The sequence below is a fragment of the Arachis hypogaea genome, chromosome 14 (assembly GCF_003086295.3).
Source record: "Arachis hypogaea cultivar Tifrunner chromosome 14, arahy.Tifrunner.gnm2.J5K5, whole genome shotgun sequence".
Classification (NCBI taxonomy): Eukaryota; Viridiplantae; Streptophyta; class Magnoliopsida; order Fabales; family Fabaceae; genus Arachis; species Arachis hypogaea.
In genome coordinates this window covers 90,563,534-90,632,635 of record NC_092049.1, presented here as the reverse complement: position 1 = coordinate 90,632,635, position 69,102 = coordinate 90,563,534, and the positions used below count along the sequence as shown (strand labels likewise).

The 69,102-nt window shown below is 35.7% G+C and overlaps 2 protein-coding genes across 14 annotated transcripts; both read left to right on the top strand.

Moving 5' to 3' along the window:
• The first annotated feature begins 14,373 nt into the window (after positions 1-14,373).
• LOC112743484 (uncharacterized) lies at positions 14,374-16,948 on the top strand. The gene is made up of 3 exons (XM_025792695.2): positions 14,374-14,519; positions 14,974-15,300; positions 16,591-16,948. Exons 1-3 carry the CDS (start codon positions 14,453-14,455, stop codon positions 16,737-16,739), a joined length of 543 nt encoding a protein of 180 aa, XP_025648480.1. The 5' UTR covers positions 14,374-14,452; the 3' UTR covers positions 16,740-16,948.
• A 15,755-nt stretch (positions 16,949-32,703) lies between these two features.
• Positions 32,704-59,826, top strand: LOC114925143 (uncharacterized). Of its 13 annotated transcripts, XM_072214210.1 has the most exons (8): positions 39,003-39,959; positions 40,034-40,123; positions 40,213-41,536; positions 52,721-53,087; positions 53,197-58,873; positions 58,964-59,168; positions 59,251-59,417; positions 59,510-59,826. In XM_072214210.1, the coding sequence occupies exons 5-8, from the start codon at positions 57,844-57,846 to the stop codon at positions 59,659-59,661; spliced, it is 1,554 nt and encodes a 517-aa protein (XP_072070311.1). In that variant the 5' UTR covers positions 39,003-39,959; positions 40,034-40,123; positions 40,213-41,536; positions 52,721-53,087; positions 53,197-57,843; the 3' UTR covers positions 59,662-59,826. The 13 variants fall into 13 exon arrangements, 8 of the variants coding, with proteins under 8 accessions (XP_072070309.1, XP_072070308.1, XP_072070315.1 ...); XM_072214208.1 differs by lacking the exons at positions 39,003-39,959; positions 40,034-40,123; positions 40,213-41,536 and adding exons at positions 32,796-33,319; positions 33,519-33,581; XM_072214209.1 differs by having other exon boundaries at positions 40,034-41,536.
• Positions 59,827-69,102: the final 9,276 nt, after the last annotated feature.

Below are 69,102 nucleotides of genomic sequence, written 5' to 3'. Positions count from 1 at the left end.
CCAACTTAAGGTCCTCAAATTCCGCGAGTAATTTTTCTTCCTGTATCATCATCCAAGAGATACTCAAATTCTTCCTGCTTAAAGCGTTTGCCACCACGTTCGCTTTCCCTGGGTGATAACTTAATTTGAAATCATAGTCCTTCAAAAATTCCATCCACCTTCGCTGTCTAGAATTCGCACTTTGATAGTTTATCATATAACTTCCGAGTCCTCAGTGTCTGCAATACAGTCCTTAGATGCTCTTCATGCACTCTTTCTGTCTTCGAATAGATGATAATATCGTCTATGAAAACTACTACAAACTGATCAAGGTACGGGCGGAAAATACGATTCATGTAATCCATGAAAATCGTAGGAGCATTAGTTAGTCCAAACGACATAACCGTATACTCATAGTGACCATAACGAGTTCTAAATACAGTCTTCGGTATATCTGATTCTTTCACTCGAATCTAGTGATAGCTCGATCGCAAATCAATCTTCGAGAACACAGTTGCACCTTCCAACTGGTCCATCAAATCATCTATCCGTGGAAGTGGATACTTGTTCTTGATAGTGTCTTTATTTAGCTGTCGGTAATCTACGCAAAGTCTGATTCCACCGTCCTTCTTCTTTACTAGCAATACTGGAGCTCCCCAAGATGATGCACTAGGACGAATAAATTCCTTTCCAAGTAGCTCATCCAACTACTTCTTCAACTTTGCAAGTTCCAGTGGTGACATCTGGCACGGTGCTATGGAAATCGGTCCGGTTCCAGGTACTAGTTTAGTGCTGAATTCTATCTCTCACTAAGGAGGAAACTCAGGTATGTCGTCTGGAAAAACATCAGGAAATTCCTTCACCACTCGGATTCGTTCTAAGCTTAGTTCACTGTCATTCGAGCTAGCCACTAACAGAACGTATCCCTCATAATCCCTCCCGTCTAAGGTAACTCTTACAGAATTCAGATATAAGGTGTGGGACAGAAATGGTTTAGTACATAGACTATCAGATGGAATAACAGTAGTTCTTTTAAAATAATCAAGGAAAGCATGATACTTAGATAACCAATCTAATCCTAAAATAACTTCTAAACCACATAGAGGTAAACAGATTAGATCGTGTATAAAAGTCCTGTTCCTAATAGCGAATGGTACTTGCAGGCACACTAAACTGGTTAAAGCATTTTGGGATACAGGTGTATGGACAATCAAGTAAAAATTCAATTTAAAGAAATATAATCCTAACTCGTAAGCAATAGTTAGAGAAATAAAGAATGCGATGTACCCGAATCATACAGTACAGTTAGAAATCGATTCTTGACATAACACTGACCTTGAATGAGGGCGTTCGATTGCACAACATCGTCAATAGTGATAGCAAATACTCGTCCTTGTTGTTGGGTTCTAACTGAATTTTGAGTAAATCCCTTCAGACAATCCTTGGCAATATGTCCAAGTCGCAATGAGTGTACCCTTGAACTTAGGCGGATTAACCTTCAGAAAAGTCGCAAAGGTCATAGGTCTTTCAGGATGCCCTAAGTTATTCTCATCATTCCCATTTCTCACTTTAAGACGTTCAACAGCCCTAGCCGCTGTTACCGCAGCTTCACGCACTACTTCAGCCGCGTTGTTCATGGTAGCCATAAACGTTTCCTGTTCCCTCTCGTAGTTAACATTAGGAATTCCTTCCCGTACGCCTCGTCTCCGTGAACCCATTGTAGTCCTGTTCACACCAAACAATCATTGTTAAGGTGATCAGTCTTAACACTTCAAGTCAAGTGTGAACATTCCCAAAATGAAAACACAGAAACAATCATGCAACATATATCATTGGGATATCCTATACGCATGAGACACACAACAGAGTATGAAATGAAGCATAGTCAGTCCACTCCCCAGGCTCTACTGGGAACGAACTGCGCTGATACCAAATTGTAACGACCCAATTTTCAATATGTCTAGATCATACCGGAAACTGAGCGCTACCAATTTGTCTTCCTAATTATTATCTATTATTTATCATATGAGCCTGATTCGTTGTTAAAAGCGTAGTTAATTTGCGAGGTGTATTTTTTTTTTGAAAACGTTTGGATTAATAGACAGAATCATTTATAATCAATTCACAAATAATAACAGATAAAACAGTTATAAACAACCACACATAAATACATCGCAAATAGTTGACAACATTCGGTGATTCAGCCTTTATTAGAATAAAGACTGTTAGTTAGAACACCCCTAGATATAGCTAAATAATATCTATATAAATGTATATACATACAACATCCCATGTCCTGGCCTGTTCAAGTGGTCCCTAAGCTGGCACCTAGGCTAGGCTAGACTCTATACTCACCTAGTCCCTCTAAACTACTAAAGCGAGGGAAAGTACGTTCTAGGTCTTCAAAACTCAAGTCAGGTGGAACGTCATCAAAAGATAGAACATCATTTGCTACTCCTCTGCACGATCAGACTTTTCCACAGGACGTCTCTCTGGTACCTCATGAAGTAGCCACACAATAGGAATCTCATATACAGGATTTAGGTTAAAGTGCGCATACGAACGGGGTGCAGACGTTGGCTGGTCTCACAGTATATACATATAATCAGAGAACGATATTCACCCTAGACTCAGAAGACTATCTAGAGCAGAATCCTCTTCTTGCGAATGGTCATCAGCAAACTATGGTAAGGTACTCTTACTTCCATCTGAAGGGGGAAGGGAGAGAGAAGGGGTAAGAACTGGGGAGTTCTTAGTAGGGTCGGGGTTATTAGTCACGTTCATTAATTCTATGTTGTTTAGCAGACTATTAGCAGAATACAAAGAAGCAGTAATTAGAAAACACAGATAAGTAGAGAAGATAGAGAAAACAGATAGCAGAAAACAAACATAAGAATACAAGAAAATAACACAAGCGCAGAGAATGGAATACAAACAAGGAAAGCATACATTCATACCACAATCATAACAAAGGAAATGCGCAACCAAGTATGATGCATGTCTAGCTCTAACGCAGGTAATGAGCTCATCTGTCGGTTTCTACCCGCTCCTGACGTAACCCGAAGCAGTTGAAACGGGTATGGTTTTCCAGTCAGCATAGGTACAGTTCTCACTAACCGACGTATGTGTCATATCCTCTGTAAGCAAACTCTGCCTTACAGGTGGCGGCATTCCAGCCGTGTATGAAATCATATTCTCTGTAAGCAATCCTTGCCTGACAGGTGCGGTATTCTAGCCGTGTATGAATTAGTATCCTCTGCAAGTGATCATAAGTTATCAGTTGCAGGTACAGCTCTCAATAGTTGTGTAACACTGGAAAACGTTCTGTGGTCGTACCACTATCTATCTGACTTCCTTCACGCAGCAGATCATTACATAATCATTCTCATTATCATCATTCATCATCATTCTCATTATTCATCATCATTTTCACATTCTTATGCAGTACCTCTTTCTTTCTCTGTTCAATCATACTGTACAAACTTTACATCTTTCACTTTTACAATATCCTGGCTCAAACCATTTCTCTTTATCATATTATTCTTTTCTCTTTGTATCTCTTTACTTTACTCTGGTTACTCTGTGCTCTGTGTTACTTTATTCTGCTCTGATTTCTCTGTTTAACATGTGTATTTAAAGTTTATGTAAATTTCGGTATGAATAGTTAGCCTTTCCCAGGTATAGGTTCATTAAGTCTATACTGAAACAGTTTAACTTTTCATATAACACCTAACCCTAGTCGCAACTCAAGTACTAACTAAGTTGTCCTAGTTCGTTCACTAGTCTCTGTCTGTTTTTCTGTCATTAAAATTTTACAGACTTTTTCTTTGGTTTTTATATTTTCTTTAAATTTTTATCTTTTCTTCATCTTTGACTCACTATCATGTTATTACCACTCCCTAAGTGTTTTATGAAGGTAATTATGAGATTCTGCACTTAAAGTTGTCTTTCTAAAACTTTTACAGAAAACTGCCTTTTCCGCATTATTTTATTATTTTTATTAAAATATTATTTTTAATTAAATATTATTATTTAATATTTTATTATTATTTATTATTTTAATACTAAATTTTCGAAAATTAACTTACCTTTTACTTTTAACCTTTAAAATTCACTTTTTACCACCCGTAACTTTTAATATTTCTATTTTTACCACCCTAACTTCTAGAAATTACCATATAACCCCTTAAACACCAAAAATTTTACTTCCTTGCCCTTTCTAAGATCTAAAAGGTGTTCTTCAATGTTCTTCACCACACTCAAAGTGTTCTTCGTGTTCTTCGTATATTCTTCAAATTCTTTATCTGTTTTTACCCGTTTTCAGTCTTTTCAGCAACCAATTTTTACCAAAATTCAAAATAAATTTTCAGCCACTAAAATCCCATCTTTTCTACATGATTTTAACACAAATTGAACCTCAATTTAAGCTCTAGGTTTTCGTTTTCCAGCAGCCACAAGAACACACATTCATAGCTTGAATTTCATCAAATTTCATCAAATTTTCACCAAAATTTCAACAAGAATTACTCATACAAACAATCAATTTCAAGCACAGCCAAACCATATCATAATCACACAACTCAAACACAATCAATCAAGATTAAATTCGTCAATCCCTACCTGGTTTTGCTGCTCCTAATTCGGTTAAACTTTCAGGTGGTCTTTAAGCAGTTTTTCCTCCTAAATCACATCAAGAACAACTTTAAATCCAAAAATTCTCAACTGACCAAATCTCACTCAGTATGTTAGGAAGAGATATCTCACCTTAGACTTTCTGGAAGTTCACGTTTCTTGGCCCTCAAGTCAAGTTAAGCATGATTCCTAAGGAAGAACATCAAGAAAACACATGTTTTGCATGGTTTTCCTTGAAAACCGAATTGAAATGGGAGGGAGACAGCCATCTCACCTTATTTCCATCCTTGATAAGTTACATGGTTATGTAGAGGAAGAAGAGAGGATCATTTTGGTGAAATCGGAGTTTTGATTTGAGTTTTAGTTCAGAAGAAATCAAGCTTTGAAGATTAAGTGTTCATGAAAGTTTCTCTCTTTTCTCTCTTGTTATTTTCGGCCAAAATGATGAAATGAGACAGCCTTGGAGGTCTTGGGGGTGTAAGATGAGTTGTGATTGGTTGGCTTGGAGGTGGATTAAAATAATATTAAAATATCTCTGGTGTACAACTACTAAAACTAGGTATATCGGAACACTCGTAAAAACATCTCTAAAAATTATTTTCTGAGCTACTAGTATAAATGACACTAGTAACATATTTATTATGAGAATAGAATATGTATAATGAGGCCTTAGCATTGCTAAATTCATCAGAGAATGCTGGTGCTAAGCTGCACCAGTAAACCGTAAACCCGGTTAAACCGATTTTCTGTTTTTAACAAAAACAGACCAGGTAACCTTATAATGTCATTAAAGTATTTTCTAATACTAATATAATGATAATATTATACTATTATCTCTCTCCTCTCATGAATCGAGTCCAGTTCGTCAAATAGAGACTATTTACGAAAATCAGAATCAAAACTGCCAACCGATACGGTTCAAAAACAAGGTTCTTCGCGATTGCATTATCGAGCTTGCCTTAGAGGAGGTTCTAACTTAAGGATGACATAATGATAATGAGGATTGAGATGCTTGATGATATAACAGAGGTGTTCCCTTTACTGATCTTCCGGAGAAATCCGTTCTTTCAAAAAAGATCTCATGTACTCGAAAATCAGGGTTGTTACAAAATCAGCACTAGAAAATTTTTGCACAAATACACAACGATCTGAAGTTGTCTTACGGTAACCATGTTCTCCCATAACAGATTCAAACTACTTGTACCACTGTCTTAGAGCTTGCTTCAACCCATAAAGGCTCTTCTTAACTTTGCACACAAAATCTTCCTTTCCTTTAACAACAAAAGCCCTCCGGTTGCTCCATGTAGATCTCCTTGTCTAAATCACCATGAAGAAAATCTGTCTTCACATTCATTTGCTCAATCTCCAAAAGAGACGCTGCTAATCCGAGCACAGCATGAATGGATGACATCCTCACAACAGGAAAAAATATCTCCTCATAATCAATACCTTTTCTCTGACTAAAGCCTCTAACAACCAATCTAGCTTTATACCGAGACTTAGAATTGTGTTCTTCATTCTTGATTCTGAATACCATTTGTTCTTCAAAACTCGCATACCCTTCGGTAACTTCACCAACTCATAGGTATCATCCTCAAGCAATGACTTCATTTCTTCTTGCATAGCTTCAAGCCATTGAGCTTTGCTTTCATCTTCAACAGCCTCTCCAAAGCATTCAGGTTCTCCCCCATTAGTCAACAAAACAAACTCATGTGAAGAATACCTTGATGAAGGCTTCCTCTCTCTTATAGACCTTCTGAGTGCATCTGTAGGAATTTTCAAAGCTAGTTCTTCATCTTGATCATCATCACCAACTTCATGAAGTATCAGATCAATTGTTCCATCTTCACCTGCACTTGTATCATGCTCATTATTTTGAGCTTCAACTCTACCATCTTCCACCATAGGCATAGAGGGAGTAATATCCAAGTCAGAAAAATCACCACTAGGCTAAACCATTGGCTTCTCCGCATTATCAACATCTCTACTCCAAATCACCTTCTTGCTAACAGGATCATAAAACCTGTAACCAAAATCATCCATACCATAGCCAATAAAAATACACTGCCTAGTCTTTACATCAAGCTTGGATCTCTCATCTTTGGGAATATGAACAAAAACTTTATATCCAAAGACTCTTAAATGATCATAAGAAACATCTTTACCTGACCATACCTTCTCTGGAACTTCAAATTGCAAGGGAACACATGGTGTCCGGTTCAAGACATGAACAACAGTGCTCAAAGTTTTACCCCAAAAGGATTTTGCCAATCCAGACTGTGACAATAAGCACCTAACTCTTTCAACCAATGTTCTGTTCATCCTTTCAGCAAGGCCATTCAACTGAGGAGTCTTCTGAGGTGTCTTCTGATGTCTTATACCATGCTCTTTACAATAAGCATCAAATGGACCTAAGTACTCACCACCATTGTCAGTACATATGCATTTCAACCTCTTCCCAGTTTCTCTTTCAACAGATGCTTGAAATTGCTTAAACACATTCAAAACTTAATCTTTGGTCTTCAAAGTGTAAACCCATAATTTTCTAGAATGGTCATCAATAAAGGTTACAAAATAGATAGACCTTCCAAGTGTTCTTGTCTTTATCGGCCCACATACATCAGAATGCACCAAGTCAAGTATCTCTGGCTTCCTTGAAGGTGGATGGCTCTTGAATGAAACCCTTTTTTGTTTTCCAACAAAGCAATGGTTGCACTTTTGTAAAGCAACCTTACAACCAGATAAAAGATTCTTCTTGGATAACATATTCATGTCTTTCTCACTCATATGACATAATCTTTTATGCCATAAATCAGTTTCATCAACAAACTCAGCAGCATTAATAACATCTTTCACAATCTTTGCTTGAGTTAAATAAAGAGTAGATTGTCGTATACCTCTAGCAACAACCATGGAACCCTTGGTGAGCTTCCAACTATTACGAGAGAATGAGTTATCCAAGTCTTCATCACACAACTTACCAATAGAAAGTAAGTTCAACCGAATATCTGGAACATGCTTCACACGCTTCAAAGTCAACTTGGTACCATTGGAGGTTTCTAAGCAAACCTGTCTAACACCGGCATATTTTACAACACCTTGATAAGCCATTTTCACATCACTAAAATCACCAGGAGTATAAGACGTAAGCAGATCCCTCCTAGATGTAACATGAGTAGAAGCACCACTATCAATCATCCAATTAGTGCTATTATCAACAAAGTTAACAGATTCAAACTCCTCAACAACAAGAAAATCATCATGAGTTATATTAACCTTTTCTTCATTGCTATCATCATCTTTATTTTTGCTCTTATCTTTACTTTCCTTGGCTTTCTCCTTCTTTAGCTGCCAACAAAATTTCTTCACATGTCCCTTTTGACCACAATGATGACACTCAATATTTTTATACTTTTCTCGAGACTTGCTTCTGCTTTGATCTCTACTTTTAGGACCTCGACTTTTGTTTCTCCCCCTAGACTCAGAAACAAGAACATCTGAATGTGTAGTCGATGTACCTTGTGACTTTCTTCTCATTTTTTCATTCAAAATATTACTCTTGGTAAGATCCATAGAGATTACACCATCAGGAGCAAAATTAGACAATGACATTCTGAGAATTTCCTACGAGTCTGGTAAGGAGCCAAGAAGTAACAATCATTGAACCCCTTCATCAAACTTGATACCCATGGAAGATAACTGATTCATTATTCCTTGAAAGTTATTCAAGTGATCTGTCATTAATGTCCCATCTGTATGTTTCAAAGCCAACAACTGCTTGATCAAAAACATCTTGTTATTCCTAGTTTTTCGAGCATACAACTGTTCAACCTTAATCCAAAGGGTCCGAGCATATGTCTCTCCAATAATATGGTTCAACACATTATCGTCAACCCACTGCCTAATATATCCACAAACTTGTCTATGCAACAAAGTCCAATCATCATCAGATTTATCATTAGGTTTTTCTGTACTAAAAACTGGTTGATAAAAATTCTTGACATCAAGAAAATCTTCTATCTTTGACTTTCACAAATCATAATTAGGACCATTAAGAGTAATCATCCTACTAGTATTAGTATTAGCTTCTATTGTTCACAGAATCACAAGTCCAGAAAAATACCAACAAGCTCTGATGCTAGTATGAAAGAGCCTAGCAGCAGAAACAACACAAATATCCAATACAAGAACAATATGGCAGCAACTATGAACAAGCAAATATAGCAAGTAAGGCAATAACAAGAACACACCAAAATTTTAACGTAGAAAACCCCCTCAATGTGAGACGTCAAAACCACGAGTCGTCCAGACCAATGAAATAGCTCCACTATAATCAAATGAGGTACAAGAGAGTCTCAAATAAAGCACAAAAACGTGCATATAACCAGCCAAAACATCAAAGCACCAAAGCTTACAAATGAGAAGCAAGAAGATGAAAAATACCCAAAAATAGAGCTTCTGTCCGAAGCCTATTTCTCCTTCTGCAGACCCCCACTTAAAATCTCCACTGTTCAGAATGAAGAACAAGATGATAAGAACATGCAGTTCAAATTTCAAGTCGATCCAACGGTGAACGAATGAGAAACTATCATTTGAAGTTTACTACTTTGCATAAAAACGAAAATTCTGTTTTTCCTTTTCTCTCTCACTTTGCGGCTACTCTCTCACTCTCAGAAGAACCCAAAATATCTGATTAGGGTTGAGACGCTGACACTAAGGTGCAAGAATATACCCCCAAAAAATTGAATTTGGATTTGGGACTCACAAAAGAAAAAAAAAATCCAATACAATAATGCCAATTCTAACACTTTGGGTTAAATTATAAATATACATTGTTTTAGCATATATTTTTTTGTTATTAATGTGATGATCTTATATTATAATTCAAAGAATATAAATAATATTGTTATAATTTTTTTTATAATATTTGACTAATTTAATTCAAAGTGCAACATTAGCTATGACATTATATAACTAAGAAATATCTTTAAGTATTACTAAATATTAGGATTTAAAAAAAATTATTAAAATATATATATTAAAATAAAAAGTAAGGGATATAAGACTATGTTTATATAAAATAGCTATAGATGTGTAATGTTATGTTTTTAAGGTGATGCAGTAGCAAAAATAAGTGTACCTTATTCTTTTAAATTTTGATAAGTATAGGTGATGAAAAGCATAGTTATTGGTTATGAAGCGCATCACTTGCAAAGTGCATTCTATTCTCAAGTGTTCAAAGTGTAGTTTTTGATATAAAAAAAAGAGTAATTACCCAAATCAGTCCCCGAGGATTTTAGAATCGGACATTTTAGTCCCCAAGGAAAATTAATACACGGATCAGTCCCCAAGGTTTTACTCCGGCAGACAAATTAGTCCCCAGTTCATTTTTCGGCAGAGTAATTATCCAGATCAGTCCCCAAAGATTTTAAAAACAGACATTTTAGTCCCCAAGAAAAACTAATGTACAAATCAATCCCCAACTTTTCTCTCTGTTAGACATAATAGTCCCCCGTCCAATATTAAAATAAAATAATTATTATTATTAATTGCACAATAATATTGTACTATATTTTTTGTATTTTTTAGACAAAAATAATGATAAATTTATTCATTAAATTCTTATATATATATATATATATATATATATATATATATATATATATATATATATATATATATATATATATATAGTCACTCAAAAACAACAACAACAACAACAATAATAATAATAATAATAATAATAAAATTATTAGATATTATTTTACAAAAAATTCTAAATTAAAATTATTTGATATTTTTGTATTTAATATAATCAAAAGATGTCCTATGTAAAAAAAAAATTATATATGTTTATATTAAAAAATATGTATTAAAAAAAATATTTTAATTTGAATTTATATTAAATACATATTTTTTAATACAAACATATTTTAAAATAGTACATCTTTTGATTATATTAAATACAAAAATATCAAATGGTTTTAACCTTAAATTTCTTATAAAATAATCTCTAATAATTGTATTTATTATTATTATTATTATTATTATTATTATTATTATTATTATTGAGTGACTATATATATATATAAATACATATATAAGAATCTAATGAATAAATTTATCATTATTTTTATCTAGAAAATACAAAAAATCATGGTATAATATTATTATGTAATTAATAATAATAATAATAAATAAAATTATTAGAGATTATTTTAAAAAAATCAAGGTTAAAATCATTTGATATTTTTGTATTTAATATAATCAAAAGATGTACTATTTTAAAAAATATGTTTGTATTAAAAAAATATGTATTTAATATAAATTCAAATTAAAATATTTTGTTTTGATACATATTTTTTAATATAAACATATATAATTTTTTTTACATAGGACATCTTTTGATTATATTAAGTACAAAAATATCAAATGATTTTAATTTTGAATTTCTTGTAAAATAATTTCTAATAATTTTATTATTATTATTATTGTTGTTGTTATTGTTGTTGTTGTTGAGTGATTATATATATATATATCTATATAATGAATAAATTTATCATTATTTTTGTCTAAAAAATACAAAAAATATAGTACAATATTATTGTGCAATTAATAATAATAATAATTATTTTATTTTATTTTAATTTTGGACGGGGGACTATTATGTCTAACAGAGAGAAAAGTTGGGGATTGATTTGTACATTAGTTTTTCTTGGGGACTAAAATGTCCGTTTTTAAAATCTTTGGGGACTGATCTGGGTAATTACTCTGCCGAAAAATGAACTGGGGACTGATTTGTCTGCCGGAGTAAAATCTTGGGGACTGATCCGTGTATTAATTTTCCTTGGGGACTAAAATGTCCAATTCTAAAATCTTCGGGGACTGATTTGGGTAATTACTCTAAAAAAACATAGACTTTGAAAATAAGCAACGATCGAATAGATATCTCCCACTAAATAGTTTTTGAAGCCAAAAAAGTATAACTTTTGTATAAAGCATTATTTTATTTTTATTTTTAATTATACTTAAAAAGTGTAGTTTAATGAATAATTTTTTTGCAGTGAAAAACAAGAAAAGAATTGAAGTGTCACTTAATTACGACGTTAACAACTTAACTTTCAACAATTTGGCTTGTGACTCTATGTATATTCTTTAACAGTATATACAATTTTTTTTTGGTGACTAACAGTATATACAATTTAAAATGAATGAAAATCGATCGTGTTATTATTAAGAACTAATTTGAAATATCACTCAAATGATATACAGTATGAGTAATTTAATTTAAGGAAAATGTGTATTGTTTTTATTTTTAAAGCGAGCTCCATTTCTTTTATGTTTCAACTATTTATTAGTTGTAACATTTTAGTTTCAAAGCCTGGCCTTCATTTTCAATGGCCAGCACAATAATCCCACTAGGGGTGGCAACACTACCCGAATCTGCGGGTATCCACTCCACCCCTACCCGCTCGGAGCGGGTAATTATCTGTTTTCATACTGGGGCGGGTTTTAATGGGGCGAGTTCTTGTGCGGGGAGGGACGGGGTCGAGTTTAGGTTGAACCCGTCCCGGTATATATATACGTAACATATATAAAATAATTAGTAAAATAATTAATAATATTATATCATATATAAATTTTTACTTTAATTTATATTATGTATGTAAATGGTGGTTATATAATTTTTAAAATTTAATTTTATTTGTTAGATTTAATAATTATAGGAGCAGGTAGGGGCGGGACGGGTACCCGCAGGAGCGGGTTAGGGTTTAACATTTTATAACCCGCGGGTAAGACGAGGCGGGTTTGATGCAGATTTTCTGTAGGGTGGGGCGGGATCGGGTAGAGCAAAAATTCGCCCCTACCCGCCCCGTTGCCACCCCTAAATCCCACCTAATTAAGTGAAGCTTTTTTGAATTTCTGTTTTTGGTCCATACAAAAAAGAAGAGTGTTAGTAAATCAATAAAATTTGTGATATATAGTTATTAATTAGTCATTATTAATATTTTTAATAGTGTAAAATAATATTTAATAATATAAAATTATTTATTTTTTTAATAATTAAATATTGATCAAATTTTAATAAAAATGCTAGTGCTAGACTTTTTTTAAAAAGAAAATAACTTAGAAGTTGTAACAAAAGAAGTACGCGGATTTAGCTTTTGCGTAGAAATGATTAAATGAATAAATATGTAGGATTAGGTTGACGTTTACTCATCTGCAACAAATTAAATGCACTTCACACATGTCCGTGAATAATAATAACGCATGGAAGGTGAACAAAACAATGGCCATTTGTGCGGTCGGAAGAATTATTTTTTTTAAAAGTAAAAAAAAAAAAGTAGAAAGATATTTTATATTTGAATATATTTATAGAAATGTTTTTTTATATAAAATTACAATTTTAGTTATGAGCAAAAATATTTTATTATATATTTATTTATTAGTATAAAATAAAATAATTACATAAACTTTTGATAGAATATTCTAATTATATATTATCTTTTTAAGGTTATTTTAATTAAAAAGATTTTACTTTAATAATAATAAAAAATTTAATTAAAAATATATTTTAATTAAAAATTTTTATTTTGATAATAATATTTGTATGCACTAGAGGTGACTTTTTATCTTAAAATGAATGAAATTTTTAAATTTAATAAATAATAACCACAATATAATTTACATTATTTTTAAGATAGCGCAAAAAAATATCATAACTAAGAATTTTTACACTGATTAAGATTTTATCTTTTTGCGACTTTTCTTCCTCTTCATATAAAAACAACGCAGGTTCCGATCCTATTTACTTTTCAAAAAATGTAACAAAAATTACTTATTTATTGTTTTTATCTTTTTTTTTTCAGAAGCACGTAAAATAAATATTTATTTTTAAAAAAATATTTGTTTTATCCTAAAAATACAGACAAACGAAGTTAATATATATACTTTAAAAAAAATTTCAAATATTCTTAAGACATTAATGTTCTAGTATTTTTTATTATTAATTTTAATTAATATATATTATATTATAATTAAAATCGATAACTAAAATGATTAAAATACCAATTTTATTAAAATACATAAAATTCTTCAAATACGGTATAGATCTTGATCATCTTTTGTATAAGGAAGAATATATGGTACTAATATATTATTTGTCAATTTATTATTAATAATAATTAATTATTATATTTTAAACACATATATAAAGAGACACATCTATAAAATATATATATATAAAGATATTTTTATTAAATTTAATCATAAAAAAATATTTTTATTAGACACATCAGTCATAAATAAGAACTGGCAGAAGTTGACAGAAACGTTGTTGGTTGTTGATAACATAATAGAATTGTTTGTATATTTTAAGGTAATGTTAGGTAGACAAAAAAAATAGCCAGAACTTATCTTATTTAGCATTAATTAATTATCGTAACAATTAATGAATATTAAATAAGACAAGTTATGACTATTTTTAGCTGATTTTCTTTCGTTACCATTCGATTTAATTTGGACATGCAGTTATTAGTTGGAGAATATTTTGGGCCAGTAATTTCATAACATTTCTCTTAATAATTACGCGTAGTCGCGTATAATAATTATTAGTCTATTATTACATAGCTAAAGAGCATTACACGTATATTACCACAATAGCTTTTTTGTGTTATTGAGCCTTCCAAACGTGTCTATCACATAAACGCATTGTTCATGCCACCACACCTATATATACACATATATAGCATATAACTAATTCTCATTACATACACATACATAACCCCTTTATTTCTCTATCACAAAATCCATATCATATAGCCAGAATTTTAACTTTACCATGTCTTTCTCGATCCAATTGCCTTTGGTTTTGTTCTTTTCTTCCCTCTTCATCCATGTATCTTTCGGTAAGTATGCTTTATTGAATTATGTCAACTGTATTTTTTTTTTATAAGACATTGTGTTAAGTCATTTATTACTTACTAAAATTGCATTTAGTAGTTAGGAAATGATACAATACAAAATAAAAAAAAATGTGTTCGAAACTAAAAATACAAAATTTTTGCATTTTTTATTCTTTTATTAAAAGTATAAGAACACAAATTTTTCATTTTAAATATAATCTCAACGCAGTTAATTTGGATTCATTGAATGTTTAATTCACTCTCTGTTTAAGTAAATGTTGAGAACTCAAATTTCATCCTATATCCTAGCAAAATATGTCCATACAAAATAGTACATACATTGAACATTTCTTATGTTGTATGTATATATTTCATATCATGGCTAGTGCAATTGTTTCTTTGACTTTTACATGATATATGTTTTGAGTTTTGACATACATGATCTATCTTTTGGCAGCGGAGGTTGTATGTGAGGAGTTGGCAAATGAAGCATGTGCGTTCTCAATAGCATCTTCAGGGAAGAGGTGTTTGTTGGAGACGCGGAGGGCGGCCGGCGGCAGCGTGGAGTACCAGTGCCGGACGTCAGAAGTGGTGGTAGAGAGGATGGGGGATTACATAGAGACAGACCAATGTGTGGAGGCGTGTGGGGTTGATAGGAAGTTTGTTGGCATTTCATCAGATGCATTCTTGGAGCCTCAATTCAGTGCCAAACTTTGCTCACCACCTTGTTACCTAAAATGTCCCAACATTGTTGACCTTTACTTCAATTTGGCTGCTGGAGAGGGTAAGAATTGTTTATTAATTTCTACCGTCGCACGTAATGAAACGTAATAAATTGCATACAGAAATAAACTATATACCTATTTCTGTCTTTAGTAAAAGTAAAGCATATGTTTTTGTTGTTAATATTTACTATTTTCTTCTAAAACATTTTTAGTGTTTCATTTTTTATTTTTTTTAATTTTTGCAGTTCATTTAATGTTGTCCCTAAATTTTTAATTATGTTAAAATTATTCTTGAATTTTTTAATTTTGTCTTTAATATTTTAAATAGAAGTCCAAAGATAATTTTAACAAAAATAAAAAAATGTTAGAGAGAAAATTATATAAAATTAAGTGTTAGAGATATTTTAAAAAAAAATATTGTTTTAGTTAAATCCTAATTTTATCTCTAATATTTGGAACAACTTATTTTTATATATCTTAAATATTTTATTTTGTCCTATGTTAGTCTTCTAGTTAAAATTAAAAAGATTTCTTTCAAAAAATATCCTTTTTTCTCTTTATTATTATCTTTTTTTATTATTATTATTTTGTCAGGTTTACTATTTTCAAATCACTAAAATCATCACTATGACCTTTACAATTATGGTTAGAAAAAAATTATAATAAAATAAGGGATAATTTTAAAAGAAAAATTTTTAATTTTGATAAAAAAAACTAAAATAAAAATAAAATATTTTAAATATTTAAAAATAAAATTTAAACTTAACCCAAACTTTAAGGGCTAAAATAACTTCTCTTGTATTGTTTTATTATCTTAATTTCAAAAGTAATACCCTTGTGATCATTAGTTACCCTACATTATTAATATATTCTGAAGAACGCCGAGAAAGTAAAACAATAATGGTCGCAGTTGAAAATTCCATGTTGTGACTTGTGACCAAGAACTTATATATTCAACAACCAATGCAATAAGAATAAACACTTTCTATATATATAGAATAATATGTTTTAACAAGGACATGTTGGCACACGAAAATGAGTTGTGTATGGTACCATGCTCTATGAAAGCACCCAGATACCTTACCTGCAACCTCACTTACTTCAAATCTAATCTGTAGTATACAGTCACTCTTCGATAGTTCTATCCTTACCAAAAATAAAATTAATAAAAAAAAAAGAAGTGAGGGGTCCTTTTTCATGATGTGGCAGAACATTTTACATTTGCTAACTTGAATATTTACCGAGGGCTCTGTTTTATTATTATTATTATTATTATTATTATTATTATTATTATTATTATTATTATTATAGAGAATAATAAAGGTTGCTTTGATGCGCTATATAAGCAGGGGTGCTTTTGCCAGAACTGTGTGAGAAGCAAAGAATGAACCCTGGACGTGCAATGTTTGAGCTTCTAAGTTCTGGAGCTGCAGCACCTGGCCCTCTTTCTGGTTTCTCAGAGGACATAAAAGCAGCATCTGCCCCATCTCCATTATAAACATCATTTCTATTTGGTCCTTAGAAAAAAAAAAATTCACTTTGTATTTGATGAAGGGAGAGTGTAAATTGAGAGAGCTATTATATTACCATATACTACTAGAGGATATGTAGTGAGTATGAGTTCTTTATTATGGGTTCGTTGGGTTCAGTTGATGAAATATTATAATATACAAAAAAACAGTGATGACCTGAGTATATTTTGCCAAATTTTCCATTGGTCTAATACCATTCAATAAATAAAATACAGTAAAGTTTTATATACTTTATAGAGAAAGAATATCTTTTATTCTATCTCCAATACATGAAATATTTCATCTTTAAACATATATTTTAGCTAAAAGACAGGGTCAAAATTATTGTTTGAAAAAATTTTAACGAGACATTTTTATCTACACCTTCACAATGAAGGTTCACTAACACAATTTTTTTTTCTTTTCTCTATGTTAGAAACAAGAGAATAATTTGAAGAGTGAATTATTAAATGTGTTGAAAATGTATAATATATAGGGTATATTTAGGTGCTAGAAAAATCAAAATAATAAAAGCATACAATCCTACAATTAATATACATATATTCTATATAAATATAAATGATAGTAATTGATCCTAATTATTCTTTAGCATTCTCCCTCAAATTCAAGTAGGAGCTAAGGATACCATCTTAAGTTTAGATACTAGAGTCCGAAAACAAGTAGGATGATGAGCCTTCGTGAAGATGTCAGCAGTCTGATCCAGAGTTCCAACAACGACGAGGTGAACAACATCAAGAAGGAGACATTAGCGGACAAAGTGACAATCAATCTCAATGTGTTTAGTGCATTCATGAAACACATCGTTATGCGCAATCTAAATAACACTGCGATTGTCACAAAAAACATTGGTCGGGGATGACTAAGGAGCACCCAAGTCTGCGAGAAGCTAACGAATCGAGACAACCTTAGCAGTGGTGTCAGCGAGAGCACGTTATTCGGCTCATGTGCTTGATCGAGCAGTGAATATTTGCTTCTTAACTTGCCAAGAAATGAGAGCGGCGCCAAGAAACAAACAATAACTAGTAGTAGAACGACGATCAGTGGGATCACCAGCCCAATCAGCATCTAAGTACGCCTGAAGGGATAAAGATGAATGGGCAGAGAAATAAAGGCCATGAAATAGGGTGCCTTTGATGTAACGAAGAATGCGAAGAACTGACGCATAATGAGTAGTATGAGGACAATCAAGTAGATGAGACGCCCAACTAACTGTCGATAAAGAGTAGGATTATCCAAAACAGTGCTATTCATAGGAGTAAATCGAACATTAGGTTCAAGGGGGAGTAGACTCAATGTGACTATCTGTAATCCTAGCTCGACCAAGAAGATCTGAAGCATACTTAGCTTGAGAGAGATAGATACTATCATCTGTAGATATGACCTCGAGACTGGTACGTATGAACCCCCACACATTTGTACAACAGTACCAGCAAGTGCACTGGGTCGTCCAAGTAATACCTGAGCGAGTCAGGGTCGATCCCACGAGGATTGTTGGCTTGAAGCAATCTATGGTTATCTTGTAGGTCTTAGTCAGGCAGATGAAAGAGTAGGAGATGTTGGTATGTTATTTTTTAATTGCATAAAATAAAGGGAATAAATAAACAGTGTAATTAGAACTCAGAAGTCGTGTAAACTATGAAAAGAGGATAGTTGCGGATTGGAGTTGCTTTGTCTTTCTGAATTAAATCTGGTAATACTGTTTCCTTTGCTTGTGAGTGATTTCTTCAATGGCAGGCTGTATGTGATTGACACTGGTTTGAGCAGCTGCCAATACTCCTCCAGATCTGAACCCCAGGTTTAGTGCGGATCCATTCTGATTGAGGGTGAAGCTCATACAATTCATTCTCCTTAATGACCCTACTCAAAACGTCACAGACAAGATCGGATCTTCCGGATCAAAGAATGCTGCACCTTGGGTTCTAGCCTCTACCACAGAGACCCTAATCTCCCTGTAAATCGGTAGAACTGATGTCTCGAGAAGTCTCAAATGAAATCGTGGATTAACTGTTTGAGAGACGTATATTCAAGCTGGTGGTTCATCAGCGAGTAATAATATATCCTCAGCTTAACAATATTTATTACTTAAAAAACTTGATTACTTTGTCAAAGTTAAGTGAAAAAAAGTTACTAACAAAGAAAGGGATATCTCCATACAAATCCATTTATCAAAAGTCTTCTAAGTATGCCGAAATGAGTTTAACAAAGACAAGAACCCACCATGTTCATGTGATTCATTCGCTCTCCTAATAGAACCCCCCCCCACTATATCTGGATTCAATGCTTCATCAATTTTCTAAAAAGAACAAACATGCATAAACATAAAGTGAATAACAGTTTCAACTTTATCCATCTAGTCATGTTAACAAGTGGTTCAAAACTAACAAAATGATAAATACATACCGGCAGTGGATTCTTCTTCTTTCTTTGCATAGATTTCTTGATGGAGGTGTCGAGTTCAGATCCAAGCCTCTTCAATCTCGGCCGACCATTCGTTGAAACCTTTGAAGGACCTCGAATGTCAGATGCACCAAGAGCGGGGTCCCGCTGTGTCACCATGCTATTTTGTGTAGTTGGAACACGTTTGGACCCCAAGTTCGCACGATAATCAAACAGCTTTACCCTTAACTCATCAAGACCCGAATGTAACATGGCCGCTTCTTCTTCGCATGTCACGAAATCTTAGGTAACATTATAGAAGTGTGAACACAGTCCTCTAAATAAGTTGTGGCTTTCGTCTGATCGCTTCTCGTCATGGCTGCTCTTGATGAAAGTATGTTTTTGCTGTACATTCTTACTCCATCGAGGGATAACATAGCGAGATGGTACTTTGTCTACTCCATAATAAAAGAACACAGTAAGACAGTAGCAACAAAGAATACCTCTTGATTCAAACATGTTGCATTCGCACCGAACCTTATGTATCGCTGGGTCAAACTTGACACTGTTCGTCCAGGACTTGGGCTCCCCATATAGTAGGTATTGCTCGTTCACGATCACACGAAACAAATCACCTTCTTGAGTCACACCACGGACTAAACAATCCCCACTTTTCCTGAATTCCTGTTGTACTTCCCTAAACTTAGAGGTTGTGTACTCACGTTGAAATTGTCTTTCAATTGTAGAGCTCGATAAACATGGGACAACTTCTTTAGAGTCTGCATTATCGTCCTCCAGTTCCTTTTGCTCCTTGTTCCCAAGCACGTTATCATACTCATGCACGAACTGAACCAGTCCACTTTTGCAATGCAAGTAACCACCGAAAAAGGCGTGCATGCTCTCACTCCGTTGGGTACTTCTCATACCAGCCTAAAATTCACCTTGAAAATATATTGGAACCCACATTTGACGATCGTCACAAAGGTCTACAAAACCAAAAGAAAACAAAGAAATAATCACCATCATGAACAACTAGCTACATCACAACACACAAATAAAGACTTAGTGCACTAAGTAGTCATCGACCTTTCAGATAGAGATATCCCATAAAAGTATACAAATAGGTTACAAATCATCCAACAACAACGGTGACTAAATTTGAGTACAGTTAAAACAGAACCCGCATAACAAACCTACTATCCAAAAAGAACATAAGAGCACGATACAGAACGAACCTGATAGCCATCTATTTTTCTCTAAGTTAAACCCAGCAATGAATGCGCACCAATCCTTCTCGAAACATTCCACAGAATGGACATTCCAAACAGTGCCATTTATTTTAGCATCTATTTCTCTGTACCGATCATATCCTCCGAGCTTATGCGGTATCTTCTTCATTATGTGCCATATGCACGACTGCAGTGTTATTCTCTTTACCCGAGTTGCTGCCTTCACTCGAGACTCCCGATAACCTTCACGACTGCAGTGTATCGATTGGTTAATAGGTACCATTGATTCCTTCTTGGTCTTGTCAAAGTTGGTATTCCTAATCCTAGTCACAAACCCAACTTTCTTTTCATAATTAGAATAGAACTCTTGTGCCGCTGCAATGAATCAAATCTCAATCCTACGTACGGGATTTCCTCCATTAGAATTTCAGTGTGATCTGGCAACTGCATATCCATTCAGAAAAGGTATCATTCAACACAGAAAACACTAAACTAATTAATTTTCAATATCTCACTAATTTCGTGACAAGAATAAAATATGTTTCACACCTCATTATTGATTGCCGTAGCATCATCCTTTAATTGAATAACGTCTACAGATTCTTTCCCCTGGAATCGATAACCGAGGACATATCACCAAACAAGATAAACATCGACCATTCGACACTGATAAAAACACTTCCAACAACCACTTAAATTTTGATAATACCTACTAATAAACAACCAAAAATAAACTTATAGAAAACATCACTATCCATGATCATAACCATAAAAAAATTGAAAAAAAAATTATTCATAACTGCAAACATCATCTTAACATGGTGAACAAAAGAATAATAAAACACATCACATGTAGAAAATGTAGCATCATTCTAGCATAATTGAAAGAAAGAATATCCACACCAATTCTAATTAAACAAACGAAATTACAATCCTTACAACAAAGTGTATCCCTATTAATAACTCAACAATAAAAACATAAAAAACAAGTTGCAGATAGGCATAACCAAATATACTACTAACACACAAATTACCTTGTCCACAAGTGGTGTGTCATTTTCACTCAGAGATGGAACATTAACATCGGTGGTATTAGAATGATCACTCACGTCATATGCAGTGTCGTACGATGCTTCTTCACAAATTGATAGATCCATGGACGTAATGTGATACACTCTTCTTCAACAGAGACACATACACCTTTCTCCTACGGATTTTAAATACTATTTGTCAATGAGAGTGGCTGTTCACGTTGCCGGTGGTCTGTGTGGGCAGTTCACATTGATCCTATGGAAGTGGAGGGCTATGGCTCAACGGAAGAAGAACGCTATGGCTCGATCTACAACAATGACAATGACAACCCCTTTTTTGGAAGGCTATGGCTCAACGTATGATGACGAAAATTGCGGTGACCGAAAATCAGTTCTCGAGGAAGGGTCTATGTCACAAATGAAATGGCGATTGCAGATTCTTATTGACGTGAACAAATTCAAGACGGAGAGATTACCGGGGATGGTTGAGGAGAAGAGGGTTGCGCGACACTTTCATGCACTCATGTCACAGCTCTCTTCCACGGGGCTGTTGGTGCAACCAAGTGGGATCCGGGGGAAGAGGCGGTCACCGTCGACTGGTCATGGCGGCGTCCCAGTGACTGGAAATATTCTACGAAGAAGACACAGCCGGCAATGAAAACTAAGATTAGGATTGGGTGATGGGTTGCAACGCAGGCTTCTCTTTCAACGTTGTAGTTGCCTCATGTACGGTTACAAGTTCCACAACCTTTCACAATACTAATTTCATGCACCCCACTTTAATTCCTAATTGAGTTATAAAATTATATTAAAGGGTAAAGTATATTTTTTATCCCTGAAGTTTTACAAAAATTTCAAAAATACCCCTAAATTTTATTTGGTTTCAATTTTGTCCTAGAAATTTTTTATTTGCATAAAATATATCCCTAACGGCTAATTTTTCAAAACATTTAAGATCAATTCAACAACAATAACATAAGAACAACACTCAACACAAGCAAATCAAACATAATTTTCATGGATTATTGTTAGATTGGTCTTAAAATTTTTTAAAAATGCAATGGTCGAGGGTATATTTGATGCAAATCGAAAACTTTTGGGACAAAATTGAAACAAAATAAAACTTAGGGGTATTTTTGAAACTTTTGCCAAACTTCGAGGACAAAAAGTATACTTTACCCTATATTAAATTATTTTTAATTATTGTTAGTAATAGTTGGCAGAGACCAGTCTTGGCACGTATATTTTTTCTTACTATACATCGTTCCCTTATACTTTTCCTTTTATTTGGCTTTATATCGTTTGCAAATGAGATATATGTAATTTGACAAAATACACCTATTTCGTTTACAGTATAAACGAGATAAATTCATAATTATCTCGTTTATCGTTTATCTCGTTTATACGGTAAACGAGATATGTGTATTTGTAAATATAAAAATATAATTTTTGAAAATAAAAAAATACTAATAATTTAATTTATACAAATTTAAAAAATAAAAATCGATATATTTTGTTATTATTTAGATTGACTTTAATTAATTTATATTATATTTCATCTACACTTTAAATTTTAAATGAATAACTTTGTTTGTTTGTATTAAAATCTTAAAAATTAAACGTTTCAAATAATATAAAAGATGGATGTTTTAAACAATAAAAAAGATGAGTAGTTTTAAAATAATAGAAGAGATGGATGATTTTAACTCATTAATGAGTCGAACAACTAGATATATCACGAATTACCTATTTAAAATCAGAATATTATTCTTTTAGAAACCAATTAATATATTTAAATTAATATTAAAAAAATAAAAACATAAAAAAATTTAAAAATCAGATATCAAAATTACTAATCAGTATATAATTTGAGGTTGATAACAATAACTATTATTATATTATATTTAAATTTCATTCCGTGTGTTGGTACTATTATATGCATTGAGGTAAATGTCACGTATTGGTGGTGGCGAAAACGCGCACGTTCCTTAGGAAATGAATGGAAACATTGAGCAGTTGAGCACATCTGATCAAGCAGTAGAGATGAATGATTGTTGTAACATTTAATTTTGACTTTTCAAATTCATGGGCAATTAAATATTTTTTTAATTTAATTCGATTTATTTTTTTTAGTATTAATTCAAATGAGTTAATTTTTTTTTAAAAAAATATATTAGTTAAATTACTATTTTTGAATTAAAATTAATATTATTGTATAAAATTAAATTGTATTTTTAATTAAAAAATATATTTATTAAACATACGTGTATAATTAAAAATATATATATAATTATTTTTTTACATTATAAACGAAATAAATTAAACAACACAAAATAAATTATAAATTATCTATATTTATAAATAAAATATTTAATTTATTTACTTAAAAAAAATACGAAAAGTATGCGAGTAAAGAGAAGAAGAAAAATAAAAGATAAACCCTAGACCAAACTTCCGAAATTCAATAAAATAAATAAGAATTAAACAACTTAGCATCACGTGAAATTTTTATTTTTTATGCATTGGATAAGATTTTCTGACACAATGTTCACGATAAGAGATATGTAGTTTATTATTTATTAATTTTTGTATGCAATATTGAAACAACACATTTAAAATTGAGAATTTTATATATGAATACTTGAATTTAATTAATTTTTAAAATATTTTTATTTAATATTTTTATTTATTATTAAATTTTAAATTTTATTTTATTTAAAAATAAAAAAATTAACTGAATATCTAATTAAATAAATCATTTTTCATCTCAAAATGCTCCTAGGTAAGTTTTTCTTTCTTCGGCCCCCTTGGTTATTTTTTTTATTGTAGTCGAAATGTATAGACATTAGAATTAGAATTTCAGTTGAAAAGAGACATAGTTTTTTTGTTTTTATTTTTTTTTAAAGATAATAGGTTATATTTCATTAATTATTAAAAAATAAAATATAAAGATGTCCAAAAGCAGAGCAGCATAATAAAAGGTGGGGATTTCCCAAAGACACTACACTGAAGGTATTCATCCAACGGTGCGTGGTCGAAAAACGAAGAAAAATCTTAAAGAAGAAATAATGATAAATCAAATTGAATGCAACTAAGAGCTTGTCTCATGGAGATGACGACCTAAATTGGGAGTTCTTTGGATTTCACGGAGCAACTTGACAGAGCTTGCTAGAATGGCAGACGACATAGAAGTAGAACCTTCAAAAATCAACTGGTTGCGAGCTTTCCAGCAGTTCCAGCAAATGATGGCAAGCAATTGAGGATTACGATTAGCATTCTTCAACGGGTTAAGTATCTCTGTTGATGCAGTCCACCATGTTCAAAAGTCGTTAGAACTCTGAGGGGGAAGACAATCACGAAGATAACTCTGAGACCACACGTCTTTAATTCTAGAGCAATCGATCAAACAATGAGTGACTGTTTCCGTTGCTTCATGACAGCAAGGGCATATTGGTGATATAGATGGGATGCGGTGATGAATCTGAGCAAGCACCGGAAGTCGGCCATGGAGAGCTTTCCAGATAAATAGCTTAATTTTGTGAGGCAAGTTCAACTTCCATAGATCAATCCACGGCTTTTTCTGCTGCATATAATTAGGGCAAAGCTCCAGAGGCGGATGGTAAAATAAATAGCCAATTCTGTAACCTGAAGCTGTATCATATTGCTTGGATTTGTTCAAATCCCATTGCAATTTGTCCCTACTCTGCTGAATTTTAACTGACAAAATCCTGTTTGCAACGTCTTGGGGAAATAATTCTTGAATGAGATTCTGATTCCAATTTCTATCTTCAGTAATTAGATCTTTAACTCTTGGAACCAACTCAGAAATAGCCTGTCTATTTGGCATGTCAGAAATCATTAAAGGATACGAAGGAGGCAGCCAAGGATCCTCAAAGGTTCGGATATTCTCACCAGTACCCACAGCCCAATTAAGACCTTTTTCAACAATCTTTCGGCCTTCCAGTATGCTCCTCCATCCCCAAGAAGGTAAGACTCCAATTTCTGCCGTTATGGCATTACCATTGCTAAAGTATTTACCTCTTAAGATTTTGGATAATAAGGAAGTAGGCTGTGTTACAAGTCACCAAAACTGTTTGCCTAAAAGCGCCAGATTTTGGATTCTGAGATCTTTAAATCCAAGGCCTCCTTCTTTTCGTGGGCGGGTCATAGTGTCCCAGCTAATCCAAACCATCCTCCTTTCAGAACCTTTTTGTCCCCACCAGAACTGAGAAAGTAGAGAGTGAATTTCTGAAATTAAACTATCAGGCAACTTGAAGCAAGACAATGTATAAATAGGAATAGCTTCTCCCACTGCCTTAAGCAATACGTGTCTACCACCTGACGAAAGAAGATTGCGCTTCCACCCTTGGATTCTTTTCCGAACCTTTTCTTTGATCATACTAAAAGAAGCCTTTTTCGATTTAGAGACTGTAGAAGGCAAACCAAGGTATTTATCCTGAGTCCCAATATGATTAATATTCATAGAGTTAGCCAGTAGTGTACGAGTAGTGGACGGAGTGTTGTGGCTAAAGAATACAGCAGATTTATTAAGATTTACCCTCTGGCCACTGATGCTTTCATAAGAATTCAATAAATGCAGGATATTTGAACATGCTTCAGGATTAGCCTTACAGAATAAAATGGAATCATCAGCAAACAGGAGGTGATTGACCTTAGGACATCGCCTATGTATCTAAAGATCCTGAATTAGTCTATTTTGTTCTGCCTTGTGTAGTAAGAAGGAGAGACCTTCTACACAAAAAAGAAAAAGATAGGGGGATAGAGGATCTCCTTGTCGAATACCTCTATTTGGTTTGAAGAAACCATAAGGTTGTCCTTCCACAATAACAGAATAAGAAACAGTTGTCACTAATTCTCGAATCCACATGATCCATCGGGAGTCAAAACCAAACTTCTCCAATATAAACCAAAGAAAGTGCCATTCCACCCTATCATATGCCTTACTCATATCTAATTTTAGCGCCATTTCATTTTCGAGACCCCTTTTTTTGTTCTTCAAGTAATGCATACACTCGTGAGCAATTAGGATATTATCAGAGATTAATCTGCCTTTAATAAAAGCACTCTGCGTAGGGCTAATTAGTCTATTCATCATACCCTGAAGCCTATGTACAAATACTTTGGAGATAATCTTGTAAAAGACTGAAGATAGGCTTATTGGTCTTACCTGAGTCATATCTATAGCATCAGAAATCTTGGGAATAAGACAGATCTGAGTGTGGTTAAAACCCTTCAAGATTCTGCCCCCAGAAAAGAAGCTCTTAACTGCTCGAAACACATCACCACTAAATATGTTCCAGAAGCTTTGAAAAAATTTTGCTGTCATACCATCATCTCCTGGAGCACTTTGAGGATGAATGCTAAATGTTGCGCGTTTCACTTCCTCCATAGTCACTGGTCTTTGAAGCCTACGGTTCATGTGAGCTGTAACCTTAGGTTCAAAATCAATAAACAGAGGTTCAGGGTTCTCATGACAAGTGGAGGAAAAGATGTCCTTGAAATAAGATTCAGCCATAGAAGCAATACCAGCATTTGAAGTAGCCACTTCACCATCACTGCCAGTTAGTTGCCAAATTCTATTCCTTCGAGTTCGATTTTTGAATTTCTGATGGAAGAAAGCTGTATTCTGATCACCAGATTTGAGCCATTTGACTCTAGACTTATCTTTCCAATAAGATTCCTCCTTTTGCAATGCTTTTTCAAGTTTGTCCTCTATTTCTGAAATGATGTCGCCTCCATGAATTCCTGCTAAACGAAGTTCCTCTAATTCCGACTGTAGTAAATCAATCTCCACCTTCGAATTAGATCTGTGTTCTTGCTGCCATCTGACAATCTTATGCCGACAACGCTTTATTTTTTGAGTTAGGATATACATGGCTGAACCATCAATCTGTTCATGCCAAACCTCTCTAACAATCTGCCTTATTTCATCATTGGAACACCATCTTTCTTAGAATTTGAATCGGCGTTTAGATCTCTCAGTTCTCGGATTAGAGTTTAGGAGAAGAGGGGCATGATCCGAGCCTTATTCTGACAGTCTAAGAATTAAACAACTTAGCATCACGTGAAATTTTTACTTTCTATGCATTGGATAAGATTTTTTGACACAATGTTCAGGATAAGAGATATGTAGTTTATTATTTATTAATTTTTGTATGCAATATTGAAACAACACATTTAAAATCGAGAATTTTATATATGAATACTTGAATTTAATTAATTTTTAAAATATTTTTATTTAATATTTTTATTTATTATTAAATTTTAAATTTTATTTTATTTAAAAATAAAAAAATTAACTGAATATCTAATTAAATAAATCATTTTTCATCTCAAAATGCTCCTAGGTAAGTTTTTCTTTCTTCGGCCCCCTTGGTTATTTTTTTTTATTGTAGTCGAAATGTATAGACATTAGAATTAGAATTTCAGTTGAAAAGAGAATAGTTTTTTTGTTTTTATACTATATTTAGTTATAATTAATAAAATTTAAAATGTCTTTATCGTATATTATGCATGTTTAAAATAAATAGAACTTAAATTTTTTTAGATATTTTTGTGTATAATTTTAATTTTTTTAGCATTTTGAAATTTTTTAAATTTGTTAAATTTAAGATTTATTAATTTTAAATATTTAATTTAATATAAATGATGGGACAAAATTTTAGCTTTAACTTTCAGATTTTTAGTAGAATTTCAGATATTATTTTGATACGAAAATTTGAATGTTTATCTTAGGGGTGCACATGGGCCGGGTGAAGCCGGGTCCGAGGTGACCCAGACCCGGCCCGAAATATAGACCGGGTCTATTTATTAGACCCAGACCCGGCCCTAGACCCGATGAAACCAACAGTCTTTCGGGCCACAATTAAACCGGGTGAAAACCGGGTGAAAACCGGGCCATAACCGGGCCATAAGCAACCCTTCTTCAAAATTAAAACATAATCACAATCAATATCAAAGCATCATCACAATCAATAGTCCAATACTAATATTGTCTAATAACACTAAATATTTAAGTCAATACAAATAACATAATAATATGCATTAGTCTAAAGTCAATACAAATAACACAATAATATTTAAGTCAATACAAATAAAATGTTAAGGTTTACAATACATAAGAATAATCATCCTCTATCAATAGCCATTAATGTTGTCAACTTGTTCCTTGTGATGTGGATGCATTAGTGAAACCTGCAAAACATATAAAATTACTCATTTTTCATATAAAAGATTATTACTTTAAATAAATAAGTCACAAATAATAAAGATATCATAAATGTACCTTCAACAATTTTCTGACTGTTATCAAATTGATCAAACTCTTGATCTCCAACGTCTTGTTTAGAAGGGCACAACCAACTTTGAGTGCATATCAAAGCTTCAGCCATTAATGGTGACAAAGAGCTACGAAAGACATCAAGCACACGTCCACCGGTGCTGAAGCATGATTCAGAAGCAACAGTTGAAACCGGAATACCCAAGATGTCGCGGGCTATAAGAGAAAGAATCCTGTATTTTGAAGCATTCACTTTCCACCAAGTCAATATATTAAAATTCTCATCTTCCACAGTATCCTCGGCCAAATATCTCTCCACATCTGACTTGCTATCTGCATTAGCCTTCTCTCTTTTTTGTTTCTTCCACATATTCACTCGATTTTCAGAAACGCCCTTGGCACCAGCTGAGATTTTAATATTGTCATCCAATACAACACTAGATGAATCTCCACCATCATCCCTTCCTTTATCATCGACAACCTCTTTTTCATAAAACTTATGCAATGCATCTAATGTGAGTTTAACAACACCAGTCATGCTAGTAGATACTTCCTTATCATAGACATCCTCCAAACACCAACAGAGATAATCTAATTTGTACCGAGGATCCAATACAACAGCAACAAGTAACAATGGATTAAATTTGTCAACCGGTCCCCAATATTTATCATATTTATGTTTCATAGAGCATGCCATACTTCCTAACAAATCAGATTGATTATGGCTCCAAGATGTTAATTGAGAAGCAACAGATGCAATTTCATGAAAACATATGTTAGATGTAACATGCAAGGAAGATGAGAAAGTCAAAGTTATCTCATAGAAAACTCTCAAAAAATCCATGAATAACCTAGCATGTTGCCAATCAAGGGGTGTAGGTGGACCAATTTTCTTTTTTCCCCCACTATCCTCTCCAAACCATCTAAGAAAATCAGGTTCTTGATCATAAAGTCTATCAAAAGCTTTTTCAAATTTCTCGGCATGTTCCAACATTAGATAGGTAGAATTCCACCTAGTTGGAACATCCAAGCACACAAGACTTTTAGATTCAATTAATTCAGCCTCAATGGCATCTTTAAATTTTTTAGTCCTTTGAGGAGAGGACCTAACATACCTTACAGCATTTCTAATGCTTTCAATTGAAGTGTGTTGCTCTTTAATTCCTTCATTCACTACCAAATTAAGAACATGAGCACAGCATCTCACATGCATATACTTTCCTCCACACACCAACCCACCTCTTGCACCTAATTTCCTTTGAAGATAAGTAATAGCTCCATCATTCGAAGTTGCATTATCCACTGTGATTGTAAAGACTTTTTCAATTCCCCACTCTCTCAAGCATTTCTCGATTTCTCTTCCAACAGTGTCACCCTTGTGGTTCTCAATTTGACAGAAATTTATAATTCTCTTTTGTAACATCCATTCTTCATCAACAAAATGTGCAGTCAAGCTCATATAAGTATAGTTTTGATTTGATGTCCAGCAATCTGTTGTCAAACAAACCCGAGCACATGACTTTGCCAACCATTCTTTTAGCCTTTTTTTCTCATCTAAATAAAGTTGAAAGCAATCTCTTGAGACTGTCATCCTAGATGGAACCGTAAATCTTGGCTCAAATCGATTTAACATCCTACGAAACCCAATCCCCTCGACAACTTTAAATGGCATTTCATCAAGTACAACAAACTCAGCTACAGACTTCTTACAATCTTCTAAGTTATAACCCTTAAAAGCATTGCATAGATCCTCTTCTTCAATTTTGGGCATGTACCCATGAAGTGTACCCTTCTTCCCCGCTTTAGTAAATATCCACTTATGAGCACTCTTTAAATGCTTATTTAGAGAATTTGTGCCATGTTTAGTAGGATGACAACCGTATTTTTTCTGGCAATGATTACATTTAGCTTGGTGCAGTCCCTTTGTCTCAGTTAACGGAAGTTGAGTAAAATGCTGCCAAACATACGATTTCTTTCCCCTTGTTCGAGCAGCTTCTGGATTCTCCATTTTTCCATCAGAATTTTCTTCATTAGCTTCTGGTTCAGCAGGAGTTGTGGCAGCATCAACAGCAGGAACAACAACATTTTCAGCTTCAATTTCCATTGTTTTATTCTCCTCTATAATTTCTGAAGGAATGCAATTATCTCCTCCTCCCATTGTTCGTTACCTAAACAAACAAAATCAAGAACAAATTCAACAATAATCAGTAAATACACAGTAAACACAAGTAAAAATTTAGAAATCAGTACAAAATCAGTAACTAATTATCATAACAGATTCTTGTAAGGAATCGATGAGCATTTCTTGTGTTAGCACAAATGGGTGTCACCAATGTCACTAACAGATTCTTTCCTTTTTATATTATTCACTATGTTCCTGCTTTTTATCTACTATCACTTTTCATTACATCCTTAATCTAATCATTGTATCTGGATAGAAGGGATTGAGATTGTAACATTTAGTCATTTAATGTAACACAAGAAGATCAAATAACTACCAATTATTAAAATGCAACTAATAAATCGTGATTACTTTGTAATAATCTCCCTATCATGGGAGTTAAAGGTATGGTTAAATCTCTTCACCATATTACACTAAAAAAAGATGCTTACATACAATTAATCATCAACCAAACAAACACTAGAAGGCAGAATAAGGATTATACAATATCCAATCTTTCTCTTCACCATATTACACTAACAATCCCTCTTTGTGACCAAACAATGCCAAACATCTTAAACCAAGCTTTGCTTCATACTCTCAAAATATGAACATGTGAATGCGTGTGTGCAGCTTCATTGTGCAAAATACCAAAATGGTTAGTGCTGGATTACCTTAAACCAAGCTTTGCTTCATACTCTCATTCAGCAATTTTACTTTCTTGGCTGTCTCTGGATCTTATGGTCCAATGCACCTGTACAATATAGTTCAGCTCAACTTGTCATATAAGAACAACTGAACAAAATAATCAGTAACTAATCAGCTAAACAAATCAATTAACACACATCAACACCCACACTTAATCAGTAAAGAATCAGTAAATCCACACCTACTCAGTAAAGAATTAGTACACCAGAAATCAGTAGTAAACAGTGAATCAGAACAAAAAATAAGCTAAACACACATCAACAGCCACACCTAATCAGAGTTCTAATAATGAAAATCAACACCTACAACCAAAATTCACAAATTCTGTTTATCAAAAACCCTAATCCTTAATTAGAATATTAATGACATAATAAAATTAATTACTTACCTGAGCAGAAGACCTGAAAAGAAGACCGGAGAAGAGAGCAGAGCAGAGGGAGCAGAGCAGAGGGAGCAGGACTAGCAGAGCAGAGCAGAGCAACGTCGCCGAGAAGCAGGGCAGCACCGTACGTTGTCACTGTCGTCCGTCGAACGAAGAGCAGCAGTGACTGGGGTGAAACACGGAGGGTTGTGAAGAGATGAGAAAGGGAGGAGTCGGCGACTGCGTGGTGCGTGCCGCGAGACTCGGAGTGGGCCGTGTGGGCCGTGGGGAGAGAAGATGAGGTCAGGGTCACCGGATCGGCCTGCGCCGTGGGGAATGGCGACTGCCAGAGCCGGAGTGGGGCGTGGGGAGTGCCGGAGTGGGGACTTGGGGTGTGGGGGTGAGCCTCAATGGCTGAGGGCTGAGGCGCTGAGCTGCTGAAGGAGGCACGATGCGTGTTCTGTGTTGCCCTAGCCCCTAATTAGAAAGTAGAAACCTCAAACCTGTAAGGCTGTAACGCTGTAACGCGTTTGTGTGTGTGTAATATGGCCGGGCCACCGGGCCGGGTCCGGGTGACCCGAGCCATGGCCCGGTCCCGGCTTCACTTCCCTTTCTGATTTCATTTTTTTTCCCCGGGTCCACCCCGGGTCACTTCGGGTCCGGGTCTTCGCGGCCCAAATTCCTTCGGGGCCGGGCCGGGTCTTCGGGCCGGTCCGGGTCTGTGCACCCCTAGTTTATCTTAGATGATTTTGAGAATTTTTAATATGTATTTGGTCTAAAACTTTTTATTTTTTTAAAAAATTAAATATTTTAGGTCACGGACGACCAAATATATTTAATCTCTCGTTATCTTGTCGTGCGTACTGCGTACCCCCTTTGTTCTTAGTTCTTACCTCCTTGTTCTCCTTGTTAACTTTTGATATTATTTCTCGGATTTCTCTTGCCTTCCAACAGTAGAATCTTTTAACAGGAAAAGACTACTTTGAAAAAAGATCGTGATTAGCCATGAATGAAGCACAAGATCTGCATCGCCTCTCTCTTGTTATGAGCTATCAAGCTCTTCTTCTCATGTTCAATTTTTTTTTCATGCCATCCGGTTTCATATACTGATTTTGCTAAAGCAACCATTTTTAAGCGTTAGATTCATCTGGAATACCAGGATCTGTAAAGTTAGTTAGCTCAAATTTCTTCTCTGATCTGTTCTCTTATTTTCATCATCATCTGGCTCTGTTTTCCCTTCTCTTCATCCGCTGCACTACGGTTTCTTTGGAGAAAACTGTTTTGATCTTCTTAAAAAACGTTGCAACTAAAAAGAGCTTCCACTTTCGCTGGAGTTTCAAAGGAATGGGCTTATGCAGCTTCATTCTACTCGTCATAAAGGTACTATTGCTATTTTTCAATCATCATCTTTTGTAATTGATTGTGTCACTAGAACCTGTGTTATGATTCATTGAATTATATTTTTTTTATGATACAAATGAATCAAAATGACGGTAAAAGTTGCATATATGTTATTATCTAATTTTTTTTAATAATTACTATTTTGTTTCACTCATTTCTGCTCTATTTTTGACGTCAGGGAATATTCTTTCGACTGTGATTCTATTGATTAAGCAAATTTATCTGGATGACTACACATCCGGTAAGAATTTTTTTTATTATTTATATATATTTTATGAAGTTAAAACATTTATATATTATTTAACAGAAATTAATTTACAAATAGGGAAAAGAAGTGTGTTATTTAATAATATTGGGAGTTTTTTAATTTTGATATGGAATGATTGTTGGTGTATAGTATAGTTATGGAGGTATATGGTGTTTTATTGGGCTGTGCAGAACAAATCGGACGGATCAATGGGGGAATTATAATCGGATGATCTGATTTCAGTAATCGGATGGTACACAAATCGGACCATCCGATTTTTTTAATTATAGTTGTTGTTGGTAGTTCAAATAGGGTCATATATCAGTAATAGTAATGGTAATGTTATTATTATTATTATTATTATTGATTGAAATTTAAGAATATATGTTTAAATAATAGTTAGGGATATATATATATATATATCAATGTTCTGAAAATCGGACCGGACCGGCCGGTTCAACCGGGTTAACCAGAAACCGGTCACCTAGTCGATCCGGTCCACCTGCAAAACCGTTCTGCAAAAAACCGGTCGAACTGGTGGTTAACCGGCGAACCGGACGAACCGGTCGGGTTTTATTAGGCACCGGTTCTCCCCCAAATCATAAACGGCGTCGTTTGGCGCTGCAAAAAAAAAAAAGAAAAATATAGTTTAACAAAATGCAGTCCTTCCCCAGTTCCCCCTTCTCTCTGTCTCACAACCTACCCAGCCTCTCGCTCTCTCTCTTTTCTCGCACAGAAGAAACCCTAGTAGCCTCTCTCTCTCTCTCCCAAACAGCCAGCAGCAGCAGCCAACGGCCAACGACGCCGTCACAGACGAACTCTTCTCCTTAGCCAGCGTCAAGCCCCGCCGTCGCTATCCTCTTCTCCTAGATCCCTTCACCTCGCATCGCCAGGTATGCTCGGAGCTGCTGTTAGCGTCGCCGCCTCTGTCCTCGTCATCGTCGGCCACCCTAAAATCGTGTCTCTATCCTCATCGTCGATCTTTCTCTCTCTCTCGCACATCAAGCCTCTGTCTTCGATCCCCTCTATGCCGGAGTCACTTTTATTTGGTTTTTTTTATTTCTGATTCTGAGTCTATTAATTTCTGCTTATTTTGGGTTACTGAATTTCTGAGTTGTAAGCCTCAATCCATACACTGCTTTAGTTTTATTTTTGGGAGTTAATTGTTGATTTTTTGGATTTAATTATGTTGACTGTTGCATGTTGTTTTTTCTGGGTTAATTGTTGGTTTTTGATTGCTGTCTTCTGGATTTAATTTCTGTTGATTACTATCTTCTTTTTATTTTTTTTATTTTGTTATTTATATGAATTAATCAGTTTTTGTAATTCTGTTTCTGTAAGTTTCAAATTATGCTTTTGTTCTGTAATTTGTTACTGCAGTTTGATTTCATACTTCATAGTCTGTTTGTTTGTAAATTCAGTAGTTAGCACTGTGATTCTGTTTTCAAATTCAATAGTTAGTGGTTATTACCAATTTGTTGGTTAGTTTTGATAATTAGATTACAAATCCTAAGTTGCTATTTTTGAGTTGCTACTGTGATTCTGAGTTTTGGTTAGTTTTGATTATTAGTGGTTATTACTTATTACTGTAATTCTAAGTTGCTTTTTTTCTGATTTTTTTTTTGTCTTCTGAGTTGCTATTTTCTTGAAGCACTTAATTATGATTATGATTTTTTATGATCAGTGTCTTTTGTTTAGTTGAAAAATTGTTTGTCAATGTTGTTTGATTTGGTGGTAGAACATTATGTATTTGTTATTTAGATGTGTTTTGATCTATTTAGTTATAAATTTTGATGTTTTAGTTATAAACTTTGATGTTTAAAGTTATTTATGAATTTTTATTGATAAATTATGGCTAATTTATTATGTAAAATTGTGAAATTTTAAATTTTATTAGGTTAGAAATTATTGAATTTAAATATTTAAAATTATATATTAAATTTTTAATAATTTTATTTAATATTTAATTAAATCGGTTGAACCCCGGTTGAACCCCGGTCGAACCATTAAACCAGTGAACCAGTCACCTTACCGATTTATTGACTGATCCGGTTCTCGCAACCTTGATATATATATATATATATAGTTAGAAAATATTTTAATCAATAGTAATATTTGAGTTAGACTAATATGATAGATTAGTAAAAAGAATATGTTTAGAATTTTGTGAACTATTTTTAGTAAAAAATATGTTTAAAAAATATGTTTTTGGATTAATGTTGCTGATTTTGATCAATAATTAGGTTTTGTAAAATATAATAATATAATATATTTATTTTTCGATAATAATTATTTGTTTACTGTTAGATTTTTAATTGACATAAGTATGCTGTTGTAAGTGAGGTTTTAATATTACAGTGGAACATTAGATAGATAGGAATTGGAAGAATCTATTAGTTATTATTATTAGTGGTAAGTTAGAAATAATTTGTTGGATATATTTGTTGTTCTAGTTAGAAATTTATTATATTTTAGTAATAAATTAGTAATTGTTGATAGTTTGATTAATCATTTATGTTTTTGTAGAGTTCACGGATGTTGATGTGTGATTACCCTGTCCCTCTGGATCGGTATGATGATAGGATTTCTGTGCACTGGAAGTTTCTGCCTTTACTTCGTGATTTTGGCAGTATCGGACAGTACTGTAAGAGATCGGCTTGCCTCGCACATCTGTACAGGGCGTTATGTAGGGCATCTCGTTTTGACTGTAACGAGATCGATGGTCCGCTAACATTGCTGCTCGTTTGGGTTTAGATCCGCCTGCCATATCTAGCGCCGGTTCCTAGAGAACTCTGTAGTTTTTCGCTTGCAAACAGGTAACATTATATAACATTTACTCCGTATCTTCATATTTAGAATCCAGTTCTGTTAATTAATTAAGTCATATTAGGTGGCATAACTGGGAGCGTGGAAACCAACATTTTAGATATCTTACACTTGCTCACTTTAGGAAGGCCTTGGATGATCTTCAGGAAAGCGAGGTATATTTTCATTAAAGAAGTATTTGGTTTTGGATGCAGTGTTATTGTTATTCCGATTGTAATCATCAGTGTCGTTTATTTTTCACAGTTTGTGTGGGTTGTTTATGCTGTAGATTGCGTGGATTCGGATATAATTCCTGCAGACATCTACATGCACTCGGTTGTGTGGAGTGCTACGGTGCCGTTGGTATCTTTTGAATGCATTGAGTGGCATGCAACCGATCGGTATAGGCGACAGTTTGGTTTTGTGCAGGGAGTTCCTCATCAGGAACGGAATCTAAACAAGGCACACGGAGAAGTCCTGACTGGTTCTAAGAATCTTAATTGGGCCACAGCCACGAGTCATTCGTTTTGGGTGATGCAGTGGACAAACAGGTATAATCACGTTCTGACTGAGTTTGATGGTCCACAACATCCCTTAGATATTTACATGCACTGGTACCGTACAAAATATGGCAATCATTTGAACTTGTCGGATCTTGTGGTTCAAGAGAATGACGATGGTGATCTGGTTATGGATGATGTGGTTCAAGAGAATGAAGAGACTGAGGAGCAGGAGCCACAGTCACCGTCACCTCTAGCTCTGTCTCCACCTCCACAAGAACTTCAGCGGTCAAGCCAATATGTAACACAAACACAATTTACCTAATCATACCCGATACATCAGTAGTATTGGAGTGTGCCACAGTTTGACTCAGGAGATGGTAGTTCTTTTAGCCAGTTGCTTGGGGCTACAGATGCAGGTCAATCACAATATGGCCATCAGCTTGACATCATGGCGGGTAGGTATTTCTTGGATGCAAGGCATTTATACCGCACTTCCTCATGTGCTTCTAGAGGGTTGGTATCTGGTGTCTCTAGTAGGAGTGATAGTGGTCGAGGAGTTCTTAATAGACAAAACCCTAACCGTGTTTCAATGACTCTAATCTCTGTTGATTTGATTATATTATATACTTATTTCCTCAGTTGATGTAATTATAATCATGTTAGGATGGTCTGTCTAATTAAGTTGTATATAGGTGAGGCACGCACTCCAGATGAGATAGGCAAAGGGTACAATCTCAGGGGTGATCTGCCTAGTCGTAGTGCTAATCGATTCACTCCGTCCGTGTTCAAAAAAGCCGCCAAGAAATGCAATAATCTTGTGAAAGATGTAAAGTGGGCAATGAGAAAGTAGATGTTGTGTAGTTAACATTTTCTATGTATCGGTTCACTTTTCTATGTATGAATTAACTGTTCGATCTATCAATTACTATGTATCAAGTTATCAAGTTAACATTTGCTATGTATCAGTTCACTTTTGTATGTATGAATTCTAAACTCGCAATCGCCATAGAATAGATTGATATTTAATTCTAAATTCGCATTTGCCAGAGTCGATTCATATAAGTTACAAGGTTTCAAATAGCATAATATATAATTCTAAAGTCGCATATGTCATAGAATAGATTCATATAAGCTACAAGGACTCAAATAGAATAATATATAATTCTACTGAGCATTATTTTCGACACTTGCACCAATTGACTAATGACATCTACTATGGCTGTGCCCCTCAGCCCCACATTGCCTACATCGCCGTCGACGACGCAGCATTCGCGTTTAGTGGTAGTTTCCTTTCTAAGAACAAGACGGCGACAGAAGCATAGAGTTTGATCAATGATGTCGCCGAGACTACCCCACATGTGAGGGTAAGGAACAACCCTCCCAAGAGTGTGGTGGAAGCACCTCCTTCCGAATCGGCTTTGACTAAAGTGATTGGAGACATGACCACTCTACTCATGGAGATTCGCAAAGAACAAAAGGCATTTTAATCAGGACGGCTTGTGGAGAGCATGTGTGCTTTACCGGCTTGTGGTGTTAGGTAACCACAAATTGCACGGTCTGAGTTCTCCAAGGCAAATCAGATGGTCCACATTGAGGGAACAGATTGGATGGTCCGAGTTGTCCCTCCCCCGCCACGTGCCGCATGGACGTTGCTCCCCACAACGGTGCCCTTAACCCCAGCATAACTCTTTACTGCATGCATACCCACCCTCCGAAATGAGTTTCATCTCCATCCCACCAGCAACCATTCTACCATCTTCTCCATCTAATTATAGTTGTTGTTTGTTGTTCAAATAGGGTCATATATCAGTGACTGTAATATTATTATTATTATTATTGATTGATTGATTGATTGATTGAAATTTAAGAATATATGTTTAAATAATAGTTATATATATATATATATATATATATATATAGTTAAAGAATATTTTAATCAATAGTAATATTTGAGTTAGACTAATATGATAGATTAGTAAAAAGAACATGTTTAGAATTTTTTGTACTATTTTTAGTAAAAATTATATGTTTAAAAAATATGTTTTTGGATTAATGTTGCTGATTTTGATCAATAATTAGGTTTTGTAAAATATAATAATATAATATATTTGTTTTTCGATAATAATTATTTTTTTACTATTAGGTTTTTAATTGACTTAAGTATGTTGTTGTAAGTGAGGTTTTAATATTACAGTGGAACATTAGTTAGATAGAAATTGGAAGAATCTATTAGTTATTATTATTAATGGTAAGTTAGAAATAATTTGTTGGATATATTTGTTGTTCTAGTTAAAAACTTATTATATTTTAGTAGTAAATTAGTAATTGTTGATAGTTTGATTAATAATTTATTACGGATGTTGATGTGTGATCACTCTGTCCCTCCGGATCGGTACGATGATAGGGTGGATGAGCATTTACGATTTACTGATTTTTATCATGCATCTAAGATTGGAATAGCCCAATGTCAGAAAGCACTTGTAAATACTCTAGTCGAAAAGTGGCATCCAGACACACATACCTTTCACCTTTCGATTGGTGAATGTGCTGTGACACTCGAAGATGTGGCTATGATTCTTGGTCTTCCGACGGACGGTCCTTTAGTCACAAGGATGACTATGAGTAGTTTTGAAGTCTTAGAGGCGGAGTGTTTGCACCAATTTGGGGTTGCACCGAGAAATTCAGACTGTAGAGGAAACGGTATAAAACTGACTTGGCTATGGGATCTAAAAGAACAGTTACAGTTGACTGATGAAAACAGTATACAGAGGTACGTGAAGTGCCACATTATGTTGTTGATCGGTACGATATTGTCTGGAGAGAAGTCTGGGGCATCTGTGCACTGGAAGTTTCTGCCTTTACTTCGTGATTTTGGCAGTATCGGACAGTACAGTTGGAGATCGGCTTGCCACGCACATCTATACAGGGCGTTATGCAGGGTATCTCATTTTGACTGTAAGGAGATCGACGATCCACTAACACTGCTGCTCATTTGGGTTTGGATCCGCCTGCCAAATCTAGCGCCGGTTTCTAGGGAACCCCATAGTTTTCCGCTTGCAAACAGGTAACATTATCTAACATTTACTATGTATCTTCATATTTAGAATCCAGTTCTGTTAATGAATTAAGTCATATTAGGTGGCATAACTCGGAGCGTGGAGACCGACACTTAGATATCTTACACTTGCTCACTTTAAGAAGGCCTTAGATGATCTTCAGGAAGGCCAGGTATATTTTTATTAAAGAAGTATTTGGTTTGGGGTTGCAGTGTTATATTTATTCCGATTGTAATCATCAGTGTCGGTTATTTTTCCCAGTTTGTGCGGGTTGCTTATGCTGTGGATCGCGTGGATCCAGACATAATTCTTATAGACATCTATATGCACTCGGTTGTGTGGAGTGCTACGGTGCCGTTGGTATCTTTTGAATGCATTGAGTGGCATGCAACCGATCGGTATAGGCGACAGTTTGGTTTTGTGCAGGGAGTTCCTCATCAGGAACGGAATCTAGACAAGGCACACAGAGAAGTCCTGACTGGTCCTACAAATCTTAATTGGGCCACAGCCACGAGTCATTCATTTTGGGTGATGCAGTAGACAAACAGGTATAATCACGTTCTGACTGAGCTTGATGGTCCACAGCATCCCTTAGATATTTACATGCACTGGTACCGTACAAAATATGAAAACTATTTGAACTTGTCAGATCTTGTGGTTCAAGAGAATGACGAGGGTGATCTGGTTATGGATGATGTGGTTCAAGAGAATGAAGAGACTGAGGAGCAGGAGCCACAGTCATCGCCACCTCCACCTCCGCCTCCACCTCCACCTCCACAAGAACAACCTCATTGGTCAAGCCAATATGTACCACAAACACAATTTACCTCATCATACCCGATACATCAGCAGCATTGGAGTGTGCCACAGTTTGACTCAGGAGATGGTGGTTCTTTTAGCCAGTTGCTTGGGTTCATGGCTCATTAAACTTGTAAAATGTTACTTTGACAAGCGCAGTGATGGGGAGATTGCGTGCACCCTTCATGACCGAGTTGATGCATTCTACTAAATTCGTCGTCATGTGACCCCATCGGTAGCCACCATCAAATGCCAACGCATACTGTTCGCGGGGGATTCGGTCTAACCAGTTAGTGTAAGCCTCGCCCCGTTCTCCTAGCCGCTGGTAACGCACTTCGTACTCTCACACCGTCCTCGAATATCCTGCATAATAACAAAAAACAATAAAAAAAAATGGGGTTAACAAACACTTATTAAAGGTATCTCTGTTGATAACAAACTTCGAGTTACTCAATGTTACCTATATTGATGACAAGTTTTTGCAGGTACGGTGCCTTGAATTTTCTCAAGAAATTTGACTTTATATGCCTGATGCAAAACATGTGGAAAGCTCTAGGAGGTGACGAAGCTCCGTTACTGCGAGCCACAGCTGCATTGATGGATTCGTGTCGGTCGGATATCAGTCCCACACCATCCCGAGTCACAACATGTTGTCGCAGGTTACTAAGAAAAAAGTGCCACGCATCAGAAGTCTCTCCCTCCACAATAGCAAATGCAATTGGGACGATATTGTTGTTACCATCTTGTGAAACTGCCACTAACAAACAATGTAACGACCTAATTTCTGGTACGTCATGATCATACTAGAAACTGAGCGCTACCAACTTGTCTCCCTAATTATTATCTATTATTTATTATATGAGCCTGATTCGTTGTTAAAAACGTAGTTATTTTTTGAGGTACTTTTTTTTGAAAACATTTTGATTAATAAAGAGAATCATTCATAATCAATTCACAAATAATAACAGATAAAACAGTTATAAACAGCCACACATAAATACATCTCAAGTAGTTAACAACATTCAGTGATTCAGCCTTTATTAGAGTATATAGTTTTAGTTAGAACACCCCTAGATATAGCTAGATAATAACTATATACATATATATAGATATAACATCCTAGACCCTGACCTGTTCAAGAAGTCCCTAATCTGGCGCCCAGGCTAGCCTAGCCTCTATACTCAACTAGTCCCTCTAAACTACTAAAGCGAGGGAAAGTATGTTCCAAGTCTTCGAAAACTCAAGTCAGGTGGAACGTCATCAACGAACTACGGAAGGGTACCCATACTTCCATCTGAAGGGGGCAGGGAGAGAGAAGGGGTAAGAACTGGGGAGTTCTTAGTAGGGCCGGAGTTATTAGCTAAGTTCATTAATCTGTGTCGCTTAGCAGACATATAGCAGAATATAGAGATGCAGTAAATAAAAGACAGATGAATAGAAAAAATAGAGTAAACTGAAAACAAATCACAAACAGAAGAATATAAGAAAGTAAAACACAAACACAGAGAATAGAATACAAACAAGGAAAGCATACATTCATACAACAATCATAACAGAGGAAATGCACAACCAAGTATGATGCATGTCTGTCCTATGCAGGCCATGAGCTCACGTGTCGATTTACACCCTGCAACCCGACATTACCCAGGAACTAGTCCTAGATATTGCTTTATCTCTGTAGGTGAACTTCCGCCTACAGAAATAGCACCCCTGTAAGTGAACTTCGGCTTACAGGAATAGTCTAAACACAACACAACAACTTTCTGTAGGTGAACTTGGGCTTACAGAAATAGCACCTCTGTAAGTGAACTTCGGCTTACAGAAATGGTGCCCTTGTAAGTGAACTTTGGCTTATAGGAATAATATAATCACAACACAACAACTTTCTGTAGGTAAACTTCGGCCTACAGGAGCAACACCCTGAGCTACACAATTGATATTCACTGAAGGTAAACTTCGGCCTACAGGAATAACAACTTACTGTAGGTGAACTTGGGCATACATGACCTCTAGGGCCAACGGAAAGTAGCAAACGAACATACAACAAAATATCATGCCACAAGGCTTAACTCTTTGTTTTTATACTCTTTCCCTCTACTCTCTTTGTTATATTATTCTTTTTCTCTTTGTCTCTTTATTCTGCTGTGATTACTTTGTTCTCTGTGTCTCTCTCTCTACTCTGATTTCTCTATTTAATGTATGTATTTAAAGCTTATATAAATTTCGGTATGAATAGTTAGCCTGTCCCAAGTATAGGTTCATTAAGTCTATACTGAAACAGTTTAACTTTTCATATAATACCTAACCCTAGTCACAACTCGAAGACAAACTATGATGCCCTAGTTCGTTTACTAATCTCTGTCTGTTTTTCTGTTATTAAAACATTACAGACTTTTTCTTTAGTTTTTATCTTTTCTTTAACTTTCTATCTTTCATTTATCTTTGCCTCACTAACATGTTCTTACCACTCCCTAAGTGTTTTATGAAGGTAATTATGAGATTCTGCGCTTAAAGTTGTCTTTCTAAAGCTTTTACAAAAAACTGCCTTTTCCGTATTATTTTATTATTTTTATTAAAATATTATTTTTAACTAAATATTATTATTTAATATTTTATTGTTATTTATTATTTTATCATTAATTTTCGAAAATTAACTTACCTTTTACTTTTAACCTTTAAAATTCACTTTTTATCACCCGTAACTTTTAATATTTCTACTTTAACCACCCTAACTTTTGGAAACTACCAAATAACCCCTTAAACACCAAAATTTTTACTTCCTTGCCCTTTTAAGGATCTAAAGCCTGTTCTTCATTGTTCTTCATCACACTCAAAGTGTTCTTCATGTTTTTCATAAATTCTTTAGATTCTTTCTCTGTTTTTACCCGTTTTTCAGTCTTTTCAGCAACTGATTTTTACCATAATTCATAATAAATTTCCAGCCACTAAAACCCCATCTTTTCCACATGATTTCAACACAAATTGAACCTCAATTTAAGCCTAGAGTTTTATTTTTCCAGTTGCTCCAAGAACATGAACCTTAAAGCTTGAATTTCATCAAATTTCATCAAAATTTCACCGAATTTTCACCAAGAATCAATCATATATGCAACTAATTTTTAGCACAGACAAATCATACAACATTCACACAACTCAAACACAAATAATCAAGATTAATTTTGTTACACCCTACCTTGATTTACTGCCTCAAATCCGGTTATGCTTTTAGGTGTTTTTTTGCACTTTTTCCTCCTAAAACACATCAAGAACAACTTTAAATCCAAAACCCTCAACAAACCAAATCTTGCTCAGAACATTAGGAAGGGATTTCTCACCTTAAACTTACTGGAAATTAACGTTTCTTGGCCCTCAAGTCAAGTTAAGCATGATTCCTAAGGAAGAACATCAAGAAAACACATGTTTAAGCATGTTTCCTTGAAAACCGAATTGAAGAGGGAGGGAGAAAGCCATCTCACCTTATTTCCACCCTTGATAAGTCATATGATCATGTAGAGAAAGAAGAGAGGATCATTTTGGTCGGATTGGAATTTTGATTTGAGTTTTAGTTCAGCAGAAATCAAGCTTTGAAGATTTGGAACTAAGAACTTTTCTCTCTTTTTCTCTCTTGAGAATTTCGGCCACAAAGTGAAAATGAACCAGCCTTGGGGATTTTGGGGGTGTAGGGTGAGTTGTGATTGGTTGGCTTGGAGGTGGATTAAAATAATATTAAAATATGTTAGGTGTATAACTACTAAAACTAGATGTATCGGAACACTTGTAAAAACATCTCTAAAAATTGTTTTCTGAGATACTAGCATAAATGACACTAGTAACATATTATTATGAGAATAGAACATGTATAATGAGGCCTTAGAATTGCTAAAGTCATCAGTGAGTGCTGGTGTTAAGCTGCACCAATAAACTGTAAACCCAAGTAAACCGATTTCCTGTTTTTAACTAAAACAGACCAGGTAACCTTATAATATCATTCAAGCATCTTCTAATACTAATGTAATACTAATATTATACTATTATCTTTCTTCTCTCATGAATCGAGTCCTGTTCGTCAAACTGAGACTACTTACGAAAATCAGAATTAAAACTCCTAACCGATACTGTTCAAAAACTAGGTTCTTCGTGATTGCGTTATCGAGCTTGCCTCAGAAGAGGTTCTAGCTTAAGGATGACATAATGACAATGAGGATTGAGATGCTTGATGATATATCAGAGGTGTTCCCTTTACTGATCATCCGGAGAAATCCATGCCTTCAGAAAAGATCTCACGTACTCGAAAAACGGGGTTGTTACATTCTACCCTCCTAAAAGAAAATTTTGCCCTCAAAATTTCAGCCACGTGCAAGATTCCATTTTCAAGTGATCTGTTTCCTTCAAGCCATCCAGACAAATAGATCGATCCGTTCCTTACAGCACTCAAATCACGCATAGTCATAGCCATGGAGATCATAACAGCTATGAAGATAGCTGTGGCTCACATCGATTCTTTGTACGGAGCTCGATTAAACCATGTCTATTCACAGTCATTGAGGTCTTATTCGCACCAAACAATCAACATTAAGGTGATCAGTCTTAATATCTCAAGCTAGGCACGAACATTCCCATAATGAACAATCATAGATATTCATGCCAAATGTATCTTGAAGATACCCTAACAGCATGAGACACACAAGCAGAGTATGCAATGAAGCATAGTCAGTCCACTCCCCAGGCTCTACTGGGAATGAACTGCTCTGATACCAAATTGTAACGACCCAATTTCTGGTACGTCATGATCATACTAGAAACTGAGCGCTACCAACTTGTCTCCCTAATTATTATCTATTATTTATTATATGAGCCTGATTCGTTGTTAAAAACGTAGTTATTTTGTGAGGTACTTTTTTTTTGAAAATATTTTGATTAATAAACAGAATCATTCATAATCAATTCACAAATAATAACAGATAAAACAGTTATAAACAACCACACATAAATACATCTCAAGTAGTTAACAACATTCAGTGATTCAGCCTTTATTAGAGTATATAGTTTTAGTTAGAACACCCCTAGATATAGCTAGATAATAACTATATACATATATATACATATAACATCCCAGGCCCTGACCTATTCAAGAAGTCCCTAAGCTGGCGCCCAGGCTAGCCTAGCCTCTATACTCACCTAGTCCCTCTAAACTACTAAAGCGAGGAAAAGTATGTTCTAAGTCTTCAAAAATTCAAGTCAGGTGGAACGTCATCAATGAACTACGGAAGGGTACCCATGCTTCCATCTGAAGGGAAAAGGGAGAGAGAAGGGGTAAGAACTGGAGAGTTCTTAGTAGGACCGGGGTTATTAGTTAAGTTCATTAATCTGTGTCGCTTAGCAGACATATAGCAGAATATAGAGATGCAGTAAATAGAAGATAGATGAATAGAGAAAATAGAGTAAACTAAAAACAGATCACAAACAAAAGAATATAAGAAAGTAAAACACAAACACAGAGAATATAATACAAACAAGGAAAGCATACATTCATACAACAATCATAACAGAGGAAATGTACAACCAAGTATGATGCATGTCTGTCCTATGCATACCATGAGCTCACGTGTCGGTTTACACCCTGCAACCCGACATTACCCAGGAACTAGTCCTAGATATTGCTTTATCTCTGTGGTGAACTTCGGCCTACAGAAATAGCACCCCTGTAAGTGAACTTCGGCTTACAGGAATAGTCTAAACACAACACAATAACTTTCTGTAGGTGAACTTCGGCCTACAGAAATAGCACCTCTGTAAGTGAACTTCGGCTTACAGAAATGGTGCCCCTGTAAGTGAACTTCGGCTTACAGGAATAATATAATCACAACACAACAACTTTCTGTAGGTGAACTTCGGCCTACAGAAATAGCAACTCTCTGTAGGTGAACTTCGGCCTACAGAAGCAACACCCTGAGCTACACAATTGATATTCACTGTAGGTGAACTTCGGCCTATAGGAATAACAACTTACTGTAGGTGAACTTGGGCCTACAGGACCTCTAGGGCCAACGAAAAGTAGCAAATGAACATACAACAAAATATCATGCCACAAGGCTTAACTCTTTGTTTTTATACTCTTTCCCTCTACTTTCTTTGTTATATTATTCTTTTCTCTTTATCTCTTTATTCTGCTATGATTACTTTGTTCTCTGTGTCTCTCTACTTTGCTCTGATTTCTCTGTTTAATGTATGTATTTAAAGCTTATGTAAATTACGGTATGAATAGTTAGCCTGTCCCAAGTATAGGTTCATTAAGTCTATACTGAAATAGTTTAACTTTTCATATAATACCTAACCCTAGTCGCAACTCAAGGACTAACTATGATGCCTTAGTTAGTTTTCTAATCTCTATATGTTTTTCTGTTATTAAAACTTTACAGACTTTTTCTTTGGTTTTTATCTTTTCTTTAACTTTCTATCTTTCATTTATCTTTGCATCAGTAACATGTTCTTACCACTCCCTAAGTGTTTTATGAAGGTAATTATGAGATTCTGCGCTTAAAGTTGTCTTTCTAAAGCTTTTACAGAAAACTGCCTTTTCTGCATTATTTTATTATTTTTTAAAATATTATTTTTAATTAAATATTATTATTTATTATTTTATCATTAATTTTCAAAAATTAACTTATCTTTTACTTTTAACCTTTAAAATTTACTTTTTACCACCCGTAACTTTTAATATTTCTACTTTAACCACCCTAACTTTTGGAAACTACCAAATAACCCCTTAAACACTAAAATTTTTAATTCCTTGCCCTTTTAAGGATCTAAAGCCTGTTATTCATTGTTCTTCATCACACTCAAAGTGTTCTTCATGTTCTTTGTAAATTCTTCAGATTCTTTCTCTATTTTTACCCGTTTTTCAGTCTTTTCAGCAACTGATTTTTACCATAATTCATAATAAATTCCCAGTCACTAAAACCCCATATTTTCCACATGATTTCAACACAAATTGAACCTCAATTTAAGCCTAGGGTTTCGTTTGTCCAGCTGCTCTAAGAACATGAACTTTAAAGCTTGAATTTCATCAAATTTCATCAAAATTTTACCAAATTTTCACCAAGAATCAATCATATATGCAACCAATTTTTAGCACAGACAAATCATACAACATTCACACAACTCAAACACAAATAATCAAGAATAATTTCGTTACACCCTACCTTGATTTACTGCCTCAAATCCAGTTATGCTTTTAGGTGTTCTTTTTGCACTTTTTCCTCCTAAAACACATCAAGAATAACTTTAAATCCAAAAACCCTCAACTAACCAAATCTTGCTCAGAATGTTAGAAAGGGATTTCTCACCTTAAACTTGATGGAAATTAACGTTTCTTGGCCCTCAAGTCAAGTTAAGCATGATTCGTAAGGAAGAACATTAAGAAAACACATGTTTAAGCATGTTTCCTTGAAAACCGAATTGAAGAGGGAGGGAGACAGCCATCTCACCTTATTTCCACCCTTGATAAGTCATATGATCATGTAGAGAAATAAGAGAGGAACATTGTCGGATTGGAATTTTGATTTGAGTTTTAGTTCAGTAGAAATCAAGCTTTGAAGATTTGGAACTAAGAACTTTTCTCTCTTTTTCTCTCTTGAGAATTTCGGCCACAAAGTGAAAATGAACCAGCCTTGGGGGTTTTGGGGGTGTAGGGTGAGTTGTGATTAGTTGGCTTGGAGGTGGATTAAAATAATATTAAAATATCTTAGGTGTATAACTACTAAAACTAGATGTATCGGAACACTTGTAAAAACATCTCTAAAAATTATTTTCTAAGCTACTAGCGTAAATGACACTAGTAACATATTATTATGGGAATAGAACATGTATAATGAGGCCTTAGTATTGCTAAAGTCTTCAGGGAGTGCTGGTGCTAAGCTGCACCAATAAACTGTAAACCCGGTTAAACCGATTTCCTGTTTTTAACTAAAACAGACCAGGTAACCTTATAATATCATTCAAGCATCTTATAATACTAATATTATACTATTATCTCTCTTTTCTCATGAATCGAGTTCGGTTCGTCAAACTGAGACTACTTACAAAAATCAGAATTAAAACTCCTAACCGGTACGGTTCAAAAACTAGGTTCTTCGTGATTGCGTTATCGAGCTTGCCTCAGAAGAGGTTCTAGCTTAAGGATGACATAATGACAATGAGGATTGAGATGCTTGATGATATATCAAAGGTGTTCCCTTTACTGATCATCCGGAGAAATCCGTGCCTTCAGAAAAGATCTTACGTACTCGAAAAACGGGGTTGTTACAAACAACCCTTATACTTTCCGTACAAGTGAGTCCCATCCACCTGGACAACTGGCTTACAAAGTCTGAATGCTCTAATGCAGGGATACTAACTCTAAAAGACTCGATGCAATACCCGGATATCACTTACCAAGTTATCGCCTTGGTATGCCTTGCATAGTCTCAAAATGGACGATAGCTGATGGCTCCTTATGACACATGGCCTCAAACCATATCGGCAAAGCTTCGTATGATGCTTTCCAACCTTCAAATATTTTTTCTATTGACTTTTGCTTAGCCAACCATGCTTTCCGATAGCTGATGGTGTAGTTGATGCAATTGCACTTCTACAATAACTGATTTTACCTTTAACAAGCAGTCAGCGTCAACCAACGGCTTTATTGCTTTTGCAATTGTGTTCGAATTTAGCTTCGAATGATCCTGAGAAATGGTGGCTTTGGTACAAGTGTGACTACCATTATATCTCCTAATAACCCAACAGTACTTTCTGCTGATCATGCTAACCCTGATAAGCCAATCACACCCCTCCTCATACTGTGTACACTTGGCATAAAATGTCAATGACTCCGACTCATATACCCGGTAGTCTACACTTCTTCGGATAGCATACTCTTTCATCGCCTTAATAACAGCTTCCCTTGAACTGAATTCCATCCCCACAGCAAATTCACCATTTGCAACAAGAGGAACTTCTGCCACGACGGCAGCCATACGAAAATTTAATAATCGAAATTAAAGGTAAATCAACACTCAATACATCTATGATGATATAAATAAACTCTACATCAGGTTATTATCTCAATCTTAACAAAAAAAGAAAACATAAATGCATAAATAAATATTGATTAATAAACACTAATTAATATTTAACTACATCAATAACTAACAAAAAATATTATTATCCTAAACTTAACTACATAAACACATAAACAAATGCTAATTGAATATATTTTCACATGTCACTTAACTATTTGGTCCATCAATCAATATAAATTATTACAGAATTCTAATCCGTCTTATAAAAATAGGCAATTAGGTACCGACGCTCATATATTCTGGAAACTCTGGAGCATGCATGGCTTCCAAATCCAACACTCGCATGAAAGATGGCTCCTCAAATGGCACTTCGTTTGCCAGTGCATTTGCCACGTTTGTCACATTTGGAGCCATAGTGACGTCACATTGATCTTCATCTCCGTTTGAATCCACAACTTCATAATTTCTTTCGAACTCTTCCTCACTGTCACTATTGTAATCTTCCCGTACAATATTTCGGTCAGCCTCAGATTGTTCGATTTCAATGTACAACTCGATGAACGACATTTGGGCACGACTTTCAATATACATTGAAAACATCTCTTGCATACTTGCTTCGTCGGTTATATATTTGGTTTGAAATTAAATGAATCCACCAAATACTGGGATGGGATATCTGTATAAAATACATGAAATCCTCCTTGACATCGCAGAATCTATCTTCTCACAAATCACACATTTGAGCTCTTCAAATGAGATTGTGAAGGAAATAACAACATTTAACAGATTCTCACAAATAAATTTTACTCCTTCAGATGTTTGAAACAAAATCTGACCAAAATAATACACTTTTAAAAGAAATCTATCATCTATTTCTCTCACCAATCTAAATAGAAACAAAACCCTCACTATTAATTTTTTTTACCTCATAACAAAGAAGAGAGAACCAGGAGTGGAAGAAAGCAGAAGAACAATATGAAGAAGAAGACGGTATCTACTGCCTTGTTTATGAGTTACACAATTTTATATACATATACCTGCATAAATCAGACCCAGTGAGTTGTTCCAGCTCGTTCAAAAATATTATATAATAATCAATTCGGACCATCCGAATTGATTTTCCTATTATTAAAAAAAAACTTAATATACAACACTGGGAGCGTCGAGACCGACACTTTAGATATCTTACACTTGCTCACTTTAGGAAGGCCTTGGATGATCTTCAGAAGGGTCAGGTATATTTTCATTAAAGAAGTATTTGGTTTGGGGTTGCAGTGTTATTGTTATTCTGATTGTAATCATTAGTGTCATTTATTTTTCCTAGTTTGTGTGGGTTGCTATGCTATGGATCGCATGGATCTGGACATAATTCTTGTAGACATCTACATGCACTCGATTGTGTGGAGCGCTATGGCGCCGTTGGTATCTTTTGAATGCATTGAGTGGCATGCAACCGATTGGTATAGGCGACAGTTTGGTTTTATACAGGGAGTTCCTCATCAGGAACGGAATCTAGACAAGGCACATGAAGAAGTCCTGACTGGTCCTAAGAATCTTAATTGGGCCACAGCCACGAGTCATTCATTTTGGGTGATGCAGTGGACAAACAGGTATAATCACGTTCTGACTGAGCTTGATGGTCCACAACATCCCTTAGATATTTATATGCACTGGTACCGTACAAAATATGGCAACCATTTGAACTTGTCGGATCTTGTGGTTCAAGAGAATGACGAGGGTGATCTGATTATAGATGATGTGGTTCAAGAGAATAAAGAGACTGAGGAGCAGGAGCCACAGTCATCGCCACCTCCACCTCCGCCTCCACCTCCACAAAAACATCCTCAGTGGTCAATCCAATATGTACCACAAACACAATTTACCTCATCATACCCGATACATCAGTAGTATTAGAGTGTGCCACAGTTTGACTCAGGAGATGGTGTTCTTTTATCCAGTTGCTTGGGTTCATGGCTACAGATGCAGGCCAATCACAATATGGTCATCAGCCTGACATCATGGCGGGTAGGTATTCCTTGGATGCAAGACATCCATACCGCACTTCCTCATGTGCTTCTAGAGGGTTGGTATCTGGTGACTCTAGTAGGAGTGATGGTGGTCGAGGAGTTCTTAATAGTCAAAACCCTAACCGTGTTTCAATGACTCTAATCTCTGTTGATTTGATTATATTATATACTTATTTCCTCAGTTGATGTAATTATAATCATGTTAGGATGGTCTGTCTAATGAAGTTGTATAGAGGTGAGGCATGCACTCCGATGAGACAGGCAAATGGTACAATCTCAGGGTTGATCTGCCTCATCGTAGTGCTAATCGATTCACTCCGTCCGTGTTCAAAAAGGCCACCAAGAAATGCAAGAATCTTGTGAAAGATGTAAAGTGGGCAACGAGAAAGTAGATATTGTGTAGTTAACATTTTCTATGTATCAGTTCACTTTTCTATGTATGAATTAACTGTTCGATCTATCAATTACTATGTATCAAGTTATCAAGTTAACATTTGTTATGTATCAATTCACTTTTCTATGTATGAATTCTAAACTCGCAATCGCCATAGAGTAGATTGATATATAATTCTAAATTCGCATTTGAAATAGAGTTGATTGATATATAATTCTAAATTCGCATTTGCCATAGAGTAGATTCATATAAGTTACAAGGTTTCAAATAGCATAATATATAATTCTAAAGTCGCATATGTCATCGAGTAGATTCATATAAGCTACATGGTTTCAAATAGCATAATATATAATTCTAAAGTCACATATGGCATAGAGTAGATTCATATAAGCTACAAGGACTCAAATAGAATAATATATAATTCTACTGAGCATTATTTTCGGCACTTGCACCAACTGACTGACGACATCTACTACAACTGTGTCCCTCAGCCCCACATTGCCTACATCGTCGTGGATGACGCAGCATTCGCGTCTAGTAGTAGTTCCCTTTCTAAGAATAAGATGGCGGAGGAAGCATAGAGTTTGATCAATGATGTCGCCGAGGCTACCCAACATGTGAGGGTAAGGAACAACCCTCCCAAGAGTGTGGTGGAAGCACCTCTTTCCGTATCGGCTTTGACTAAAGTGATTGCAGACATGACCACTTTACTCCTGGAGATTCGCAAAGAACAAAAGGCATTTCAATCAAATCAAGCCATCCAAGTCCCACCTCAAATCCTCCAACTTGAAGGACCTCCTAGAGTATGTGAGTTATTGATGAGCGGATAATTTATACACTTTTTGGCATTGTTTTTAGGTAATTTTTAGTATATTTTAGTTAGTTTTATTATATTTTTATTAGTTTTTAAATAAAAATCACATTTCTGGACTTTACTATGAGTTTGTGTATTTTTCTGTGATTTCAGGTATTTTCTGGCTGAAATTGAGGGACCTGAGCAAAAATCTGATTCAGAGGCTGAAAAAGGACTGCAGATGCTGTTGGATTCTGACCTCCCTGCACTCAAAGTGGATTTTCTGGAGCTACAAAAGCCCAATTGGTGCGCTCTTAATTGCGTTAGAAAGTAGACATCCTTTGCTTTCCAGAAATATATAATAGTCCATACTTTGCCCGAGATTTGATGGCCCAAACCGGTGTTCCAAGTCAGCAAAAAAATTCTGGCGTCAAAACGCCAGAACTGGCATAAAAGCTGGAGTTAAACGCCCAAAATGGCACCCAAACTGGCGTTTAACTCCAAGAAAAGTCTCTACATGTGAAAGCTTCAATGCTCAGCCCAAGCACACACCAAGTGGGCCCAGAAGTGGATTTCTGCATTATTTACTCATTTTCGTAAACCCTAGGTTACTAGCTCTCTATAAATAGGACCTTTTGCAATTGTATTTTCATCTTGGAATCTTTAGTTCACCTTTTGATCTCTTGATCACGTTTTGGAGGCTGGCCTCACGGCCATGCCTAGACCTCTTTCACTTATGTATTTTCTACGGTGGAGTTTCTACACCCCATAGATTAAGGTGTGGAGCTCTGCTGTTCCTCATGAATTAATACAAAGTACTATTGTTTTTCTATTGAACTCAAGTCTATTTCTTCTCCAAGATATTCATTTGCACTCAAGAACATGACGAATGTCATGATTATATGACACTCATCACCATTCTCACCTATGAACGCGTGCCTGACAACCACTTCCGTTCTACATGCAAACAAGCTTGAATGTGTATCTCTTAGGTTTCTAATCTAAGATTAAAACCTTCGTGGTATAGGCTAGAATTATTGGTGGCTATTCCTGAGATCCGGAAAGTTTAAACCTTGTCTGTGGTATTTCGAGTAGGATCTGGGAAGGGATGACTGTGATGAGCTTCAAACTCGCGAGTGTTGGTGATGAGAGAACTTTTCCGTGGTCTAGAAATTTGCGGATGAATCCTCGTTGCAAGTATAGTTTCTAAACCTTCAAAAGTCCTTTCATACAAACGTTTTGGTTGTCACAAGTAACAAACCCCTTTGAAATTGATAACCGAGTATTTAAACCTCGGGTCGTCTTTTCAAGAAATTGTAGGGAGGTATGTTTTTATTATTGGTTATGAGTTGTAAATTGGGGTTTATTAGGAGGTAAGAAGGGAATATGTTGAATGATAAGTAAAATAAAATAATAACAATAAAATCTCTTGGCAAGGTATGAGAACTGGAAGGCCTATCCTTGTCAATTGCGATGAGAATTGGGTTTTAATCCCACTTTGTTAACCTCTAACTATGAAGGTAAATCAAGTGGATCAACTAGCTTAATCCTCAGGTCCTAGTCAATTTCTATAGAAAGACTAGAGTTATTGCAGCAACTCTCAATTTCAACCACTGCTTTATTTGACAGCTCAAGCGTTACCAATAAATCAGCCAAAGCCAAAAGGGAAAAATCTAAATTATTTAAATAAAGGAAAGCAATCATAGATCTGAAAATTCCTCAAATTAGCACTAATAAAGATATCAAATGTAACATAGAAGAGTTCATAGATTAAATTAGAAAAATAAATAAAAGGAACATTGAACCTGTGATCGCAAAAGATGAAATAATCATGAAGTGAAAAGAATCCTAATTCTAAATCCTAAGAGAGAGGGGAGAACCTCTCTCTCTAAAAACTACATCTACTCCTAAAATTGTAAATTATGAAAGCCTGTTTCTGAATGGATGCATTCTCTCACTTTATAGCCTCTAATCTGTGTTTTTTGGGCCGCAAACTGGGTCAGAAATAGCCCAAAATTCGCTGGTTGTGAATTCAAATGCGCTGATTTCCGTCATTACAACGCGGCCGCATGGATCACGCAGTCGCGTCGCCTAGCCTCAGGGGAACTATAGCATATTATATATTAAATCGAAGCCCCGGATGTTAGCTTTCTAACGCAACTGGAACCGCATCGTTTGGACCTCTGTAGCTAAAGTTATAGCTGTTTGAGTGCGAAGAGGTCAGGCTGGACAGCTTAGCAACTTCTTCATCTTCTTGTATTCCTTCCACTTTTGCATGCTTCCTTTCCATCCTCCAAGTCATTCTTGCCCTGTAATCTCTGAAATCACTTAACACACATATCAAGACATCTAATGGTAATAAGGGAGGATTATTATTTGGTAATTTAAAGCCAAAGAAGCATGTTTTCAATCAAAGCACATAATTAGGAAGGCAAATGTAAAACCATGCAAATAGTATGAATAAGTGGGTAAAGAGTAGATAAAAACCACTCAATTGAGTACAAGATAAACCATAAAATAGTGGTTTATCAACCTCCCCACACTTAAACAATAGCATGTCCTCATGCTAAGCTCAAGAGAAGCTATAAAGATGAAGAGGGATGGTAGAATGTATGAAATGCAACCTATGAATGTAACTACATGCAAAATGTTTCTACCTACTTAGTTAAAAGTAAACAAATCTTTCAAGAGGAAATATGAACTGGATTTCACTAATTCAAAATCATGAAAATGAAGTACAAATAGACTTGCAAGAAGAAAATAGCTCATGAAAGCAGGGAACAAGGAATTGAGCATCGAACCCTCACTGGTAGTGTATACACTCTAATCACTCAAGTGTTTTTAGGTTCGATTCTCTCAATTCTCTACTAACCTTGATTTCTAAGGCTTGCTCTTCATCTAACAATCAACACAAATTTAATGCACAGATACACATATCAAGAGGTCTTTTAAGCAGTGTTGTCAGAACCGGATCGACCCGGCCGGTCGGACCGGAAAACCGACAAACCGGTGCTATAACCGGTCCGGGTGAGTCATCGAACCAAAGAAGGAACTGAACCGGCGAGACCCGTATTGAACCGGCCGGGTTTTATCAGAACCGGTGAACCGGCGGGTTTCGTTTAACCCGGACCGGTTCGAAATTTTTTTTTTTGCGATTTAAAACGACGTCGTTTCTTTAAAAAAAAAAAAAACAAAAGCGCAGAGCTGCTGCGTTTTGTAACCCTAGCCTCCATCCCCTTCCCCTGTTTCCCACTTTCCCTTCGCATGCTCCCATACCCAAACGGTTTGAGTTGAGACTTGAGAGTTGAGAGTTGAGAGACCACCATCACCATCACCATGGCGCCATGACTCCATCCCCTGCTACTCGCCTACTCTGCTTCAGCTTCAAGCTTTCAGCCACTTCGTCGCCCCGTCGGCCCGTCAGCTTCAAGCCTTCAACCACGCGACACTCACCTCACCACCGCATCCAGAGCAGTGCGCGACTCACCCCATCCATCAAAGATTGAACATTGAAGTCGCCTCCTCGTCGCTCCTCGCTCCAGGTCTCCCTCAGTCCCTCTTCTCTGCTCGACGCTTGTCGCTGATCCATCCGTGCAGGTAAGTTTTTTTAATTTTTTAATTTTTTGAAGTTAATTGATTAATGATTATGGTATGCGGGCAGATAAGAACATGTTTGATAGTTTACATATGTTTGAACTTTGAAGTTAATTTTTTAATTGGTGGTTCACATATGTTTGAATGTTTGATAGTTTGATTTCTGTTTGATTTTGGTATGTGGGCAGATGAGAATTGTTGTTTAGTATGTTTGGTATGTTTGATTTCTGGTCGATTTTGGTATGTGGGCAGATGAGAATTGTTGTTTGGTATGTTTGGTATGTTTGATTTCTGTTTTATTTCAGTTCAGTACTTCAGTTTGTTGATTGTGAATTGTTGGTTACTGTTGGATATTATTGTTAGTAGTTAGTGGATTGTTGTTATGTATTGTTAGTCATTTAGTCCTGGACCCTGGTTGATTAGGAATTTAGGATGGCTTCATCAAATACACCATCAGAAACACCAACACCAACTTCTCAGGAACAAGGATCAACTCCTGATCCAACAATTGGAACCCAAAAAAATAGTAACAGAGGAAAAACTGATCCTGCATGGGGCCATTGTAAACAAGTTTTGGATAAAGGAAAAACTGCTCTGGTATGTATTTATTGCGAGAAGCATATTAGGGGTAGAGGAATTAACCGGGTTAAGCATCATTTGGCTGGAAAAGGTGGAGATATTGAGGCATGTCGAAAGGTGCCAGCTGCGGTGAGACACCAATTCTCCCAAAACATTGAAGATCTTCGAACCAAGAAAAGGAAAACTCAAGAAGAATATGCAGAAAGTTATGGTGCTTGTGATGACGTTGAAAGGGAATTTGATGAGATTGAACGTAATGAGATGCGACAACAACAAGCATCAAGAATTCCAGCACCTAGCTCTAGAAAGGGAGTTGGAAAACAACTCAAGGGATTACAATCCTTTTTTCCACCGGCAGCAACACCTGGTGCTCAACCAAGTATTAAAAGTGTTCTCCAAAGCAAAGAAATTGTGGAGAAGTGTGATATTGCTATTGCAAGATGGATGATGGATGCCTCTGTGCCATTCAATGCAGTTAATTCAGCTTATTATCAGCCGATGATCGATGCTATCGCAAATATGGGTGCAGGGTATAAAGGGCCAAATTACCAAAGAGTTCGTGGATATTTGTTGAGTAAATTGGTTGAAGATGTAAAGAAGATGATTGAAGGTTATTGTGTGATTTAGAAACAAACTGGATGTACTATCATGGCTGATGGATGGACTGATCGTTGTAGGTGTACTTTAATTAATTTCTTGGTTTATTGTCCTAAAGGAACTGTTTTCCTAAAGTCAGTTGATGCTTCTCATATCTCGAAAACTGCTGAGGCTTTGTTTAAGTTGCTTAGGGATGTTGTGTTATTTGTTGGTCCTGAGAATGTTGTACATGTAGTGACGGATAATGCTGCAAATTACGTTGCTGCTGGAAGGTTGTTGGAATCAGAGTTTCCTAGATTGTATTGGTCTCCTTGTGCGGCACATTGTATTAATCTGATGTTGCAGGATATTGGAAAGTTTGTGGAAGTGACTGAAATTGTGTCACAAGCTTCAATGATTACGAAGTATATCTATAATCACTGCCATCCTTTGTACTTGATGAGGCAGTTCACAGGCGGCCGAGAAATACTTCGTCCAGCTCCAACTCGATTCGCCACTAATTTCATTGCTTTGCAAAGTATTTTGGCTCAAAAGGATGCATTGAGAGCTATGGTGACATCTAGAGAATGGACAAGTTCAGCTTACTCTAAAGAAGCCAAAGCAAAAAAGTTTGTGGATCAAGTCTTAGATTCTAAATTTTGGAATCAATGCACTGATATTGTTAAGCTTACGGAGCCACTTGTTCATGTATTGCGTATTGTGGATAGTGAAGATAGAGCTGCAATGGGTTTCCTTTATCAAGCTATGTATAAGGCTAGGGAAGACATGGTGAAGAGGTTTCAAAAAAGAAAGAGGGTTGTTGAACCTTATTTGAAGATTTTAGATTCACGTTGGGATTTACAACTTAAAAGAAACCTTCATGCTGCTGGTTATTGGTTAAATCCAGCTTTTCGATTTAATTCTGCAGAATTTGACAAGCACAAAGAAACAATTTCTGGCCTATTAGATGTGATTGAGAGATATGCTTACGGTGATGCTGATTTGATTACTAAATTGACAAGTGAGAAGAGAATCTTTAAGAATGCTGAAGGAGACTTTGGGAGACAGTCTGCAATACGTGAGCGAAGCACAGTGATGCCTGGTAAATTTTGTATTAAAATTAGTTTTTTATGATTGTGATATGTTTAAAATTTGATATTTATGATTGTGATTGTTTTCTTTTTATGTTAAGATCAATGGTGGGAATCTTATGGATGTGGAGCACCAAACCTGCAAAAGTTAGCAATTCGTGTTTTGAGTCAAACTTGCAGTTCTTCAGGTTGTGAGGGTAACTGGAGCATTTTTGAACACATTCACTCAAAGAAAAGGAATCGGTTAGAGCATCAAAAGCTTAATGATCTTGTTTATGTTCATTACAACTTAAGGCTACAACAAAGGTACTTTTTATTATTCTTTCTTGAAGGCATTATTTAAAATTTTTAGTCATAATAAGAATAATCAAGTTAATTGATAAGATAGGAACCGAATGAGAAAGCAAAGTTATGATCCAATTTGTCTTGATGCATTTGAGGATCATTCGGAATGGATAATGGAAGATTCACCACCATTTTTAACTCCTGAAGAAGTTGATGCTTTACGGAATGATCTTGCAAATATGTCTCTTCAATCACCTTTAGATGATTTGGGTATGTTGTTGTTAGGGATATTTTGTAATGCTTTAACCAAATATTTTGCCTTATTATTGATTATGATTTGTGAAACATTATTGAAATGCTAGATGAATTGAATCTGGAAGAAGATCGAGATGATGGTGAAGCTAATAATACTTCTATGGAAAATGCAAATCAGAATGAAACCAATCAACATGTAGCTCCAGATTTGTCAGATGAAGAAAGATATCCAGACTTTGAAGTTACTCCTTGGATATAATTCATGAATTGTTATTTTCATTATGTTAAATTGAGTTGTTCATGTAATAGACTAATAGTACTAAATTTTATGTTTATTCTCGGATTACTACTTATTTTTAGGATTTGAGATTTAATGTTTATTAAAATGTTATTGGAGATATATTTTTTAACTGTTAATTTTTAAGTTTTTAGGCTTTTAGCTATTTTATACATTTTACTTATGTGGGACCGGGTTAACCGGTTCAACCAGTGACCCACCGGTTGAACCAGTGACCCAGTGACCCAGTAGCCTGACCGGTTCGATCACCGGTTCGGTTCTGACAACGATGCTTTTAAGGGTTGTAATGGGGTTAGGGTCAAGGTAGGATTGTATTTGGCAAAGTGGACTAAAATCTGAATCCTTAATTAACTTAAACTTTCCACCTAACTTAAACAATCCATGTAATCATAATACAGAAACCCAACTGTCCATTAACCATGTTTTCCATGTATTCATGCATTCGAATTTCAAGTACAGTACATATGCATTGCTTTCAACACTTAACTTTGGGGCATTTTGTCCCCTTTTTCTTTTCTTTTTCTCACACTTTTTTTTTCTTAATAATTTTTTTTCATCATTTTTTTCAATGCATATGATTAAATTATTGAATGCATGAATCACGTTCTCAACATTTTTTTTTCATATTTTCAGAAAATTCTAACATACTCAATTCTCAAACCAAATGTTTCCAATCCCACTTTTCCCCACACTTAATTCATGAGCACTCTCACTAGTCTAAGCTAACCAAGGATTCAAATTAAGGACATTATTATTTTCCGCTTAGAGTTAATGATGTGCTAAAGTAAAGAACTAAGGGGTATAATAGGCTCAAATTGGTTTGCAAGGGATAATGAAGGGTTAAGGCCATATGGGTATGTAAGCTCAGTAAAACAAAGGCCTCAATCATATAGGTGCATGCATACATCAAACCATGGAAATATAGAATTAAGCAAGACAAAGATCACAATTTTAGAGAGAAAAACACACACCAAAAATAAAATATTGGTTGATAAAATGCAACCAATTAAATAGGCTCAAAAAATCTCACTGGTTTTGTGTGTTCGAGCTCTAAACCATGTTCCAGTATAATATTTCTTCAAACAAGTGTAACAAAAAATTTTATTCAAATTAGTGAAATGTTATAAAAAGTTTCTTGAAAAAGAAAATATTACTTTAACCAAGTGGTAAAATATGCAAAAATCAAACAAATATGCAATCAATCATGCAAATGCAACAATGAACAAACAAATAAAATAAAAATTTTGGTGTTGAGTCAGGAAATAACTAACCCATGGAGATCGGTATCGACCTCCCCACACTTAAAGATTGCTCCGTCCTCGGTGCATGCTGAGATGTGCAGGTGGACGGGTTGTTTCAACTGTTGCTTTTCTTTAAGGATTGTGCAGATGGACTTGTTTGTCTCCCTTTTAGAAGTTTCTCCTTTTTGCCGTCTTTGGTGGCCAGCCTGAAAGAAGAGGAAAAGAAGAACAGTAACCCAGAAATAAAGATAAGAAACAATTTAAAACATGGGTTGGTTAATGCCAAAGAATGAGGGTCTCAATTACATGGTAGCTACAACATGCAGATGATAAAACAATAGAAGCACATGGCATACCAGTGGTGCGAAAATTTGCAACAATGGAGAAGAGAATGGGGAAGGAGAGATAATATAAATTCATGTCAATGCAAGAGTAATATAGATATAAAAGATTGGTATTGATTTAAATAATATTACTCAATAAGAATGAAACAAGTCACTAAGCACCAAGAAAATACCAGAAAAGATGTAATATTTGAATAAGAACAATTGAACACCAATAATAATTTTATAAAAATATGCAATGAATGAAAGTATGCAAATAAATTAAATAAAAGAATGGAAGTGAGAGAAAATAAGAAAGGAAGAAGAAAGAATTAAGAAAAGATAAGAAGAATAAGGATTCAGAGAAGAAAAGATAAGAAAATTGGCACTAATCTGGATAGGTTGTGCGACGCTGGTGACGCGTTCGCGTGGGACACGCGATCGCGTGACTTGATTTGTGCTGGTGGCGCGAGTGCAGCTTCGCGGTCGCACAACTCTCTGTTCAAAACTTAGTATTGCCAAAATCCTGGGGGACGCGATCGCGTGAGTGGCCATCATGGGGATATGACGCGGACGCGTGGGGCATGCGTTCGCGTGGTGAGGCTTGGGCTTCCAGCACGATTCCAGCCCAACTCCAGCTTAACTTTCGGCCATGCACCTGGTTGACGTCGATTTTCAGGTCACGCGGCCGCGTGGGTGACGCGGTCGCGTGGGAGGCCATTATTCCCATATGACGCGGTCGCGTCAGCGACGCGGTCACGTGGGGTAATTTGAGCCATTGGCACGCCTCCAGCACTGCTCCTGCGTAACTCTTTGTTCATATTAATATTGTCTCCCATCTCCTTGCGACGGGGACGCGTCGCTGATGCGGTCGCGTCGCGTGCTCGCTTTTTTTTTTTATCTGAAAAATGAAGAATGCAGTGTTAATATGAATGTGATGCAAAACTCCAGGTTCAATAAAATAAAACTCAAAAACAAATAAAACTAAATAAAAATGAAAAATGAACGATCATACCATGGTGGGTTGTCTCCCACCTAGCACTTTTAGTTATAGTCCTTAAGTTGGACATTTGGGGAGTCCTTTGTTATGGAGGCTTGTGCTTGAACTCATCCAGGAATATCCACCAATGTTTGTGATTCCAATGGCCTCCGGGATCTCAAACTAGGCGCAGAAAGCCTTCAAGCAAGTTAAGGCAAGTGACAAGGCCCCAAGAGTGTTGATTTCTAGGATGAATTCCGGGGTCCCAGACCTTGCCTTTGCACCCATCTTCTTGTTGATCATCATTTTTCCACTTGGGTGGTGAACAGTCGGAATTCTCACTAAGACATCCAAACAGCTTCCTAGACCCATTCAGTTGAGTTTTATACCAACCTTTGCATTTAAACTTAAAGCTTCCAACCATAATGAACCTTGCAGGACAATTCTTACCACTGGCCATCTTCCTCTTACTCTTAATGCCACAAAGAGCTCTAAGTTGACCATCCGTCTCCAGTAGCCCATATTCAAGTGGGATTAGAAAGCTATGGGATATGAATTTTACCCACTTGAATGTTGTGAAGGATGATGGCAACTTAGGGGGAGGGGTTTCCAACAACTTTGGCAAGGTAATTTCAAGCTCCACTCCCTTGTGCTCTTCTTTGACATCTTCTACCTCTTGATCAACCTCTACAAAATCTTCAACTATGATCTGCCTTGGAGGTTGTACGCTCTTCTCAACATCAACATCAAACACCGTGGAAGAAGGCTCTGTGACTGGACTTTCCAATGGAGGTACAACATCTCTTAAGTCTGCAACCACTTCTTCTTTTTTAATAATTGCTGCTTTGTCCAGTTGTTTAAGTATAAAAGCGTACTCATCCTCGATGTTTTTCTTTCTATGACAACTCCTTTCAACTATTCTTTCATCTTCAAGGGTCTCTCCTACCCTTACCCGTAGGGCCTCCTCTAGCTCTTTATGAAGTATGGATTCGTGAAGATGATTCCTTCTTTCTTGTTCCATATCAATAGCATAATTGGGATCATCTTGCTCTTGGATTGATGGATGTGGGTGCTCTTCCATGGATGGTGGTGATGGGATGGAGAGATTATTCTGTGGTTGACAAGGAAGTGCATTAGAGCTTGAGGGTTGATTGTTGAAGGTAATTGGTGGTCTGATTTGGGTGAAGAGAGCTTGTATAGTAGAGTTTAGATCGGCAAGTGCTTTCTCCATGGAGGTTTGGGGTAGATAGGAGGGTTCATTTGGTTCATAAGGTGGTTGGTATGGTGGATGAGGGTTAGGGTCATATGGAGGTGAGTGGTGGAAAAGGGCTTGTGAGTGTGGTGGTCCCAAGTTGTGTTGAGGAGGTTCATAGGCATATAATGGTGGTTGTTGATAGTCCATTGGAGGTGGTTGTTGCCATGAGGGTTGATTAAATCCTTGTGGCTCCTCCCATCTTTGATTGTTCCAACCTTGATGCCTGTTCTCATTGTAATTTCTTCTTCCTGCAACATAATTATAACCAGACTCATAGCCAAAGGGGTGAGAGTTCATAGTAGCAATTAAAAATGAAAATAAAAATAAATTTAAATTAAAAGGTTATTTAAATTTTGAATTTGAAAATTAAATTTTGAAATTTTAAATTTGAAATTTTGAAATTTGAAATAAGATAAGATAAGATAAAAATTTTAAAAATAAAAATTTGAATTTTTTTTCCGAAAAAATTAATTAAAAATATTTTTGAATTTAATGAGGAAAGAGAAAAATAATAAAATGACACTAAATTTTAAATTTTTAGATCAAAACGAAGAAAACAACTAAGAACAGCTTGAAGGTTAAGATGAACGTGAAGAACAACTTGAAGATTAAGATGAACACTAAGAACAAATTTTTGAAAATTTTTTTTAATAACTAAATAAAAACAAATAACCTCTTAATTTATGGAAAAGCAAAAATAAAAACAAAAATAAAAACAAATAAACAAGCAAAAATAAAAAAAATATTTACAATAACCAATAATAAGGCACACGTTTGCAATTCCCCGGTAACGGCGCCATTTTGATGAGAGAACTTTTGCGTGGTCTAGAAATTTGCGGATAAATCCTTGTTGCAAGTATAGTTTCTAAACCTTCAAAAGTCCTTTCATACAAACGTTTTGGTTGTCACAAGTCACAAACCCCTTTGAAATTGATAACCGAGTATTTAAACCTCGGGTCGTCTTCTCAAGGAATTGCAGGGAGGTATATTTTTATTATTGGTTATGAGTTATAAATTGGGGTTTATTAGGAGGTAAGGAGGGAATATGTTGAATGACAAGTAAAATAAAATAATAACAATAAAATCTCTTGGCAAGGTATGAGAACTGGAAGGCCTATCCTTGTCAATTGCGATGAGAATTGGGTTTTAATCCCACTTTGTTAACCTCTAACTATGAAGGTAAATCAAGTGGATCAATTAGCTTAATCCTCAGGTCCTAGTCAATTCCTATGGAAAGACTAGAGTTATTGGAGCAACTCCCAATTTCAACCACTGCTTTATTTGACAGCTCAAGCGTTACCAATAAATCAGCCAAAGCCAAAAGGGAAAAATCTAAATTATTTAAATAAAGGAAAGCAATCATAGATCTGAAAATTTCTCAAATTAGCACTAATAAAGATATCAAATGTAACATGAAAGAGTTCATAGATTAAATTAGAAAAATAAATAAAAGCAATATTGAACCTGTGATCGCAAAAGATGAAATAATCATGAAGTGAAAAGAATCCTAATTCTAAATCCTAAGAGAGAGGGGAGAACCTCTCTCTCTAAAAACTACATCTACTCCTAAAATTGTGAATTATGAAAGCCTGTTTCTGAATGGATGCATTCTCCCACTTTATAGCCTCTAATATGTGTTTTCTGGGCCGCAAACTGGGTCAGAAATAGCCCAGAATTCGCTAGTTGCGAATTCAAATGCGCTGATTTCCGTCACTACGACGTGGCCGCATGAATCGCGCGATCGCGTCATCTAGCGTCAGGGGAACTATAGCATATTATATATCAAATCGAAGCCCCGGACGTTAGCTTTCCAACGCAACTAAAACCGTGTCGTTTGGACCTATGTATCTAAAGTTATAGCCGTTTGAGTGCGAAGAGGTCAGGCTGGACAGCTTAGCAACTTCTTCATCTTCTTGTATTCCTTCCACTTTTGCATGCTTCCTTTCCATCCTCCAAGTCATTCCTGCCCTGTAATCTCTGAAATCACTTAACACACATATCAAGACATCTAATGGTAATAAGGGAGGATTATTATTTGGTAATTTAAAGCCAAAGAAGCATGTTTTCAATCAAAGCACATAATTAGGAAGGCAAATGTAAAACCATGCAAATAGTATGAATAAGTGGGTAAGGAGTAGATAAAAACCACTCAATTTAGCACAAGATAAACCATAAAATAGTGGTTTATCAGTTGGGCATAGTGACAGACGCAAAAAGATCAATGAATCCTATTCCAACATGATCGAGAACCGACAGATGATTAGCCGTGCGGTGACAGTGCATTTGGACCATTTTCACTGAGAGGACGGGAGGTAGCCATTGACAACGGTGAAACCCAACATACAGCTTGCCATGGAAAGGAGTATGAATGATTGGATGAAGACAACAGGAAAGCAGAAGTTCAGGAGGAACAAAGCATCTTCATGCGCTTATCTGAAATTCTAACCAATGAATTACATAAGTACCTCTATCTTATTTTATGTTTTATTCATCTTTTAATTATCAATTTTCCATAACCATTTGAATCTGCTTGACTGAGATTTACAAGATGACCATAGCTTGCTTCAAGCCGACAATCTCCGTGGGATCGACCCTTACTCACGTAAGGTTTATTACTTGGACGACCCAATGCACTTGCTGGTTAGTTGTGTGGAATTGTGAAAAAGAGTTGAGATTACAATTGTGTGTACCAAGTTGTTGGCGCCATTGATGATCACAATTTCGTGCACAACTCTCTGGAGAGGACCTAACAGAAATTTTCAAACAAGAAGAAGCCATGGCAGCCGAAAACAACAACAATGCCAACAATGCAAGGAAGGTGCTTGGTGACTTTACTGCACCTACTCCCGACTTCTATGGGAGAAGCATCTCTATCCCTTCCATTGGAGCAAATAACTTTGAGCTGAAGCCTCAATTAGTTTCTCTAATGCAACAGAATTGCAAGTTTCATAGACTTCCATTGGAAGATCCTCATCAGTTCTTAGCTGAATTCTTGCAAATCTGTGACACTGTCAAGACCAATGGGGTTGATCCTGAGGTCTACAGACTTATGCTCTTCCCTTTTGCTGTAAGAGACAGAGCTAGGATATGGTTGGATTCACAACCTAAGGAAAGCCTGAACTCTTGGGAAAAGCTGGTCAGTGCTTTTTTGGCCAAATTCTTTCCACCTCAAAAATTGAGTAAGCTAAGAGTGGAGGTCCATACCTTCAGATGGAAGGAAGGTGAATCCCTCTATGAAGCTTGGAAAAGATACAAGCAATTGATCAGAAGGTGTCCTTCTGACATACTTTCTGAATGGAGCATCATAGGTATCTTCTATGATGGTCTGTCTGAACTGTCCAAGATGTCATTGGACAGCTCTGCTTGAGGATCTCTTCATCTGAAGAAGACGCCTGCAGAAGCTCAGGAACTCATTGAGATGGTTGCAAATAACCAATTCATGTACACTTCTGAAAGAAATCCTGTGAATAATGGGACAAATCAGAAGAAAGGAGTTTTTGAGATTGATATTCTGAATGCCATATTGGCTCAGAACAAAATATTGACTCAACAAGTCAATATGATTTCTCAGAGTCTGTCTGGAATGCAAGCAGCAACAGGCAGTACCAAAGAAGCTTCATCTGAAGAAGAAGCTTATGATCCTGAGAACCAAGCAATTGAAGAGGTGAATTACATCGGAGAATCCTATGAAAACACCTATAATCCTTCATGGAGAAATCATCCAAATCTCTCATGGAAGGATCAACAGAAGCCTCAACAAGGCTTCAACAGTAATAATGGTGGAAGAAATAGGTTCAGCAATAGCAAGCCTTTTCCATCATCTTCTCAGCAACAGAAAGAGAATTCTAAGCAGAGGCACTCTGACTTAGCAACTGTAGTCTCTGATCTATCTAAAACCACTCAAAGTTTCATGATTGAAACAAGGTTCTCCATTAGAAATTTAGAGGCACAAGTGGGTCAACTGAGTAAGAGAATTACTAAACTCCCTCCTAGTACTCTCCCAAGAAATACAGAAGAGAACCCAAAGAGAGAATGCAAGGCCATAAACACGTCCTACATGGCCGAATGCATAGAGGAGGGAAAGGAAGTGATTTCCACTGATGAAGACCTCAATGGACGTCCACTGGCCTCCAAGGAGTTCCCTAATGAGGAACCATGGGAATCTGTGGCTCATACAGAGACCATAGAGATTCCATTAAATTTACTTCTGCCATTCATGAGCTCTGATGAGTATTCTTCCTCTGAAGAGGATGAAGATGTTACTGAAGAACAAGTTGTTAAGTACCTTGGAGCAATCATGAAGCTAAATTCCAAGTTATTTGGTAATGAGACTTGGGAGGATGAACCCCCCTTGCTCACCAAAGAACTGGATGACTTGACTAGGCAGAAATTACCTCAGAAGAGACAGGATCCTGGAAAGTTCTTAATACCTTGTACCATAGGCACCATGACCTTTGAGAAGGCTCTGTGTGACCTAGGGTCAAGTATAAACCTCATGCCACTCTCTGTGATGGAGAAGCTAGGGATTCTTGAGGTACAAGTTGCAAGAATCTCACTAGAGATGGCAGACAATTCAAGGAAACAGGCTTATGGACTTGTAGAGGATGTCTTGGTAAAAGTTGAAGGCCACTACATCCCTGCTGATTTCATAATCTTAGACACTGGAAAGTGCATGGATGAATCCATCATCCTTGGCAGACTCTTTCTAGCCACAGCAAAAGCTGTGATTGATGTTGACAGAGGAGAATTGGTCCTTCAAGTGAATAAGGACTCCCTTATGTTTAAAGCTCAAGGATCTCCCTCTGTAACCATGGAGAGGAAGCATGAAAAACTTTTCTCAATGCAGAGTCAAATAGAGCCCCACATTCAAACTCTAAGTTTGGTGTTGGGAGGCCATCATCATGCTCTGAGTATCTGTGAGGCTCCATGAGAGCCCACTGTCAAGCTATTGACATTAAAGAAGCGCTTGTTAGGAGGCAACCCAATTTAATTATATCTATTTATTTTCCATTGTTATTTTATGTTTTCTATAGGTTGATGATCATGTGAAGTCACAAAAATAACTGAAAAAGCAAAAACAGAATGAAAAACAGTATTAAAAATAGCACACCTTGGAGGAGAAGCTTACTGGCGTTTAAACGCCAGTAAGGGTAGCAGAATGGGCGTTAAATTCCCAGTCTGGCACCATTCTGGGCGTTTAACACCAGAAATGGGCACCAGACTGGCGTTTAACGCCAGAAAAGGGAGAAAAGCTGGCATTTAAACGCCAAAAAGGGGAGAAAAGCTGGCGTTAAACGCCAAAAATGGGCAGCAACCTGGCGTTTAAAGCCAGGATTGGTAATCAAGGGGGCGTTTACACGCCAACATGGTGCAGGGATGAGAAATCCTTGACACCTCAGGATCTGTGGACCCCACAGGATCCCCACCTACCTCACCATTCAAATTCAAACCACTTTTCATCCCAAACCCACCCATACATGGCCGAACCCTACCCCTCTCTCCACTCCTATATAAACCAATCTTCACTCCTTTATTTTCACACATCATACACACTACTTCCCCCCTTGGCCGAACCACTAAACCCCCTCCATCTCCTCCATCTTC

Coding starts and splice junctions, on each gene's coding strand:
- LOC112743484 (XM_025792695.2), top strand. CDS start 14,453: ATGTCTTTCTCGATCCAATTGCCTTTGGTTTTGTTCTTTTCTTCCCTC. Junction 14,520..14,973: donor CTTCATCCATGTATCTTTCG/GTAAGTATGCTT, acceptor ATCTTTTGGCAG/CGGAGGTTGTATGTGAGGAG. Junction 15,301..16,590: donor CAATTTGGCTGCTGGAGAGG/GTAAGAATTGTT, acceptor CTATATAAGCAG/GGGTGCTTTTGCCAGAACTG.
- LOC114925143 (XM_072214207.1), top strand. CDS start 57,844: ATGGCTGATGGATGGACTGATCGTTGTAGGTGTACTTTAATTAATTTC. Junction 59,169..59,250: donor AACTTAAGGCTACAACAAAG/GTACTTTTTATT, acceptor TTGATAAGATAG/GAACCGAATGAGAAAGCAAA. Junction 59,418..59,509: donor ATCACCTTTAGATGATTTGG/GTATGTTGTTGT, acceptor TTGAAATGCTAG/ATGAATTGAATCTGGAAGAA.